The 60,948-nt window shown below is 33.5% G+C and overlaps 1 pseudogene; it reads right to left on the bottom strand.

The window, feature by feature from the left end:
- Positions 1–24,148: 24,148 nt before the first annotated feature.
- On the bottom strand, positions 24,149–30,971 carry LOC124368090 (annotated as a pseudogene).
- Positions 30,972–60,948: the final 29,977 nt, after the last annotated feature.

Raw genomic sequence — 60,948 nt, 5'->3', positions numbered from 1 at the left:
TACCATCCAAAATAAATTTTCATTTCACATCAAAACGTAATTATTTTCTTTGTGAAATGGCTTTACAATAACATGCGATTTAATATAACGGTAATACTGCACCTTATAATATTAAAACACTTCATTTTTTAAGATAATTAATTAGTATACCATTAGGTTTATTTATAACTATGAGAATATTTTATCTGATGAATCAATATAGTAGCTTTCCTGCAAAAATTTGTGCTTTCTCTTCTGCTCGTGAACCTATATCAGCCGTTCTTAAGCTATGTTATTCAATTACAGCGTATTTTGAACAAATGAGAAAATGAGAAATGTGAATGTATGAGAAAAAATATTTTCTTGATTGCAAATAAATATCAAAAGTGTATCGAAATTTATAACTGTTTATAAGTCTTATAGAATATAGAAACAGTTTTATAAAATGCAGCGGTTGTGTTATTGACAAAATTCAAGCGAAAGTTTGGGAGTGAACGATCTCACCCAGGAGCGGCGAGTGGTAGATCAAAAAGTTGGAACAGTTTCCCTGGTTACCTTCAGTTTATTACAGCATCGTTCAATAAGACTTACCTTTTTTGTAGTCAAAGTAAAAACCGGCGTTTTAAATTATATTGTTCCAACATTTTCGTTATCATTAGAAATAATAGAATAAGTAAGAAACCTAAAGTAACTAGAAATGTTGATCAGTTAATAAAGTTTGAACTATATAGCAACAAACTGAAACTTTTGATATATTGCTGACTAGACTTTAAAGTAAGTTATAATGAGATAATAATTATGAAAAAAGTAACTTTACGGTAAAATATATTGATTTCATTACCTTAAAATTTTAAAAAATATGAAAATAGATGAAAAATAGATAAGACTTTAAAGGAATTCAAATTTAAATTACAATTGTCTTACAGAGATACAAGATTTAGATTGTATATTTAGATAGGAAAATGTTTATAGTACAGAACTTATAATATTTTATAGTAAGGTGTAGGTTATGTTATGAGTCTTTAGGCATTTTTTATAGGTAAAAGATGGAAATGCATTTTGTACGCTGGTGACCAACCAGATGTATGGGACTGTCATTCAATTAAAACCTTATCTTCTTTTTCGGACTGCCCTAGGCAGTATGGCGGTTTGCGCGTTTAAACGAGTAGGCGCCAACCAAAATAGAATTAATCTACCTTAGTTGAATCTGCGTGGGAAATAACACATTTTAAAGTTATTTTCAGTACTACACGTCAAAAAATTTAATTTAAAAGCTCCAAAATTTGACCTAAGCTAAATTTTTACTTTCTGGTTATGAATACACAGAAAAATTCTAATTGAATAATAACTATTTTGTATTTAGAATACCACAAACCCAAAAATAGTCTATTTTTTTCTTAATTGGAGGACTATTTTTTGAGTTATAATTTAATTAAGTTGCAGTATGGTTAAAAATGCCAAACACGTATACTTTTTTCGTTGTTGTTGTTATAAAACTGATGTTATTGTTTGTAAATTACTTGTTTTGCACGTCTAAACGTACAAATGAACTATTAGTTAGTTTGTGGTTAATTATTAAACTGGAGTATATATACTTTATGATCCGACAGTCATACTTTTTCGTCAATGCACTTGAGGTTTCCGTATTTCGACTTAAATAGCTTGAAATCCGTGTATAAAAAATAATCAAATGAGCTCAAACTACCTTATTGTGAATAAATATGTTCATTTTGAAGCAGTAGTATAGATAATGACCTAAGACACTAATGTATATTGTATGCCATTTCGTATTGCAAATGGTACATATTTGGAAACCATTTGAGGGAGGTCTGTATTTCTGAACTCACATGACATTAGTTTTAATGTTGCAAAATATGATGCGTGTAAATGTTAATGTGTGTAGGTTCAAAATCAAAGGAAATAATTACATTTACCCTTTTTAAATCAATGTGTCAATAGTTGTATCAGTACAAATAAATGTTAATTGAACAATTAAAAAATTAACAATAGTATTATTACAGCCATAAACACTATTAGTTCAATGAGGAATATACAAGCTAAATTGAATGCTAAAAAGAACGTCAGTTCTTACAGCTTGTGTCAATTGCTACAAAATCCTGAAGACAGTAGGGTGATACTATAATTGTTCAGCCCTCAAAAGCCCTTTGTTCCTTACTAAGAGGGAGAAAATCTACTCAGAACTTAGAATAACTTTTTCATTATTACGGTTTCACGTATTTAACAATTAACTGTTCTTTCTTTACCCATACTTTCTCAAATTGTACCTGAAATACATGATATAAAACATGAAATGGATAAGAGTTTATGAAAGGGGGGCGGAATGGACATAGGCAGAAGTATAAAGTTGTTATTGACATTGCGGGGCACTATAGTAATATTTACATTATTTGTTTTATGCAGATAGCCTAAATGTGTGTTAGGGGTCCGTTATATTCACTTTGATCATCCCATTATTGATGTTGCAAGCAATACAAAATACATTGGTACATCGCTTACAATAGTAAACAAATTTTTAGTAGAAATATAATGTTTTCAAACCCCTAAATATTTCCTCTTGTATATAACATCAGAAAAATTTTTAAAATCTGTTGCTAACCAAGTTTTCTTTTGAAAAACTATTAACTGACCAAAAGTTGCAATTAAAATAAACCCTTTCGGGAATTAATTTTTTATTTAAATTTAGTGCATCAATAAATTGCAAACAAGTTAGTACTGGTATGATTGTTTGAAATTTGTTCGAACCATTTTTTTATGATTTGTGGATCAACATTTAATAGGAAAGGGTGATTCAAAAAGTGTTTCGGTTTTGATATATTCAATTAAGAAATACGTTATTCATAAAAAAAACAATAAATAGATAAACATGTTTATATAAGCTTCCGAATAGAACACTTATGGAACATTACGTCATGCATGTGGTCATATCTACCTCTCTAGCACAAAAGAACCCTGTCCATGAAGTTCACTATACACGACAAGTTTTCCTTGCCATTTCGCCGACAGCCCGTAGAATTTCCTCCTACAGGACACTGACGTTTAGGGGGTTTATTGGCATACACCAAAGACTTCAGGTAACCCGTGAGATAAAAGTACAAGGCGTTCAGTCACATGACGGTTCTTTGTGAAATGGAAGTGGAAACTTGTTGTGTAGTCATTTTCATACTTAAAATTGGAAGGATGTATGAACATGTTGATTTATAAATTCTTATTTTTTCAGCGTACACACAGTGTACGTATATACGCATTATGTAAGCAACAAAGTTAATAAGTTCCAAAATAAGCTGTCGTATTCTTTACTGCACAAGCTAATCTATCAAGTCATCCATATTGCACAGAATATGAACAATCTAAAATATTAAGTAGAATGTTCATGTCAGCCAGCTTAAATAAACATTTTTACATCCATATATAAGATGTGACGAGAATGGTGAAGTATAATGCTCATGGAGAGTTATATGTGTGGATAAGATAGCTCATTGTTTCAAAAGGGATAAGATAAATTGTTATACAATGTTAAAATTTTTTGACCTGTTTTGTAATGCACTATGTTAAATACAGTTAAAATGTATTAAACATTATTGTAAATATCAACACCATAACATAGATTTGAAAAGTAATAAAATGGACCGTGAAATTGTGGAATAGTTTCTTGTTTATTTTATTTAGCAAACTTTATAATAATAATACTAGAAATAAACTGGAAAAGAATTAGAATTATTTCCTTTTTTTACAATACTGAGTAATATGATGCGTCATTTATGTTTCAAAATCTTGTTTTTGTATGATTGTCTATCTGTATATCTGACCACAACATATGCCGTGAATGAAATATCTGTTTATAATTTTGCATGAAACCTTACATCGAAGCCTGTTACGACACGTGGTGTTACGTATTCCTAATTTGCCGTAAAAAAACTGTCAAACCTGTTTTTAAACAAAAATGCGTGTGTAACCAATTGTAAATCTGAAAGAGTGGGAATATCTCGACGATGGCCCTATGTATAGAATTCAGAATTTATTACTGATGAGATACACTTCAAATTGTGGTTATAACGTAATAAAACGGTTATTACTATTGTCTGCAGTCAAATTGTTACTATTTGTAAAGTTTAACTGAGATAGTAAAACAAACCAAGAACCACTTATATTACATTCTAGATATAGAACTTATCAGTAGTAGAAGTTCATTATAGTTGTATATTTGAAAGTTTGATTAATAAACGAATAAACTTAAATAACTTAACATGATAAACAATTGTTTTATATAATTACTTTAATAATTATATTAGATTAAATCTTTCTGAATTTAATATACGCGTAGCAAATGAAATTGATTTTATTTTCTCCAGTATATCTATACATTTAGGTACTTAAACAATTCTAAATTTATAATTTTTTAATATTCAAGTACAGAAAAACTTTATGTATTTATTTAATTTTAATGATTAGTTTTTTCGGTTATTTCAAATTTATATTTCTTCAATGATAGAAAATAAAGGTAAATTATCCAGAATTGCAAATAGATTCTCGATACTATTTTTAAGAATCCGGCAAAAGTTTTTTACAGTTATTAAATTTACCATTTTTCATACGTATAGAAAACCAAAATATAACGAAAATGGTTTATGGATAAACTAAACTGAGAAAAACTATAAGTACATGAGCACTTATTTACTGATAGGAATACTTATATAAATAGCCCTCAATAGTTATTAAAGGTTCTTTAATATTTTCTAAGTACTCTAAAAGGTTTTAAAACTGATAGCTATTTTTAGTTGAAGCACACTTTAAGTTAAAATTGTGAGCTAAGAGCAGCACTTAGGTTTTATTTGAATTATAAAGTTGAACCTACATTATAGTTGCACAATAAGCCTTCAGTAAACACAATTTGCTGCTCCACTTTGATGTTGCCTCAGGAGTGGCTTCAGTAAGTTGGATTAGTTCAAATTCCATTACACAGAATGTTGTTTGCGTTGCCACTTACTAACTACCTGGTGTGATTCATCATAATTGGGTTGTAATAGCAACACAAACTGGAACACGGCGTAAAAACAAACACTAACAAGAAATACACCAAAAATACAAAAATAAAAATTGTATGGTACAGTTTAATTTATATTTATAATGTTATAATTTCATGTTTTATTCCAAACCACTATTTTTCTACATGGTTCGTTAAAGTTTGGAATTTATTTTTTATGTAAAGCATTATGAATGTTTCCTATAATTGGTGTGTTACCTGCTACAGTATACAAAATGATAGAACACCACACCACGTGTCGTGTAACAGTATTTACTGAAGTTGCATGCAAAATTCAAATACACTGCTGCATAGTAACACATTCCACATTTCAACTTGCTATCCTGCGATTTTTCTGTTTCCATCATAATTGCCGTTAAAACCAGTACAAAAAGATTGACCACAGCTTAAACTAATCCGTGAAGTGGTATCTGCCATCATTGGACTCATGTTTGTATAAAATAAAGCCTCATGCAAAATTCATGGGTCACTTTGTATTCGAGATGTAATACTGGCAGACAGACAGACAGATAGAAAATAAATGTTCATTGTCCGTTGAGTAAAAGGTTTTACCAATTCAAAGCCAAGAATTTCACTTTTGGAAAAAGAGGTATGTTTTTATACTATAAGTTACAATAGAATAAATACAATACTGTACGTATTAATTGTAGTTTTTGGACTAAAACTGACGTCAAACCATCCAATATAGTACAAATTCTAAGTTACATTTTATTTATATCACATTGAGGAGTGTTCAATTCGTAATGAAAAATTAGGTAACAAATTAGTGTAATTATTGTTATGTAACTTTCCGGATTATTTGTTAATCAACCTATAATATCATCTTCTGCTGTGAGAACAGTGGAATTAAAACCTTAAATTGAAGTGTTGATGTACTAAGTTATGAATAATACAAATGACTTAAATTTTCTATTAAACAAATTTTCAATTGCTATAGATATCCCTAAAGGTTATCTATAAGTTTATGTCAGTGTATACGTCGTTCACCTTTTGCCTTGGAATCAGAGTGTATAGAGTATAGTTACTCTATACACCTTGCGTTCGAATATTCCCATATTTAATATAAAAGAGTTCACATAATTCTGTAGTGGCCTTTCCCGATTGGAAGTTTTGCAGTTCACATTATACAGACCATCAATCAACCTCACATAACAATACAGGATAGCAATGTAGGCCAACCGGCAGAGGCATTCATTGTATACATTAGCATATATCTGACAGGAAGCTATATATCTACTTCCGGTGTAAACTTTCACATAGGAAAATATTATTACTGTCACGATATGGTAACAGGGTGTTTTATTTCTGTTTTAGACAAGAGGTGTTCAAAATAAAACAACATTTCTGGGACAGTAGGTCTCTAGCTTTAAGTTTCCATGTTACATACGAACCAATCTTTACGTATTAGTCTATAAATTGTACTATTAAAAATCATTAATGACGAATATTTATATTGTTTAGGCTAATTCATTGTCTACGTTTTACTCCACTACACTCGTGTTGTAATTACTAAAGAAAACGGGTATTTCAATTCAGAAATTTAAAAAAATGACGCGACTAGTTAAAGTTATAGGAGCCTTGGTACAAACATATAAAACGTTCTTAATTTATTTATCATTTGCGATTTCATTCTGTGGATAATCGAGATAACATTTATTGTACTTGTCATTGATTAAAAAATCATTAGGGATTGTAATTATAAAAAAAAGATGTATAATTTTATAGAACACATATACAGTTTTAAAAAAATTTGGTAGTTTGGCCATGATGGTAGTTAAAAAATATGACAATTTGGTTAGAATTATCTATTTATTTTATTTACCATACAATACAATTATTAGCTGATGATGTATTCGTTAAATTTGAAATCTACATTGTACAAATAAAATCTATACAAAAGTCTTAGAAGGTTTGTTATTATATATTTATATCAAAACGCTTTCAAGGCTTAATTTCACACATTTTAATTTTATGCTCAATGACTTACTACAAAGAATCAACGTAAGCGCTACAGGCAACTCATGTGAACTTGTTATCTATAACTATTTCAATATAATAACGATTTAGAATGAGTTCTACATTTTTTTATTATTTGAGGAACATTGTTTTATTATTATCTAAACTTGATGTGGTACAGAATCATGTCCACTATACTGTACATGTAGTAACTGTCTGCTGTCATACGACTTTGAGTGTTGTGAGAAATCTGACTTTGATACGTCTACTCAAGCTGTCTACTCAAATGACAAGTCAAATGGCAAAGTGCATTTCGTGTTAAACCAAGTATTTATGGTAACCTCAAGTACACTTCTTCAAGAATATTTTTCTGGTTTTACGATTTTTTTTTACTTGAATCTAAAGTGTAAAATTTTAAAATAGTCTTATGTTAAACTTTTTTTAACTAGAACAGAGCCTTTCTTTGTTTCAAAATTCATAATTTTATATTTAGAGACGTTTAGATTTAGAAGGTTAATTCACATTCGTTATAGTGTTATGTTCTAATAAAATTTCTCTAGAAAAAATGTTACAATAACTGAGGAAAAACTAAAAGATATGGGCATAAAAGGACCCATTTATTCAACGCAACGAGGAAATCTATCTCTGAGAAGACCTGAGAGCGGTGTACATGCGAACCAATCTTTACGTATTAGATTATAAATTGTACTATTAAAAATCATTAATGACGAACATTTATATTGTTTAGGCTAATCCATTGTCTACGTTTTACTCCACTACACTCGTGTTGTAATTACTAAAGAAAACGGGTATTTCAATTCAGAAATTTAAAAAAATGACGCGACTAGTTAAAGTTATAGGAGCCTTGGTACAAACATATAAAACGTTCTTAATTTATTTATCATTTGCGATTTCATTCTGTGGATAATCGAGATAACATTTATTGTACTTGTCATTGATTAAAAAATCATTAAGTATTGTAATTATAAAAACAAGATGTATAATTTTATAGAACACATATACAGTTTTAAAAAAAATTTGGTAGTTTGGCCATGATGATAGTTAAAAAAATATGACAATTTGGTTTAAATTATCTATTTATTTTATTTACCATACAATATAAGACTAATGTAGGATAAAATATTATTTCTAAAGCTAAGAAATATCTTCTTATAATTTTATTTCTACCCACAAATCCTATGCCATATTTGAGATAATAAAAAAATAATGACATGTGAATAAATCGAATTAAAAACATTATTATGATATGGTATTAAATTCTATATTATTGCATGTTTATATACAAAATATTTAATCTTAACAGACCACGTGTAAATATTTGAACCAAACATATTTATTTTCAAAAATATTCTCTATGTTGTAATATATATACGTAAAATGAAGCTCTAACCTCGACTAAATAGCACGTTTCATTCAGCTATTTACTAATAATTAATATTTTTTGTAGAGCGTCAACAAATTCCACTCCTCAACCGAGATTCGAACTCGGATGCTGGACTATTAAATGGAACACTAACCTTAACCTATCAGGGATGCCAAAAATAACGAATTAAATATCCGGTACTGTCAACTTAAAAGCTATAAAATTACTAAAGAAACGTTGATGTGTTTTTTAAACCCCTTATTTTTATTTTAAATATGACATAATTATGTTTACTTTAAAACTATTTTGTTTCACGCTTACATATCAAACCATTTCACTGTTTCTATTGCAACAAATTCTAAGACAACTGAAAAATCCACATGTACAATAGATGCACTCCAAACCTCAGTACTATAAGTGAAAAAGTGTTACTGACATATTGGCGATATAGAAGTTCACATTTGTTGGTAATTTAAATGGCTCTCAACCAATAACTAAGTAAAATAGTTATTTCCATTACTAAACCGACTTTGAATAGACTTTGAGAACTTATTATAAAAGGTACTAACTAAATTAGAGTACCAAATGTAACATTATTAATTTAATTATTATTTTTATTTAATTTCCCGTAGTGTGTGTTAATTTTCACAGCACAGATGATTTAAAGTTCAATGTAGTTTTTATTCATATTTTAGTAGTACAACTACCTAAACTATATATGTTATTGGTTCCAAACTTCTTTTACATCCGAGTTAATTATTCAGATACACTTCACAGAAACCAAACTAATAACTAAACTCTTAAAGTTGGTAAGCACTGAAATAGTTTATATATTCCTTAATGGTATTTCGCGTAATCATTTATTAATAAAATATTGGTGAGAAGCATTTTAAAACTGAATTAATACTAAAACTATACATAAGATATTTACGCTCTATATATAGACGAAACCACCATTATATGTATCAATCGTAAACTATTTGACGGATCATTATAAATACTTAATCTTTAAGTTTTTTTCTAAGGAGAAGATTTATATGATAAGCCTATTGATGTAATTCGCCACCAAGCAGCGCTGAAAAAAATCATAATATTTAAAGCGCCTGCACATTATAAACAGCAATTACGATACAGTTACGGTATTTAATAGCCGAATACTACTTAAAGGTGCTAAGTTGCAATGTGTATTTGTCTTAAAAATATATTTATGCCTGAACTGAAACTTGAGTGTTATACCACTTTAGAATAAAGTACATGTACGTGTACAATGGCTATAAACATGCACTTTTGACAGATTTTCTTGGCTTAGTGGTAACAAAGCAAACTCTACATCGGTGTTGGAAATATAATTCCTTTAAACCCCCAAAGTTTATGAAAAGCGTACGAAGCCTCAGGAAACTGTTAGTTATGGATGAGTTATCTACATATGTTTTGGAGTCGCACAGAACTCCTTAAACTCGTGAATCTTCATCCTTAAATATGTAACTCAACCATGGATGACCCTACATCTTTCATTCTAACTTTCTTTAGCTTCAGTATATGTACAAACAACATAAATATGAGACATAATTAAGTTAAAATAAAAACTATTGATATACACGCGATTGCTATATGTAGTAAAACGATCTTTAAAAGTTACGACATAAAATGATAAAAGTGATTGCGATGCCAGCAGTGTGGTCAAGAACTCGGAATTAAGGACTAATAAACATGTTCTTCTTACAGAAGAAATACTTACAACCTCTTAAAGCAACAAATTTGGCTGATCAATACTGGTCGAGAAAACCTCCAAAACATTAACCATTCTATGACGACGTTGAGGACCTTGATAGCAAGCTGCAGGGCTAATATATTTATATCAGCGTCGCAAACTTCAATGTTATTTTCAGTATGAATGTTCTTTCTATAACCTTTATTCCACTATATGTGTGAACCATATTCCGATTATAATTCCCAGATTAATTTCTCATACGTTAAATATATACAATAAACACGATTTTATGAACTGCTTAAGTTTATTAAATTACGTGCACAATTTGATCATTTCATTACAGTTTCCGTAATTTTGAGCTCCTTAAATTAATATAGAACACCAAATCAAAGTCATTCAAGCTAAGCAAACATATTCACTTTAATTTTTCTAGACATTTGACATCGTTCAGTGATACAATCAGTAATACTATGTTTCGAGATCTGATCTCTTTTTCAGATATACACCCAAAATAATATATTACTAAAATCTAGATTTATAATGTTGAAAACTATAGAAAATCTCCGGAACATCCTGTTTCCTTCACAATAATTCCATCGTTAAACAAACTTCATACAATGAATTAATTTTGGGTACGGAGCTGGAACGAGTAAATTAATCAAAGAACTTGAGACCTTGCATCTTAAGTGAACTAAACACACTAATCATTTAACATGTTTGCATAAATGTAAAGTTGAAACACTAATGAATCTAGATTTTAATCATACATTAGTTTAAGCATATACCTGAAGAAGAAATCAGATAGCAAACCTCGAAATGTAGTGTTACTGTTTGGTTTGAATCACGGGACTGTGGCAAATGTCTGGAAAAATAATGTTTTCTTAACAATCTTTCAACGATTAACGAATATTTTTGTTTACTTACTCTCAAAGGGAACCAATTAGTAGTCGCTATTACTCACATAACAGAAAATCCTTTCGCAGGTTGTTTTATACTTGAATATTACTGGTAGTCAAACTGATAAAATAAATTAAATATCTAATAAAAAAATATTTTAAATCCTAAATTTAGACTGGGGAGTATTTGAAGATCAAACATATGACGCCACGTCAAAAATATAAACGTTTGGAATGATCAAAATTAGGAACACTAAAGTATAGAGCAACATTTAGCCTATTATATGTAACATGTTAAAATATGATATAATACAAAACTCTATGATTGAAGCCATTTTTATATCTTTAGAACTCAATGCTGACTGCTATGTGGTCGGACAGTCTGTTAATGAGGAAACTCGCCACACGTTCCAGTTAACTACGTGGTACTCATACTCGTCTGTTACCGCTGTTGTATATATGAACCTGTTTAGTAGGTCTAACCACAGACACCGAGTTGTGGTCGGACAGTCTGTTAATGAGGAAACATCGCCACACGTTCCAGTTAACTACGTGGTACTCATACTCGTCTGTTACCGCTGTTGTATATATGAACCTGTTTACTCGGTCTAACCACAGACACCGAGTTGTAGTCGGACAGTCTGTTAATGAGGAAACATCGCCACACGTTCCAGTTAACTACGTGGTACTCATACTCGTCTGTTACCGCTGTTGTATATATGAACCTGTTTACTCGGTCTAACCACAGACACCGAGTTGTGGTCGTACAGTCTGTTAATGAGGAAACTCGCCACACGTTCCAGTTAACTGCGTGGTACTCATACTCGTCTGTTACCGCTGTTGTATATATGAACCTGTTTACTCGGTCTAACCACAGACACCGAGTTGTAGTCGGACAGTCTGTTAATGAGGAAACATCGCCACACGTTTCAGTTAACCACGTAGTACTCATACTCGTCTGTTACCGCTGTTGTATATATGAACCTGTTTACTCGGTCTAACCACAGACACCGAGTTGTGGTCGGACAGTCTGTTAATGACAAACATCGCCACACGTTTCAGTTAACCACGTAGTACTCATACTCGTCTGTTACCGCTGTTGTATATATGAACCTGTTTACTCGGTCTAACCGCAGACACCGAGTTGTTTGTCAGTAGTTGTCATCGTCTACACATGTTGATAATCATTCTGCTTCAACTGTGACCTAAATAGGTCTGTGTTAACTAGGACCAGCTCTGAATATGAACCTGTAAGACGAATTACTCACATTATATACAATTATATTAATTGGTTCAACTTTATGAAGCAAATTAATTACTTCTAAAAAACTGAGAATCGTTCACATCCGAAAAGTTATGTGATTACATATAAACCGTTATGTCCAGATAAAATTGTATGTTAATCCTCAAATTTTATCTATCATCCATATACTTTTATGCTGGACACTACATTTTAGCAGATTAATACAAATTTTCGTAACTAGTTTAAAATTCACACTCTTAATACTAAGATGCAAATAAGTTTTTCATAATTATTTGGAATTCTATATTTTAGTGGAAAAATATGAGGACAGAAAATATAACGTGCTAAAACTATTAGTTGTTCAGCAATTACCTGTGTGTCCAAAATACTTTTTGTAAAAACCAAAATAATCTAAACTTGCAGAATTTATCAGTTATAAATTATATATAAGCCTGTGTAGAAATATTAGATGTACATATTATAAGGATAATATTACAAGGAAATAGATATTGACAACTGCTGAAAAAAATACAAAACATTGATAGTTTTTATGGTAATTTAGATATAGTATTTTTCAAAATTTAACAAACCTTATATGTTTTAGAATGTAAGTAATTTATTTAAATGTAACATAGAATAAAAAGTCACTGTGTCAAGTTATGAAGTTTATAACAAATTTAAACACCTATTCTGGATAGGTTAATTCATTACAACCAAAAAGACATATTTTTCACGGTTAAAGACTATTACATACGTCACAGAATATAAAGGGATACAGTGACTCAATGTGAGTTACTTTCTATAAAAGCGTGAACCAAGAGCAACTCAATATGAGTTGCTAACCAGTAGGATGGTTTGTTAAGATAATGAAGAACCCACACATTGCAACATCAATCACCTTCCAAGTAGTCTGTCAAATTATATCTCGATATAGAAAACACAATCCAATGGGAAATACCACATGAAATATAATTTACCCTTTAAAATAATACGTAAATATTTTGCAATACAGCACTGCTCAATATATTTACTTATAACTAGTAATTGACCATGGATGGACATGTAAAGTCGACGGGATTTTTCCGGACATCTTTTAGAACTTCGCTAATTCAAAATTTCAAAAACAACTTTTTGAGATCTGCAATCTGTTACCTTTCTCAGGTAAATGACTTTACCAAACTCTATGAAAGCTTTGTTACACAAAGCTACAAAGTACTGAACCATGATTGTTAGTAACTCCTTTACCCAACCTTTTCCATCACTATTCAAATTAATTTGTTCTGCGGTGGAAAGTCTTACTAAACATAGTAATTTTAATTTCCAGCTTGATTTTTATATAAAATGTATTCTTTTATTTCCTATATAAATTCATCACACTTATGGAAATTCAAATATAAATTTCACTAAAAAAAGATTTTGTATCGCTCTTATCTATATTATCACTGTCCTATATGTTACTCCTTAGGACTTTTCCTCTCTATAAGATGATTAAAAGGAGCTTCTCATTTGACTGTTATCTATTCTTACTTTCAGAAATATTTTGATTTCATGCTTTTCAATAAATGTACTAAATTATAACATTGAAATTCGTATTATATAAGTTAGTGTAGTTTCACGTTCTTTTATTTCGTCACCCTGCTTCTGAGTACAACTAATGAAAATCCTGACCTATTTTGGCACTCTACTTGTAATATCCTGCAAGATAAAATCAATATTACATTTATCTCATGCTATGCAATGCATGTAATGTATCATATTTCTGTCCCTAAGTCGACTTTGAAATGAATTCTATATTTTAAATTCCTTCTTCGTATTATCTCTAACGATAGTATTAGAATATTTCTTTAAAATTTATTGCTTTGATTAATGTTGCAGTATGAAACGCAAAATATCCAAAATCATAAAATTATATTTTTGTAACTTATCTAAAAGATTTAATCCTGATAGATTTTGCACCAAACATGTATCAAAAGTTATTTGAAATAAAACGTGAATAGTCACCACGAAGTCTACCATTTTAACTAAAAATTTTCATTGGTAAAATGTATATTTTAGCATAATAGCAAGATTTATTTTATGCATATTATAACATAAATAGTACGTCCAATTTTGTTCAGTGGGTTGCCTTATCGGGTAAAGGAACTATTCACATTTAAGTTGTAAAGTGAAATATGTACAGTCGGATTAAATATTGTCACTTTGTATATTGGCAAAGTATTTCTTTATCGCAATGATTCTATATTCAGGTTACATTTTTATGTCGTTCAACTTAAGTTAAAGTTATAAATTTTGTATAAAGACAAAACCTTTTCTGTTAGTAATACTCCAAAGTCTTACCTTACCAGAATAAATAGTGAATTTACATCCCTTTCTTTAATTTTATATATTTTTTATAGTTTGATGATGTTAAATATTTCAGCACTTGTACAGCGTGTATCAAAATGAATGACCTGATTTTAAAACTCAATATCTATTGCTAAAAATGTACTACAAAAATAATATTTATTCCAAAATAGTCACAAAATCTTAAAGTTTTAGGTTCATTTTCCAACAGGATGGAGCTCCGCCTCACTGGCACAACAATGTTCGGCAGCTTCTCAACAACACTCTGCCCCACCGCTGGATAGGGCGCACGGGACTTCGAGACAATGCCCTTCATTCTTGGTCTCCAAGATCACCAGACTTAACTCCATGCGACTTTTTCTTGTGGGGATATGATTGTAAAGGAAAAATTGTTTGTTCCCCCTCTAACTCATGACATCGAAGAACTACAGAACAGAATAACTGTCGCAATAAGGTATGTGAACGCAGATACGTTGTGTAAGGTTTATGAGGAATTTAGCTATCGTCTGGATGTTGTTCGTGCTTCTGCTGGTGGACATATAGAACATTTGTAATAACATACCTAAAACTTTAAGATTTTGTGAGTATTTTACAATAAATATTATTTTTGTAGTACATTTTTAGCAATAGATATTGAGTTTTAAAATCAGGTCATTCATTTTGATACACACTGTATTTCTAAATAGATATAATACTTAGAAATGTAATCTAAAATAATAGAATATATCGTAATAACTACAAAAATAGCAGTTTAAAGAATATATAGTGAAGTGTAAAACACCTTGTAAAAAAAACAAAGTTTATTATACTGTTAACCACACAACTTTAATGATTTTTCACGTATTCATTTTGTGTGTAAAAAATAAATTTTCATAATTATCAGATTATTTCATGATTAAAACAATATCCTCCACTAAATAAACGTTTATTTAAAAATATTGAAAAAATGGTCTCAGAAAAATGTATATAATGCGTATCGGTCGACATTGATTAAGTCATAGCCTTTGAAGCACTATTACTAAATGAAACTCGAAGTGCTACTGATTGTATGAAAGAAAACATTATTTGCCTCCTTCATCCCTTCAGCGTAAAAAATAAAATCCGCCAATTGGTGGTGTACCTTATGCAAAGAAAATCTATTTTATTACATATATGAAAATTTTTGTATCTTAAAGGAGTATTTTATAAATTTTTACAGCTTACAGTATGCTTTATAGTATAGGGACATCGTAATCAAATAGTAAAAAAAAACCAACTAATAAGATACATATTGCATGAACATCAAGTTATAATGGACATAATGAGTTAGTGACCTTAATTATTAAACTTTGTGTCCACTACAAAAATCATGTTTTAATAAGTTATGCTATATTAAACTAAACTTAATACTGCCATATTTTAATAAATTATGACACACACATACACACACACACATACATACATACACTGGAATACGTACCAGTGTTTATGTAATCCAACGTTACAATATGCACAACAAACACTGTGTTTTAAATACTAACGATATTAGCTCGAGGGAAAGCTGGAACACGATAAAATTTTCTACTTTGCAATAACCATCCGATTAACAGTTAAGCGCTCGTCAACCAAGCAACGAAAAAAACCTTGTCAAATTAAAATTTATTACGTGAAATTTGCGTTTTAGCAATGATCAGCTATTCATGATTCATGCAAACAGAGGTACCATAACTGTTTGGTTTTGCACCATTATTCAACATCGTCTGAATATTTGCAGAGTAAACAATGGCGCTCGTATCAAGCATTTGTAGTGCATATTAACAGTTCTTAATGAATAACACAGCATCTGTTTCCAAAGTACGTTTTAAATTGATTATGAGCTAAAATTGTGTCAGTGGTGGTATGAATATTCATATTCAGTAACGCTTTGAACTTTTTGTTAGATATTTCAGAGAAATACAGTGTCACTGTTGAGCGCAATATTTGTTAACAGCAATTTCTGAAGAATTTTACTCAATAACAGTTTAAAGTTTATAGTAGAATTAATACAAAACTGTCACTGGTACAAGTAGAAAACAGAGGAGCAAGAGATAATACGGGAGCTAACAAACCGTATATTTTACAATATTCAGGAATGATTAATAAATGTTGAACACATTCAAACTGGTTTACTCATTATATTGTCTGTATAGTTCTGTTTTATATTTTCTCCAATGTAGGAATATATCCACCAATTTCCATATCTTATGTTACTATATTAAAAAAAAAACACCTGCTAGATTTTTTTGACATATATAGAACCTTAAATTGTTAGAATGTCGGAGATATTGCACTTAATGAAAAAAAATTTTAAAACTGTACAAACCATTACCTTTAGTTAATTTGCAACTCTTAGAGGTATAATTATCTAGTTTTAACTACGCAAAGCGTTACACAGTGATTAAATTTGAATAATGCACTACAGAGGTTAACAGATTACTATTTTAGTGGAAAAAATATGAAGCGTAGAACTCTGTATTGGTGGTGTATTTATATATCGAATTTGTATTTACGCCTTGGTCCCGTTTGGGTTTCAATAATCACCCGGTTATGGTGGTGATACACCATTTAGTAACGTGCAAGAGCTAAACTAGTTTTGTGTAATTAAATTTGAACTAATCTAACTTACTGAAACTCCTACTGAGAAAACTTCAAACTGGAGCAGCAAATTGTGTTTACTAAAGAGTTATTACAAACCTCGGGGAGCAACAAACGTGTCACAGTTGAGAGGCATATGTTATTTGTTGTTCTCGGCTTCTGCAAGCGTACAAACGTACATCTAATGTAATCGTGCCGGCTTAGGCGTTGATATATTTCGTGGAAAATAATACAGCTGAATTTTTTATAAAAATTCAAAAACAGTTGATATCTTGTAAATGTGTTTCAACTATAATGTTTTTTTGTCTTATTTCCTTTAAAAATGTTCCAACAGGAGTCATTTTGTTCAGTTTTAAGCCAATCACAACTACTTATTTTTAAATTTCTTATATTTATAACCAACTGTGTACAAAATTTGGTATCTATAGTTTTTTATATTTTAGATATAGCTAATTTTTGTTTTATACAAAATACAAAATGGCGGCTAGCGAGTAAACAATACATATATTTTACAAAACACATTTTGTTTGAAGTGATATGTACTATCAGCTACAGAAATGTTTGCCACCATTTTCCGAAACACCCTGTATATGCATACTATTAAAATATCCTGTAGAATTTGAACCAAGATACATATTCTCATAACTCGTTGGAGGATTTTAGTTTCTAGTAATATCATGTAATAAATAATGAATATACTTAATTTAATCGTTACGTTATTTATATACTTTATTTAAATTGTTTATTTCATTATTTTTGAACATTTACATGTATCAAGTCCTGTCATGGACTCACAATGCTCTACGCATCTTCACTGAATCGGACAAGGTGTGTTTTTACATTGTACAGAACATCAATCAATCTCACAGAACAATACAGGATAGCAAAGTAGGCTAACAATCAACTGTCAGAGGCATCCATTATATACATTAGCATACATGAAAGCTGTATATGTGATAGGAAGCTATATATCTACTTCCGGTGTAATATTTCTTAGAGGAATTTATTATTCCTGTCACGATATGATAATAATATATTTCATATAAGTATGCATGTATATACATTCATCAAACTAGAATTTCAATAGAAATTCCAGGACAGTATTCTCATAATCATTTATGTTCCAGACTACATACTGGAATACTGGAATAATTGGTTATCATTCAGTACTGTCTCATAAAATATAATTTTATACAATAGAAAATTATTCATATTTTTATTATTCTACAACACTTGCGATTTGTATGTGAGTTTAAATCTTAGTGATGCTGCACAAAATTGTAATCTTGACTCTGTAAAATCTACTTGCACACTCAGATAATTAATGCAAAATAATGTTTCCTCGTAATGAAAACATTGAATTTACTGTTTTACAGACCAAGGAAAACTCACCTCAGAATATTTTTAATCACCTCACTCGGTTTTGCAGTTTAACTAACTGCGGTTTGTTAATTTTCTTTTCACGAACACTTATGTTACCTCTTAGGACCTTACTATTACTCAAGTCTCTTTGCTTCGCTCCACTTGCCTTTACGTCAAAAACTTATAAACTATGCAGAATGTATGAAAAGGAATTTAATGTGTTACAGTAGATTAGTATAGGTCCCCTGTCTGAGTAGCACTCCGTGTTTTTGACTCTATTACCACTAGATTTTTCACCACCTTTTATAATAATTTCTGAAGTATACTCACATTCAAAATACTTTTATAAATTTTGTTGATCAAGTAAGGTCGAGGACATCCCATCAGGGCTCAAGATTTGAAACTAGTAGAGTCTGATATATAAACTACAGAATTAATATTTCTTTAAATCAGTCACATTCAACAGAAATATATTTGTCCTGTGAGTATAGAGAATAATAAAAGCGAAGATTCCAAAAATGATTTTTATGGGTCTCCGACGACCTAAGCAATAAAACCTATACTTAGGTAAATGCTACAAAATTGTACACAAAACTATAAAATCTTATTTTAAATGTAATGTAAGCCGAAAACCCAGAGACAATAATTTATAATCAGACATTTATTAATTCTAAATTAGTTTTGGAGATCAGTATCTCCTGCCGTTTCAACGCATTATACTAAGAATTATCAAAAAGTAGTTTTAAAGGGTAGTTGATAATGAGTGTAAACCGCTGGGCATCAAACTATATATCAATAACTCCAAATATATATATATATATATATATATATATATATATATATAAAAGAAAGTCGTGTTAGTTACACTATTTTATAAGTCAAGAACGGCTGATCCGATTTGGCTGAAAATTGGTAGGGAGGTAGCTAAGAATCCCGTTTTATCCCGTTCCCGATTCAGGATTCCGCCCCACTGGTCTCTAAAAGTTACGGAAATACCAGTAAGAAATGCATTACAGCAAACATATGTTATTAAGTGAAAGGGCCTGTTCAAATTGAATCAGCTGTTCTTTTTAAACATATATAATGCGACAAAAGAAATATATGTTTATATCATTTAATTACTATTTTAAATTTCTTTACACTTAGTTACATAGTTTGAAAGCATAGAGTAAAAAAACTGTATCTTGAAAAAAACAATTGCCTGAATTCCAAAATGTAAAACAAACAACTGTAAATTTGATTGACACTATGATAGCTGCCTGTGTCATTTTTCTGGGTTACTCAGTCAAACAAAATGAAATCATGGCTACTGACATATAGATTGTCCTTTCAGTTTTTAATAATCAGTCAATCATGAAGTGATTTTTTTTTACCTTTGCAATAATCTGTTGGTTTTTAAAAAAAGACAAACAACTTTTACTTCGATTGCTTTCGGTTCGGATAACTTTGTTTCGCACGAAATTAAACGATTTGCGAGTGTTTGTGAACATTGAGAGGATTATTATAAAGATGCCGCGACCCAGAAGATCAAATCTGCCTCAACAAAGCTGTAATGCAAGAAGGCTTCGTAACGTTGTGATTAATTCTACTGAAGAAGAACGTGAAATCGGACGACAAGAGCGCCGTGTTGTGAATTAGAACAATTAGTTCAAACAAATGTACCCCTGTTGAACCCCCAACAAAAGGAAGTTTATAGTACATTAATAAAGGCAATTAGTGATGGAAATGGTGGGTTATTATTCTTAGATACCCCCGGTGGAACTGGAAAGACATTCCTAATGTCATTGATTTTGGCTACTGTTCGTGCAAGATCTGATATTGCAGTAGCAGTTGCTTCTTCTGGGATAGCAGCCACATTATTGGAAGGATGTCGTACGGCTCATTCAGCGCTGAAACTGCCTTTGAATCTTCAAACCATTGAGCAACCAACGTGCAACATATCAAAGAAACTCAGCAATGGCAACAGTTTTAGTAGCGTCAAAAATCATTATCTGGGACGAATGCATAATGGCCCATAAACGTGCATTGGAAGCACTTGATAGAACATTGAAAGATCTGCGCAATGACACAAGATGTTTTGGAGGCGCATTAATTTTACTGTTTGGTGATTTTCCGCCAAACACTGCCAGTTATTCCTAGATCGACTGCTGCTGATGAAATAAACGCTTGCCTAAAATCCTCAAATTTGTGGCGTTATGTAAAAAACCACAGTTGACTGCAAACATGAGAGTTGAATTATTAAACGATCCATCTGCTCAAAATTTTTCTAATCAGTTGTTGACTATTGGTAATGGTTGTGTTCCTGTAGATCAAGAATGTGGATTGATTTCATTTCCATCCAATTTTTCCACCTTTATCTCAACAAAAGATGAACTAATCAGCAAAGTATTCCCCAATATCAATACTAATCACAAAAATAACAATTGGTTTAGTGAGCGAGCAATCTTGGCAGCTAAGAACAAGGATGTGGATGATTTGAACTTTTTAATTCAGAGTCAAATTTATGGTACTCTGCAAACATTCAAATCTATTGATTGCGTAACAAATGAAGATGAGGCCACTAACTATCCAAATGAATTTTTAAACTCTTTAGATGTGCCCGGCTTACCACCCTATAATTTACTTTTGAAGGTTGGTGCAGTAGTCATAATGCTTCGCAATCTAAATCAACCAAAATTATGCAATGGAACGCGTTTGGTTGTAAAATAATTGATGATAAATGTGATTCACGCGACGATTCTTAAAGGAAAATTTAAAGGTGAGGAAGTTCTTATTCCAAGGATTCCGATCATTCCTACCGATATGCCTTTTGAATTTAAACGAACTCAGTTTCCGATTCGTCTTGCATTTGCCATGACGATCAATAAATCACAAGGCCAATCTTTGAGGGTTTGTGGACTAAATTTAGAAAATCTATGTTTTTCTCATGGACAACTATATGTGGCATGTTCACGTGTCGGCAAACCATCTGCTTTATTCATTCTTGCACCTAATAACAAGACAAAAAATTTTATATATCACAAGGTACTCGACTGAAGAAAGAGAATCAATATTAATAAATTTAATGTATCTGTATCTTTGCTGCTTATTGCGATTTAAATTATTTTAGATAACTTACGAATTGTGTTTTTTATTTTGTTTTTCTATTTAAATTTCAGATTAGTTGTGAAGGAAAAAAAAATCACATAGGACCTAATTTGATTTATTTTTTACTTTGTCTTTTATTCTGCACATTTCAAGCACCAATGTGGATGCTGTGGACCCTTTAAGGCGGTACGAAGTTCGCCCGGGTCAGCTAGTATATATATTTGTAATTATTTTCAACTAACATAACTTTAATATTACAGTTTTTTACTTCACTAATAATGTCATAATGCAAAGGTAAGTAGAGAGGAATAAACTTGTGCTCTCTAAGATAAATGGAACGTTAGTTCTAAGAAACCCTACAGCTCGGTACACTCGATCTCTCAACGTAACTATTAAACTTATAGTTTTTTTTTTTATTATTTAAACCAAGTTATTCACCCAGTTTGAAATAATTTAATATTTATTCTCTTCAATGATTATTAATTTTTATTTTGTACTTTGTCTCTACGAATGTAAACGTTCTTTATAAATTAGATCTGGTTATTATCTGTGTAAATGCTTGAATATAATCTACCAATTCGTGCAAGAAAATATAAAGTAGTTATTTATTACTTACTGTAAAGAATTAGAAAATAATAAAAATTTCTTATTTTATATAACAGTACTATATTTAAAACTAATTTGGTTTTGCTTTATATATTAAAAAAATAATATTGCCTAATCAATATTTCAAACATTTTTACATCATTCCTTACATTTAATTTCCTTAAATCGTTCTCCATACACATTATGGAAAAAAGCTAATTTTCTTATGTTTGCTTTATTTCATGTGATATTGGTTTAAACATATCTCAGAAATACACAACTTTCATCCAAAATGTAATCTTTGTTTAAAGGTCCTAGAGTACCGAAATACGATTGTAAGCTATTCCATTGAATTATTGTTTAGCTGTCTTTATATCAGGAGACAATCTCGTTCAAACGACTTTGACGGTCCTTAACCTTACTGTTGACTTAATATCAGTTAGCCTATTGTCACACGCAACTTTGGAACTTTTTGTAATGTAATTTCTCTTAATGTACTGTTATTACAAAATCAAATATACCTGACAAAACAACGGTGTTGAATTATTAGTTGCAAAATTCCAAGATTTCGTCATGAATAAGTTTCTGTTTCTAACTGCCAAGAAACATAACTTATCATACTTGATTTCATAAAAGATCATAAACCTGCGCAACAACTGCGTGAAGTTTAAAGAATTCTTAAATTTTTACAAATTAATTAAAACAAAGAGTGCAGTTTTTCTTTTTTCTTCAGATAATGACTATTTCATCATATTACATACAATAGAACTTACCCTTAATATTCTGGTGTTTTCTTCTTTCTTAAGGTTACTCGACTGGTGTCATAAATGTACGTTGTTTGACTAAGGTGTACAGTATAAAGTAATTTGAAGATTGAAAATAAGTTATACATTTTTGTTTATTCCATTTACTTTTGCCAGACCGGTTCAATAACTTACGTCACGAAATAAAAAAAACTTGATACTGATAATTTATCTGAGGTTTTTCACAGTGAGGTTTACTTCAATTGTAAATAATTGTTTGTATTTAATATACTAAAGAAATGCCGAAGGAAACCGATACCAGATAAATATTCAAACTTTTTTCGGTATTTCGTTAAGATATTTGAGTAAACTTGCTGTATTATTGCTCAATTGGAGCTCTTAACGATGTCTTATATATGGTACCTATAGTAAATGTCACACTTTGATACGACTCTGAATGCTGTGAGAAGTCTGAGGTTTGATACTCCTTCTCCAGCTGTCTACAGCCATACGTCACTAACAAGTGAAACAGTAAAGTGTACTACGTGTTTTTAACCTGCCATCCATACCAACCTCAAATGTCCCTGATTCTTGAATATCTCCTGCTTTCACTATATGTTTAGATAGCACCAATTTATTCTGCAATTGGATTGTATTATTTTTATGCATCATTTGTAACTGGAAGATCTTCATTATTGAAATTACCCCAGCGCATTGTTATGGTCTATTAAATATGAAACTAAAGAACGTTTAATACTTTGAATATTAAGGGAAATTTATACAAACTACTTGGAATATATGAATCAAAATTTAAGTCATAATGAAGGAATCTATTGGACATCTCTAATATGTTTGTAAACATATGTTTTGTTGTCAAGTATTAAAATGCAACTGGACCTTCCAATCTCACATTTATGATATGGCTGACCTTTGATTGACACGATGATTAAAGTTAGAAGAATCATGGACAGATATTATAATTTTAAGTCCCATAAATATGTCTGCCTGGAAAATGTATCAACTGCTGAAAATTAACTAAATTGTATGAATAGAAATTGGATCCTCTTCAACAATGCGTCGAGAAAATCTATCTTTGTGGGGACATGATGGGTATCAAACTTTAATTACAGAAGTGGGTCGTTGTGTCCACTTGTCAATGTAACGTCGCAGGACATAACGGAGTATCAAGATACATAGCGTGGGCGTTCTACTTCACTGTTCTGCTCCGATCTGTAGTCAGATTCATTGATTAGTTATCAATCTATAATGATGGCTGAAACTAAGGATAATTACCGAGAATGTTTTTAATGGACATCTGACTGCCTAATGTTAAGTAGAAGAAAACAAAAGAACTATTTTTTCCCTTCTATATTTTGGGGGATTTAATACCACCGTCTTCAGGATGTTTTAAAAATAAATTAATATATAACAACAAAACTATAAAACTTTAACAAGAATAAAGAAACCATTAATGTATACACAGTGCATAACTTTGATAAAGTCTAGCTGACGTAAATTATTTTCTAGCTTAATCTTGATGGAACAGTCGATTTGTATAAAGAATGGAATATAACTTGTAATTTTTTAAAAGTTTTTAAGTAATAAATGCATTTAGACGAAATGGATTTTTTTGTCTTAAGCATAATTTGATGAGCCAGCTCTATGTGGTTTAATGTTAAACTTTTGTAATTTTCTTTAGGGCATGGTGGTATTTGGTATATTCCTTTTAATGTAATACACTCCTAAATTTTGTCTTTTTTGTGTTCTAGACAATGTCTTACCGATGGTTTTCCTTATCTTTATGGAAAATATGAAATATATGCCCTGTCATACGAGTTCTTAAATGGTTAGTTGTTTAGCCCAATATATTGTTTAAAGCAAAACTTGCAATTCATTTGGTATATTAGATTTTATTTACGTGTCATTACAGTCGATGTTGCCATTTATAGGATAGGTCATTCCGGTATTACTGCTATTGAATTATCTTGAAGAACCCATCATTTTACACGTTCCACATCTCATATAGTTTGATAGATTTTGGAAATCGTGTGTTAAACAACTTGTTTTTCTCAAACTTGTAGGTCTTCTAAAAAACTACTTCTTGATGCTTTTAAAATAAAGTTTGAAGTGTCAGGGGAACTTTGAAGTGAATTAATTCCAATTTTAATAATATATTTAATTTTTTGTAGACTAGGGAATGATGGAATAGCAAATTTAAGTTGTTTTGAATAATAATTAAGAACTTTGTGGACTTTTTGGTTTATTAATTTAGTTTTTGAACATTTTCTCATGGTAATCGAAATATTTAAATGTTTTACCCAATTTAGTCGATGTGGTTTAAAAAATCTGCTTTACTGGTGCATAGTTTCTTTCTATTACTGAATATTTTTTTGTACTGGTGCATAGTTTCTTTCTATTACTGAATATTTTTTTGGAAATTATTTTTTGACATACATTAGGTGACAGCTGTAGTAATAGGTAATCCATAATTGTCAGTCTCTTTAATATTTAATTTAGTTTGGAGAAATCCGGATTTAAGAGAAAAATCTTTGTCCAAAAACGTAACTTTAGATTGGCAAATTTCCATCAAAATTTTAAAGAAGAAAATTTTTGAAGATCAGTAAGAAAATTGTGTTAAATGAAGGTGAAAAAATATCATCAATATAACGTAACCATTTCAAACAGAATAATCATTGTTTATCTAATAATTCTCCTTTCAATACAACTCATAAATAGATTTGCTTAATATATATAATAAATAAATAATATATTACTCCGCACATGTTAGGTCTTGCTTGACGTTTTTCCAAAACAATATAGGTATGCATATTAATATAATTTTTATATCAGATTTTTTACTTTTAGTGTTAAATTTTGGGAAGATAAGATATATTTATACTGGAAATTTAAGTCTTCCTCAAGTTTATTGAAAAGATAAGTGCAACAAAGATATTTACAATAACGTTTAGAGAAAATAACATTTTCATGAATCTACATGTAGCATGTACACTTTAACAACATTCACTATTAATATAAAAATGTGTTACGGCTATGCGTATTTATGGAGAGTTAAAAACACTAGAAAATAGGAGCGTTCTTGTTACAGTATTATAAATAAAATACAAAAAAGGCCTATTTGCTCGAAAAACTGGATATTTATCTGACCTCGTCGAGGCCACCTTGACTGACAGTTTTGTAACAGCCACCGCCTCCGTGCCTTGCTCATATACAACAATTTTGGCGGTGTGAATGGCCTTATCCACTCCAAACTCTTTAAACGTTGTAACAAGGTCACTGAGGTTGACAAACTTAAGTAACTTATCTGCTCCGAAATCTTTTAATATCTGAAACAATTAATTGGTATTATCATTAAATTAAAACATATTGTTTTAAAATCATAAAATATGACGGTTTATGTATATAATGATCCTAATAATTAATAATCTGTGAACAATAGCTTTATTTGTAACTTAGAATAATGATACTTGTATTTTTTTAATAACTTAAATATATTTTGCACATTTTTGCTGGACAGGCAGCTTCCTGTTGATTTTAATGGTATTTGGTCAGTATGTACAAAAGATATTTATAATTATAAAATAACCTTAATAATACATACAATGGAAAGTATTGGTATAAGTAAATTCGTTGTGTGATAACCTCCAGGTCTTTCCAAATGTCTCTTACCATATGAACCACGTAATTACGTATTGCAGAATTACATACAGCTAATTGCTACTTAAAGTAGACAATGAATACAAATGCATGTGGAAAGTCCACAATTTATCGAATGTTTGTCTTCGTCGGCCACGAGTTTATGCTAGCAAACGCTGTATTTATCAGTATTACTAAACTTACCGGTATAAGATCATATTTATTCTCAGTTTTAAACTTAGGAAAAATAACATCCATTTCTTTCAGATGACTGTGTAAGATCTGACTTAGAATAATATCTCGACGTTCATAAGTTAATGTCCTCAGTAAATCTTGTACTGCTGTTGCATGATATTGTTCAGGCAAAATTATGAACATGCTGATATCATCCCCCTCATACGGAAGCTCTAAGCTATGTATTCCATAAATGCTAGAAAATACTAAAACAAATACAAGAAATCAAATAATATATGTTGTGTATAATTTCTGAAGTTAGTATTTATTTCGGTTAATTACTAGGGACGGATGATATTACAATATATAAAAACTAATGTTTATGTATTTTTACAGTGTTAAAACCAATATATTCAACTCCTATTTGTGTTACAAAAACGCATTTATTATAATAATATTTCTTACATATTTCCCTACAAATACATTTCCTTAGAATTCTCGTATTACAATTTTAACTATAGCATTAGTGAACGTACGTTTGTTGCTTCTTTCTTAAGTACTAGCTGGTACCCATTACTTAAAACCAAATTTTCTATATTAAATCCTTTAAACAATTCGGTAAAAGTAGCCTACTTATAATATAACATAATGGAGTCACATACCATTTTTCAAACATATACAGGCATATATCAGGTACGTATTGTTGCAGCGTCATGGTTCAGGGGATCAAAGTTTAATATGACTATTATATCATGTTTTGCTCGTGTAGGAGCATTCTTGGTTCAAATAATTATATTTATGACGCCGTAGTGGAGTTTTCATTATTTTTTGGCTCAAGAAAATAAAAATACATAGGTCTCGGATGCCTATTACGGTCACAAAAGCCCTGACTTTTAATTTTGTAGTTTAGGTAGTTCGGAGCAATTACTGTGCTAAACTTGTTTATTTCCAGTGTTTTAATTAACTTATAGTGCACCAATATAGGTAATGATATAGGTAGGTGATGATATTTTGGTAATGATACCATCGAGTATACGGGTTTGCATTATAAAAGTCTTTGTAATTTACGGATTTTACTCTAGAAAATATTGGATCGCTGAGGCACATTACTGTTTGTTTCTCTGTTTTTTTCTTAAGCTACTGTTACAATGTTATATAATAATGCACATTTGACATGCCTTTATAAATTTCTTATATTTACATCATTGATTTTTTCGTACACATTTACTTTATTGAATAGATATTCAGCTATTCTGTTCCGAAAGGAATATAACAAATTATATATCACAATAATTGATATAAAAATACTTAAGTAATAAATGATATACCTAATGCAAATTTATTTTATTTATATAGGTTTTATTATATTATCAATATATATTTGTCAACACATTTGCATAGATTAGCAATCACGTTTTTAATGAATGAAATATTTTTGAATCGTAAAATTGTTTATATATATATAAACAATTTTACGATTCAAAAATATTTCATTTATATATATATATATATATATATATATATATATATATATATATATATATATATATATATATATATAATTTAAACACATACGTGAAAAAAACTGCTAAATAAAAAATAAATGAATTATAAAAAGTAAGGGCTCTGTTGTGTAATGGTAGCACATTCACCCGGCAAGTGAGAGATTCGGGTACGAGTCCCAGCGGAGCAAGTACTTTTGGCGATTCAATGCTTATTGAATTAAATTAGGCTATTGCCACTTATACAAATTTAATGAATATATATATATATATATATATATATATATATATATATATATAAATTTATTAAATTTATATATATCTCAATACATTGATCAGGAGATAAGCTCATACTATTCTGGTAATAGTTTTTAAATTAATAAGCGCATTTAAATGCTGGTCTATACAGTAAATTGCTTGGTGTTTCTAAAAATAATACAGTTTTTTTCGTTTAGAAAATATTAACCGGTAAATAATTTTTTAACAACACACTGTGAAACCTCATAAGTAATCATATATAACGCTTTACACAAATTTTATTTGAGTTAAAATTAGGTAAATAACAGAAAATTCATAGACCAGGTTTGAATAGGGCTAAAAGCTATTATAATCATTTATGGTCAAAACTGATTGGGCCGTAGATTTTTTGCTTTGAGGACACGTTTGTTGTTTGCTAAAGCTTGCTTGTCGGGAACAGAAATGTGAACATTTCATTAGCGGTGGTGGCTTAACAGATTCCTTCATATTGCATTGACTAATGTTGATGCAAAGTAGTATCTTTGTTATGCATTTAACATAAACTAGGGAATACATGGTCCACATTAGGGACAAGAATTGAGTGCCGAAATGATTAAGATGGAATCAATACAGTTGGGAAAGATGTAGAACAACAAATCTCTCTTATAAATTACATCCGGTATTACACACATGTCTCATATTAGAAACATGAAAACATATTATAAAACATCTCTGCGTTCTTAGAACCCACACAACTCACCGGATCTGAAAAATACGCCTTTGGTTCATCATTTCAGCTTGTCTTGTAGATCCATCAGCCATGTGAAAATCTTCAGGGGAAGTCTTATCTTTATTGAATTTTGACTTCCATAACCCTTTGAAATACACGGATTTCACCTTATAAACAATTCACACTGATCATTACTTCTGTCTCATTTCTTTAAGTTTTAAATGGTTTCTGTAATAAATTCACCGTTAAAGAAGGAGGTAATTCTGAAGGTAATGTGTAAATGTTGAGTTTAAATCGTGTCGCCATCACAGCCTTGACTCCTGGAGTCATGTTTTTTCTGAAAATTTCAAACAAAAAGTCGCTGACGAAGAAGCACAAACGGACCTTGTTCTTCGTTTGAACTTCAGAGACGCCTGAACTGAAAAATATCAGTGAATATAAGCTATGCAAACGGTTATTTTGATCGTCTCAATCTTTCCTAATATAGCTACGGTAACAGTAGTGTACTTATAAGTATGTGACTGTAGACTTTGAAAGTCATACTTTTTTAATGTTATATAGGAGAGTTCCTTCCCTCAAAGCGATCAAGTCCTACTAGATATAATTAACAAAACCTTATAGTGATTCGGTTATATATCAGTTATTACTTTTATAACTGATATATAAAACATAACTGATATAGGAAAGGTATCAAATATGTTGCACAATTTTGAAAAAGTGTAATAAACGTTTAATATTTTATGTATTTAGAATAAAATCGATTACTTTGCAATGAAATTGCAATTCTTAAAATGCATCATTTGACCGTTTACATAAATGAATGGTTTAAGAATTTGTCGGAAAATGTGATTCGAACCCTAATAACAAAATATTAATAAATTTTAAAATATATCAGTTACTGTACAAATAAAAAAAATGTAAAATACCATTTAAATGTGACATTAAGTTAGAAAGGCACATATTTGCTCTCAAAATAGTACACGATATTAATAACTTTAGCTCTACAACTTACCAATAGTAGTGATGTGGACTTATCTAGAAATCCCTCTGGTATACAATCCACAATCATGTTTCTTGTTTGCATTTCTATCCATTTATTTATATTTTTACGCGTATACTCCAAATCATTTTTTAAAAGTCTGCCGTAGAGTATTCAGTTGAAAAGATAGGTTTTACGCAATCTCTTATGCCAAGGCCTGCTGTATGTACATTTTATTGACACTGTTGAGTTCGTAGTCATTTGTGGTATTACTGTTCCGCTCATTCTGTTCTCTTTCTAAAGCGTAGATTCCAACTACATCATTTTTAGTCTGAAAACGATATAGGAGGAGGTTAGGCGCATGCGCCAATGTGCAGCACTGGTGCTATATCGCTTCTAATTATTTTTATTCAAATTTACTAATTTAAAGTTTTAATTTTAACAATTAGTGAAGTGAATTTTAAATTATCTAACGTGGCTGTGATTGGACTTGCAATCCAATTTAAATTTGTTTGTGACATTCAAGTAAGTAAGGCACACAGTAATATTGGGACTTTTCATTCATAACCTAACTTTGACTAACTAACAAACACGATTCAAGAGTTAGTAACAGGTGCCTTTTCACTCGGACTTCGTCGGTGCGACCTATGAACAAGTGACTGTGTCTTATCACCAAGCTCACTGATAGCGTTCAGGCTTAGTAATCCGAGGAACAGCAGATCGAATCCCATCAGGGAGGCTATCTTTTTGTACCCCCGATGATTAAATTATTTTGCTATTGACTAAATTATTATTTTTGTTCGTGTCTTTTATTTAGTTATTTATTTATTTGTTTGTTTGTTTAAACTGTTTATTGTGATTTTAAATTATTTAAATATTTTAACTTATACCCATATTTATTTTAATTATATGTCATAAATTAGTGCCTATATTCATATTTATTACAAAAAAATGACTCTGACTCTTGAGCAAACGAAAAATGGAAAACCTCTTATCCTCCACCACAACTACAAGTATAGAGAGAGCCATTGCTTGAAGAACGGGGAAAGAGCCTGGCCGCTGTTTGGGGCGGAACTGTGGAGCGACGTTGAAGACCAACGTCGAGGCGACGAGACTTGTGTCGTGCAGCGGCAAACACCAAGGGCCCCATCCAGTCACCATGAGGACTCTGTCCTTGTCGCCTGCAACCTACCCCGCCTGCCGCATCTCCCGCGACGCCCGCTTCCGCTTCGACGCCTGTGGCCTCGTCGGCACAGTCTGGCCGCGACGCCCGCGCTCTCGAGCGATGCTGAACTCCCCGCGTCACCCGCGACGTCCACCGGCGCCTCGATTCCGGTTGTCTGTCTTGACTCTGCCTCTGCCGCGGAAGTAGCCGACCTGGTTGCCGAAAACAAAGTTCTCCAAGACCGTCTACTGCAGCTCGAAGAACAGTTTAAGCACGTTTTGGACCACTCTATTGAGTCGGATACACGACTCATGCAGTACACCAACCAGGTTTTTGTTGGGCGTCCACGCCGCGGGTTGACTCACCTGTACGTGTCTCCGCGACTGACTGCGGCGTGCAGTGTGACCTGCCGAACAACTGCGGGGACCAGCGGTGTGCCGAGACCCGAGATCTTGTGGCCAGCCTCAGGACCACCATTGAAGTCTTAGAGGCGGAGCTGAAGTGCCTTAGGGGGAAGGAAGAATGTGGGTGTATGGTAGAAACAGCCACATACGTCACCTGCTCATGCTCCTCAAATAACTGTAGGAAACAGATACATGGCCCTATCAGACCTAAACGATGAGGATACGGCAAGCTTCACAGTAGTGAGTAGGAAGAAGAAAAACGCCAGGATAAAAACAAAAAATAAAAAACAAAAAAACCACATATCTTCAAAAAAACATGATCACGATACAAAAAGTAAAAAACACACAAAACTTAAAAAAACTATCCTCCCGTTCAAAAATGTGACTGTTTTAGGGCGATAGCCACAGCCGTCACCTCTCTGCCATTATGAGAGCACAGACAGCCGGCCACACCAGCATCATCGGAGTCTGCAAGCCCGGCGCTGGACTCCTCCACATCGCACCCTCCCACGCCCCTCCAGAGAACCACTGCTACGTCCTCATCGCCGGAACCAACGATTTGGCTGCCGGGAGACAGGACATCGTGTTCCAGCATATGGAGGAGGTAATCAAGAGTTGCAGGATCTCCTCTAATCTCCTAGTGTCGCCTCTACCACCTCGATACGACCTGCCTCCCGACAGCCCCATCCACGAGTCCATAGCTCTCGCGAACAGCTATGTGAGCGAGTTGTGTGTGAACGCTATACGAGGGGCGTGGCGATGATGGATAATCAGTGTCCTGGGCCGTGAACACTTCACCCCTCACGGCCTACACTTGACAACAACGGGGCAATCTTTACTGGCTGGTGTGATAGTGAAGGAGTTAACCAGTCTACCTCGTCGCCGCTTCGGAACCACTGCTCCTACTGCTCCACCCCGGTCGCCATCGGCATCACCGACACCACCGACACCAACCGCCCAGCATCACAGCTACGCGGAGGCTGTGATCAGCCGACCTGCTGGGCAGTCCACCAATCTCAGGCCAAAGGAATGTCAGTCAGGCCTTAAATATGAATCTGGTTTTTTAGGGACCCCCATCTACCAGCGCCGGTCTAAATTGACTGACGCTAACCCATGGAAGACGGACAATGTCAAAATTTCAAAATCAAATTCAATACGACTGCTTCATCAAAAACGCACAATCTGTCACAAACAAATTAGATGAAGTTCAACTCATGTGTGAGGATCTACAGACAGACGTACTTGTAGTTACTGAAAATGGCTTCAACAGCAAAAACGTTGATCGTTGCAAAATCCCAAATTTCAAGCTGGCGAACTCATATTGTAGACAACTATCCAAAGGAGGAGGAGTCGCAATTTTTGTGAGACAAAATTCCAACTTTGGCACTTTTTCAGTTAGGGAAACAATTGAAAAAGATTTTGAAGCAGTCGGAATCAAACTTCACACACAAACAAGTCAAAATTGATTGTCATCGGAATTTACAGGTCACCCAGCGGAAACGAAGAAATTTTTTTTTTTTCAAAATTCGAAGCCGTGCTGACTGACCTGACAAACCAAATACAGGATTATGTCCTCATGGGTGATTTCAACGTTGACGCGCTGGACAAAAATCACCCATCCACAACACGGTTTATCGATTTGTTAAGGTCTTTTGGCCTTGCGTTGTCAGTCAAAAACACCAACGCGAGTGACGGCAACAACACAGACAGCAATTGACAACGTCATCACTAACCTTTCAGGTGTCGCGGTATCCGTGGTAAACACAGCCATCTCAGACCACTACGGCCAAGAGGCTGTAATTAGTGGCGAAAAAATATAAAGGGAGCCCAAAAACTACTAAAACTAATAAGAGACATAAGGCCAGGTAACATTGCTCTCCTCAACGCTTCCCTTTCCAAAGAAAATTGGGATTTCTTAAATATACCACAGTCAGTAGAGCAGCACTTTAAATTGTTCTCCAAAAATTTTAATTACCATCTAAATTTATGCTGTCCTACTAAAAACAATCAAAGTTTGCCCGAGAAAGGCAAACAACAAATGGATCACAAAAGAAATATTGGTATCGAGAGAAAAACTTAAATTTTCCTCCGAAATTCAAAAAACTACTTCAAACGAAGATTTCAAAATTTTTTTTTCGGAATTACAAAAGAATTTACAGAAAAGTGATCCAAGCTGCGAAAGCATATGATGTCTCTAAATCAATCATCTCGTCAAAAAATGTTTCTAAAACTGTTTGGGGCATCATAAACGATAAAAATGAACCACAGACCCAAATAAAAATCAAAATAGGGGATAGGCTTGTAGAGGATGCGACTGAGGCTGCGAACGAGTTTAACAAGATTTTTCGCGTCTGTTGCTGGTGAGCAAGGTCCTTGTCCATCTACTCCGCAAGTAAACCCCACGCAAAGACAGAGCCCCGTGTCATCATTGACTTTGGGTCCTGTAGTTGAGGATGAGCTCGAAAGAATTATTCAACAGCTCCCGGCAAAAAAAAAATCAAACGATATTAATTTAATGTCTGTGTGGCTCATTAAAATGTGCTCAAAGCATATTGTGAGTCCATTATCCCAATTAGTCAATCATTCTTTTCAACAAGGAGATTTTCCCTAGCTCCTTAAAATCGCGAAAGTAACTCCAATTTAAAAAAAAGATGATCCCAGCTCAACCAATAATTATAGGCCTGTCTCAATTTTGCCCGCCATTGAGCAAAATTTTATGAAAAACTCTTTTTAACTAGAATGCTTCAGTTTCTAAACAACCATAACCTGCTTTCTGAACACCAATTTGGTTTCAGGAAAGGGAAATCGACTACAGACGCCGTTGTGAGTCTTGTCGAAATGGTTGTAGAGGGGTTAGAAAGTCGAGACTCTACATTAAGTGTGTTTCTCGACTTATCTAAGGCATTTGACTGTGTTGACCACTCGAAATTGCTCGACAAACTTGAATCTCATGGCATCAGAGGCGTGCCGCTCCAATGGATTAGCTCATTTTTAGGCCACAGAACACTAATCGTCCAAATCTCAAACAAATTCTCTGAACCGATTCAGCTGAGCTATGGTGTCCCTCAGGGATCAATACTCAGTCCGATTCTTTTCCTCATCTATGTCAATGACATGGAGTCATCACTACTACATGGAAGACTTGTGCAGTACGCTGATGACACGACACTTTGTTTCACCAAAAAAATCAAAAACTATTCTGGAACAGCAAATCTTCCTTGACACCAACAATTGTGTCCAACACTTCAACTCAACCGCCTCATACCTCAAAGCAAATTCTTCGAAATCAAATTTTCTTGACTTTCGGCGTTGCGATCAGGAAACTCTCAATGACGGGCCAGGCCGTTTTTACAATTGGATGACTTTTTTTCCTGGAGGAAGTTCGACTGTTAAAAATTCCTCGGAATATTCCTTTCCTGGATCGGGGATTGACTTGGAATTAATCACAATTGATCATGTTTGCTCAAAACTGGCCTCGGGCATCTATGTACTGAGGTCTTTAGCCAAATACTGCCCCATTCAGGTACTGATGACGGCTTATTATGGCTTGATCTACCCCCCCCTCACCTACGGTTTTGGTGCTGTGGGGAGCCAGCGCAAACTATCATTTTTTCAGGGCATTCAAATTTGCAGAAGCAAGCGATTCGCATTAATCGCACAGTTAAGGTTCAGAGAAAACATGCAATGGAAGCTTTTAAAAAACTGCAACTATTGACTCTGCCGTTGTCTCTACATCCTAGAGACAATCTTTCTTTTTTTGTATGTCCTAAATGTGCCATGACACGTGGCCGAGACATACATTCGTATGGGACAAGAGGCAGAGAGATACCTACCGAACTGGAAGTCACAGGACGGGGGTTTAAAGAACACTTGCCTTCGCAGGCAGGAGTTCGTTTTCTCAACAAGTTGCCAAAATTCAATCAAAAACGCCCCCAACGCCCAAGGCATTAAAAGCTCGTTTAAAGCGCTGTTTAGCGTCTCAGCATTTTATAGTGCTGACGAGTTTATGGCATTCGACTGGGTGACCGCACAATTGGAACACTGACAACCAGCGTTTGGAAAATGGGGAAAAATTGGCATGAGTGAATGTGGTGCGACTGAAATTTCTGTATGTTTGACTGGTCTCAATGTGGAGTGATTGATCCAAATTATAGAAAAATGACTATTGCTATACATTTTTGTAATGTTATGGCAAAATAAAAATGATTTGATTTGATTTTTATATAAATGTTTAAAAATATGCATAATATACTTCTGAATCATTATGAATAGTTTAAAGCTCAGACTAAGTGCCAAAATTTAATTTATTTGGTTACTTATACACATTTTTCTTTGATATATTTACAGTTAGTGTTAGAGATTAATTGTACTAAATTTATAGAGGTCGTAGACATTCATAGCATGGTTCTAGATACCCTGAATTTAAATCATTTGTAAGGTAAAAAATAATAAATGATAATGGAAAAACATAAACAGAACAATGTGCTCTAAGTTCATAATATATTTAATTTGTAAATAGGCAAAACAACCTAGAGTATAATGCTGAGCAATGAAAAATTACTAAATATTTATCGTACCTTCTTATAACTTGAGTCGGACATATTCCAGAATAGGTGAATAGGGATATATATATATATATATATATATATATATATATATATATATATATAGTTTTTCAGTTTCTTAGACCTTTATAACAAAAGTAACAAGGACCCCTAATTAGCATACTTCCAAGAACAAAAAAAACCACTCGGTTTAAAATAGCACACTTTTCAAAGAACTGAATGTTGTCAAATTAAATTTTATTAGAGTAGTAGAAAATATAAGGTTAGAGTATTTTTTCCAATAATGGAGATTATAAACCTTTTAAATTTTCAAAAACATTAATATAAAAATTTATCCTTTATCGTTAAAAACGGACAGGACAGACCGAAGGACAACGACGTGATTTTAGGAAGTTCCCATATAGTCCTTAATGATGCAACACAAAATAAATAATATTCGTGTTAACAAACCAAATTTTTAAAACTAATACGAATAATAAAATAAAATTATATCGTTAAGAATAAAAAATGAATGAAAATAAGAATTGCACAAATTTTAACTATACAAAATTTATTTTGTTTACTAAAACATTGTACATAATTTGAAATTAATTAAAAAAATTTGTTATTGTAAATGGTAAAAGTTGAATAAAAACATTTACTAAAATTGGGAATTTGAAATTCTTGCTAAACCACAGTTTAAATTCTAAAACTCCGCTCCGCGCGTGGTGATTGGTCGGTTTTGTTCGTTTGTTTGGTCGCACTGTTATGACAGGTTGTAGAGGTTATAATTTGTTATTTTAAATTGTTTGACTAGCAATACCGCGCGCTGTTTTCTTCTCAATCGACTGAATTACGATTGATTGCAGAGTGATTTAAACTAATAATTTACTTACACACTATTCAACATTTGTCAATAGTATGACATAACCTATAAACTCAGTTTCTCAACTTTTGTGTCAATCTAACAAATTAATCAATCAATCATAGTTTACGATAATGAAATATCAGTGTACAATTATTTACCTTTATTGTTGTAGTTGTTGTAAATGACGAATCTAAGCACTCCACATTTTTCACGAATAAACATAGTTATCTGCTTTATATCCCGTGCGGCGGACCCACAGTTATCTGCTTTATCCCTGTGGCGGATCCCGTGCGGCGGACCCACTGGACGGGAATCGTAACGTTACCCGGGCGTTACACTTTTTTCATGAGTGACTCCGAGCCGCAACCTAATTTAAAAACGTTGTCACGTCAAAACACAGTAGTAAAAGAAACAAGACATTTGAATCAACAGGAAACCATGATTGCTTTGGCTACTGGGAACAGATAGGGCGGTCGGTGCTTAATACAGTCGTGTAATGAGGAATGTTTTCTAGTCTAGCAATATAACATACAGGATGTTAGAAAATTTTTTAACTATCACTGCGCCAGCCTAGAGAAAACAACGTCTCCACCCATCTTAGTATCTCTCTACTCAATATTTGGTGGGCAATGTTTTAAGAAATATCGTTTGTAATAAAAAAATTGCTGCATACAGTACTTGTTGTCAACTTTGTTCACCAGCCTTTTTAAAAATTAGTGGTTAGTTAGAAAATAATAAATATGTGTAATTTAATGTGGTAGCACTTTATTCTCCCTCACGTGCAGCAAAACCAGGAACTATAATGTTTGTACGTAAGAGCTATTATTACATTAGTATTTTTTCGTAGTAACATAAACTGTCCAATAATACCTATTCCCGTGTGAGTGTGAGGTTTTTATGATTATATTTGGGTATATTTCTAAAAAAAATATTAGTGTAGGGACAGAAAGCCAATTTGAACTATGCAAATTGGTTTTTTGTTTAGAAAACAATTGGCCAGCCTCTATACTTTCGCGGCATGGGTCAAGTTAGTAGAGCTCTTGAGGAAGAGTAAAAAGTGTTGAAACTATAATATTTTCGGACTATATATTTTTCTTAGTATAAACCCTCAAAAACCAACTTTTGCACACGTAAATAAATGTTAAGTTAGCATCACCCACGTACAAACTGACTAACTGGCTGAAAAAGGTGAACTCAGACTCTTTCTTAAACTGTCTTAGAGTGATAAAACACAATAAAAAAATATTACAGTTTTATGTTTTTTAACTCTTAATATCCACCAATTTTGACCTCCATAATATTTGCGCGAAGATTAATTTTTCTTAGCAGAAAAGAAGCCTCTATAGATTTTCAAGTATTAATAAGCTAGTTTGCGTGTTTATACAATATTAGATCTAAGCTATCAGACTAAGAGAGCCAAACAAGTCATGTGACTTGTCCGCCCTCGCAAAGCGATTAGCAGTGAAGTATTCCTGACTATAGACGACATCACCGCTTCGTCCTCAGAAGATGTTGTCGTCTGGGATTTACTGACCATTAGGTTTTTTAAAAAGGTCCTCGTTCTATTTGCGATGTCCTACTTTACCCACACTTGAGTGACAGCCTTCTGAGTATATGCAGTGTAATACAGTGCATAAATCTGTCATTTTTTTTTAACTTCCCGTACAAGTATTTATCTGCCTTGCCGGCAAAGAGTTATCCATTGAAAGCCTTTTTAATGCAGGAGACCTTGTTCTAAGACAAATATGTATTTTAAACTTACTTTTTTATAAGATCAAATTGCATCCAATACGTCACACTATTAACCATTAGCGCTTTTAAAATTTTGCGTTGGCATCAAAGATGTTTATTATCGGACTTTTACAAACATTTTTTTTCAAATGATAATTCATTTTCATGGTAAAAATACTTCAACGAGTCTAAAAAAACTTTCCGGAAATTTGATGTGGACTGGAAAAACTTCCCACAAGCAATTGTAATAAAAAAGGTAGAAGTGATTTCAACTGATCTTATCCCGTTGCTCCTGAACGTAATTTTAATTTTCCTCCAATTAGAACGTAATTCCAAAGTCAAACATAAAAAGATGTTTCTTGGAGTTTCTGAGGTAAAAATTTAGTATGCATATTAAGTTAACCTCCAATTTATCTTCCTCTAGTGCATATTCTGGGATCTGACGCTTTTACAAAACTTGAATCTGGAAACTGGCATCAATGTTCATCTAAGAAGATTAAAAAAACATTCGGCGACGGAGGAAGCTTAGAGCGCCCTCTAAAATAAATCTCGACCTATGGTAAACTTTCCCAGTTAAGGGTCTCTTAGTGACGAGTTAGTGCTCTTGTGGCACTTAACATCGTTTTGGGTTTTGTCATTCTCTCCGGTCTGGGTCTTCACATAGCTCGTTAGTTCGTAAATTTATAAAATGACAATGTACTTTAACTAGTTTTTACTAGCTGTATACAAAAAAATCCACCTTGTATTTTACCGTAAGTGACTAATATATTTATTTCTAAATATTGTAAGCCAGTAACCTGATTTGAACTTACATTCGGATATGTTTCCCGGTATTTTGTCTACTTTGTTGCCCGTTGCTTACAAAGACTGTCATTCCACTTAGCCCTGCTAAACCGTAAACAAAGATATTCGCATTAAACCAGAATACACGTAACAGAAACAGATGTAGTGATATGGGTGGACTATATATTACCTAAAAAGTGTCATAAAATAAGTATTAATAGGTTCAATAAATCCATAACCAATCATCAGAATTATATTATGATTTACATTATTTACCAAATTTAGTGTAAACTAAATGAAGCTAATATTCATTGTGAAATGAGATTCAATTAAAACGGAGGTGTTAGCATCCAATATCAATTATAAAACGACGCTTTCTTAATGCTTTATTGACGGTATAAAAGTCCTCACTCAACATCACTAATTTTTCAAGTTGCCGATATCTCAAATAGTTGATATTTGGGTAACGCACGCCTCGTTCCTAACATAATATAACAACTAAGAGGTGATTTATAACATATGTTTAAATAGTATCTTTGTCTTTGATATTTCCATTGCGGTAACTGACCATGCATTGCATATTAATTACGATTTGCTATGATTTACGAGTAAATTTAAAAGTATATTTTTACTGAAGCTTTAATGTTATTATCTGAAGATTTTAACTCTGTGCTAAACAGTAATTGAAGGAAAAGTTTTAGTAAGAAGTGTTCTTACTTTCAAAATAACTATATTCCTTCAACACTATATATGTGAGAACATTGAAATAGTGGTTAAATTAGATTATGTATATGGCTGTACTGCATAGAAAATGTTTATAGATAACTTTTGATTACATTGTACAGGCTCTTTTAATCTATGTTAATTGCATAAAATCTTTTTCTTTTTCTACTTACCTTACTTTTTCGTGAAATTTTAACAATTATTCTACTATTCTGAGCGTATATTATACGAGCAAATCAGAGATAATTTTAATCGGTACAGCCCATTCTTATAAATCATACAACAAAACCATCTTATTGTGTATATTTTTTCTTTACACCAAGAAACCGTGGATTGTATAGTTTTTGCTGCACTTTATAATATTAAAAAAACATCATGTTTTCAAGATAATTAATTAGTATATACTAATAGGTTTCTATTATATCTATTGAGAAATATTTTATATGATTGAGAAATCTTTCCTGCAAGAAAAACTGTGGTTTCTCTTCTGCTCGTGAACCTTTATCAGCCGTTCCTCAAGCTATGTTTATTCTATGTAAAGCGTATGTTAGGATTAATAACATATGAAAAAATATTCTCCATATTGCAAATAAATAACAACAGGGTACCGAAATGTAACTTTTAACTGTTTATCAGTCTTATAGAATATAGAAACCGTTTTATAAAATGCAGTGGTGGTGTTATTGACACAATTCAAGCGAAATTTTGGAAGTGAACGATCCCTCCCAGGAGCGGCGAGTAGTAGATCAGTTGGAACAGTTTCCTTGGTTACCTTCAGTTTATTACAGCATCGTTTAATAAAAATTACCTTTTTGTAGCCAAAATTCGTTTTCAAAATATATTGTTCCAACATGTTCATTATCATCAGAAACAATGGAATAAATAAGAAATCTAAAGGAACTAGACATTGTGACCAGTTATACAAGTTGTTATATATTGAAGACTAGACTTTAAAGTAAGTTATAACGAGATAATAATTACGAAAAAGTAACCGTAACAAATATCGATTTAATTACATTTAAATTTTAAAAAAAATATGTAGTTAGATTAAAAATAGATAAGATTCAAAAGAAATTAAAATTATAATTATAATTATTTTACAGACATACAAGATATAGATGGTATATTTAGATAGGGTAATGCTTACCATACAGTATTTATATTTTATAGTACGGTGTAGGTTATGTTATGGGTCTTATAGGCAATTTTTATTGGAAAAAGATGGAAATGCATTTTGTATGCTGGTGACCAACCAGATGTATGGGTCCGTCATCCAATTAAACCCTTATCTTCTTTTTCGGACTGCCCTGGGCAGTATAGCGGTTTGCGGGTTTAAACGAGTAGGCGCCGGCCGAGATAAAATTAATATTCCCTCGTAGCTCAGTTGAATCTGCGTGGGATATAACATATTTTAAATAGTGATTTTCAGTACTACACGTCCAAAAATTTAATTTAAAGGCTCCAAAATTTGACCCAAGCTAAATTTTTACTTTCTGGTTATGATATTTAATTTTAATATTTATTTATTATAATTTAATAATAACTATTTTGTATTTCGAATACTACACACCCAAAAAATAGTCTAACTTTTCCTAATTTTTTTTAATTGGAGGCTTATCTTTTGAGTCATCTGTTAATTAAGTTGCAGTATGGTTAAAAATTGCCAAACACGTATACTTTTTTTCGTTGTTCTTGTTATAAAACTAATGTTATTGCTTGTAAATTACTTTTTTTGCATGTTTAAACGCAGAAATGAACTACTAGTTAGTTTTTGGTTAATTTTTAAACTGTAGTGTATGTATACTTTATGATAGACAGTCATACTTTTTCGTTAGTGCATGTGTTTAGTCTGTGCACGTGCCGCTTCCGTATTTCGACTTAAATGGCTTGAAATCCGCGTATAAAAATAATCAATAAGCTTAAACTACCTTATTGTGAATAAATATGTTCATTTTGAAGCAGTAGTATAGATAATGACCTAAGACACTAATGTTTATTGTATGTAATTTTATATTTCAAAGTGTACATATTTGGAAACCATTTGAGGGAGGACTGTATTTCTGAACTCACATGACATTACTTAAAGCGCTTGTTACGACACGTTCAAATTTTGTGTGTTGTAGAATGTGATGCGTGAGCAATTTTAATGTGTGTAGGTTCAAAATCAAAGGAAATAACGACGTTTACTCTTTTTAAATCAATGTGTAAATAGTTATATCAGTACAAATACAATTTTAAATTGAATAATTAACAAGTTTAAACAATAGTATTATTACAGCCATAGCAATTATTAGTTCAATGAGGAATATAAAAGCTAAATTGAATGTACCAATGTGCTGTAAAAGAACAATTTCTACGTCAGTTCTTACAGCTTGTGTCAATTACTACAAAATCCTGAAGACAATGGGGTGATACTATTGTTCAGCCCTCAAAAGCCCTTTGTTCCTTACTAAGAAGGAGAAATTCTACTCAGAACTTAGAATAAATTTTTCATTATTACGGTTTCACGTATTTAACAATTAACTCCTCTTTCTTTACCCATACTAGAAATACATTAAATAAATCATGAAATGGATAAGAGTTACGAAAGAGGGGCGGAATGGACATAGGCAGAAGTATAAGGTTGGTATTGACATTACGGGGCACTATAGTAATATTTACATTATGTATTTTATGCAGATAGCCTAAATATGTGTTAGGGGACCGTTATATTCACATTGATACATTGTTACATCGCTTACAATAGTAAATAAATTTTTATTAGAAATATAATATTTTTAAACCCCTAAACATTTCCTCTTGTATATTACTTTAGAACAATTTTAAAAATCTGTTGCTAACAAAGTTTTCTTTTGAAAAATATTAACTAACCAAAAGTTGTAATTAAAATAAACCCTACTCGGTAATTAATTTTTTATTCAAATTTAGTGCATCAATAAATTGCAAACAAGTCAATTCTGGTACGGTATAATTGTTTGAAATTTTGTCGAACCATTTTTTATGATATGTGAATCAATTTTTAATAGGAAAGGGTGTTTCAAAAAGTGTTTTGGTTTTGATATATTAAATTAAGAAATACGTTACTCATAAAAAAATAAACATGTTTATATAAGCTTCCGAATAGAACACTTATGGAACATTACGTCATGCATGTGGTCATATCTACCTCTCTAGCACAAAAGAACCCTGTCCATGAAGTTCACTATACACGACAAGTTTTCCTTGCCATTTCGCCGACAGCCCGTCGAATTTCCTCCTACAGGACACTGACGTTTAGGGGGTTTATTGGCATACACCAATGACTTCAGGTACCCCGAGAGATAAAAGTACAAGGCGTTCAGTCACATGACGATTTTTTTTAATGGAAGTTAAAACTTGTTGTGTAGTCATATTGAATTTAATGGACAGAGTTAATGCGTGTCAGTGCAGTAGAGGAAACAACATGCATGACACAATTTTCATACTTAAAATCAGAAGGACTTATGAACATGTCGATGTATATATTCTTATTTTTTCAGCGTAAACACAGTGTACGTATAGACGCATTATCTAAGCAAACAAAGGGAGTTTTGTACCTCAAAATCGAAAAAAAATATTTTTTTTAATTTGTTTTTTTATTCTACGTTTCTTTCCGGTTAAAATGATGTATAATATGTGCTTATTTCCAGTATTTGGAACATATTGTAATAATATTTATAAAAATACATTGCAATGGTGAGTTTTTGTGATTTATGAATCTGCATTAGTTTTTATATAGTAACAGACTTTATAAAGTAAATATGAGTAGTGTGATATTTTGTCTTTTCATTAGCAGCACTGCCAGCTATGGAGAAATTCATTATTGTGTTTATTCCTAGGTTTGGTTATGATTGTTTGTTTCTTGTGGAAACAAAGTTGTTTTATAAAAGTTGCAGTGAACTAATAGGATCATTTTGTTTGAATAGTGTTATAAGTAAAGATATTGTTGAATTTTAATGTATTATAAGTAAATTTTAAACACGCAAAGGTTTTCTACACCTTCTGATTTAAAAAGCAGAAATGGGAAAGGCGGTAGGCCTAGTCTAAAATGTGGAAAGGTGAGCCCTAGGCCTAGTGTGACAACTCCAGAAAGTAGTGTAAAAGGGGTATCAAACTCAAAATTGACTCCACAGTTATACAAGTACTCTGAATTTGAAGAATCAATTGATCAAAATATCATCATAAGCCTTGACATATATAATCATTAATTTAAAAAGCATCAGTGTGTCGAGACAGTGGTTGCGATTTGACTGTAACTGTTGCTCGTTTGTATGGTTTGGCGACTGAGATTGTAGTAGAATGTACCGGTTGTTGTGCCACAATTAAATCCTTTTCATCACTATTAATAATCCCAGCAACTAAAAGGCCTTTGTCACCTAGTAACAAATTTTGCTTATTTGATGTAAACGCTAGTCTAGTGTACGGTCTTCTGTGCATTGGCAAAGGGCCTACTGCAGGCAAAATATTTTGCGGGATTATGAACTTGCCACCACCTCCTACCCGTTTTTCAAAATATGATACAGTTGTTAGTGATGCAGCACAGAAAGTTGAATTAGAATCAATGCAAACTGCAACAGAAGAAGCAGTGATCGCTAATGAATGTAACCGAGACATTAGCGTCACATTAGATGGAACCTGGCAAAAGAGTCGCCACAGTTCCCTCAATGGTGTTGTTACGGCAACAAGACAGTGTCGATACAGGAAAGGTGTTAGATGTCGCTATAAAATCAAAATATTGCCGTTATAAAGGACAAGCTAAGAATGAACATAACAAAAACTGTACTGCTAACTACAGTGGTGTTAGCGGAGGAATGGAGGTTGCAGGCGTTATGGATATTTTCAATAGATCCCTGGAAAAAAATGTCTGTTATGAGTATTATTTAGGAGATGGGGATTCCAAGGTTTATGACAGTGTAGCACAGGCCAGTATTTATGAAGATCTTCCCATAAAAATCTAGAATGTATTGGCCACGTGCAAAAGAGGATGGGTACCAGACTTCTAGCATTGAAGCGAAAAAGTAAATGTCAAAAATTGGACGACAGGAAATCTTTGTCGGGTCGTAATAGGCTCACATATGTTGCTAATTTAAATATACAGAAATACTTTGGACTAGCGATTCGAAGGAATCAAAACAATCTTGACGAAATGACAAAAGCTGCTTGGGCGGAATATTTTCATCTGTGTTCGAGTAATGATAAACCGCAGCACGGTCTATGCCCTCGTGGCGAAGATAGTTGGTGCAAGTACAGAAAAGCAGAAGCTACAGCAACTACTATTGATCATTGAAAACACTTTTCTACCTCCCTGAAGATGTGATGATAAAAATAAAACCTATTTTTCGCGATCTCGCAAAAAAAGAACTTTTGACTAAATGTTTGCATGGCAAAACCCAAAATCAAAATGAATCATTGAATAATGTAATATGGAATAGAATACCATAAAACGCTTTTTTCCAGTTGGAGACTCTATCACTAGGGGTTCATGAAGCTGTAGCAACACACAATGATGGCAATATAATGAGATGTAACATTCTGAAGACTCTTGGGATCCGTCCGGGAAAGTGTTGTGCGAAAGCGATGAAGATATTAGATGTGTCCCGTATTCAAAAAGGTGACCGTGAAGCTCAAGAATTATTTAAAAAGGACAATCAGAAGTAAAAGATAGCTAAGAGGAAGCTTGAGGAGGAATTAGAAACTAAGGACAATGAAGCTGGACCTTCCTATAAAGCAGGGCTCTACTAAAAAAGGTGATCGCCTTACAAAATCCTCGTTTTCCGAAAGTTAACATTTTAAGTACATAATGTACCTTATTTCAGAAAGTTTTGTAGCTAGGGATTTCAAATTCTTACCAATTATTTAGTAAAATAGTAGTAAGTTTTTTTACGACAATTGGTTAAGGTTTAGGTATTAAAAAAAAAATATATATATATATATATATATATTTTATATATATATATATTTTATATATATATATATATTTTATATATATATATATATATATATATATATATATTTTAAATATGTATATAAATTAAAAAATATTTAGAACGTTTTAGAAATATATATTTTTAAAGTAGGAAAACCTTTTCTTGATAGTAATAAAAACTCAGTGGGTAGATGAGGCTTCAAGCTAAAATAAAACCATAAATATAACTCTCTATCTTTATTGGTTCCTGAGAAAAGGTACATCAAATTAGTGTAATTTAACATGGGCGGGATAGAGAGGTACACAACCCCCTTGATAAGTTCCAATATAAGCTGGCAAAGTCGTATTCTGATCTGCACAAGCCAATCCAAAAACTACATGAAGTCACCCTTAATGCACAGAATATGAACAATCCAAAAGTTTTAAGAAGAATGTTCATGTTAGCCAGCTTAAATCAACATCTTTAAAGCCGTATATAACATGTTATGAGGATGTTGAAGTATAATACTCATGGAAAGTTATGTTTGGATAAGTTTAATAATTGCTTCTAAAGGGATAACATAAATTGTTATACCATGATGTTAAATATTTGTTGAACTGTTTTGTAATGCACTGTGTTAAATACAGTTACAAATGTATTAAACGTTATTATAAATATGAACATCATAACATAGACATTAAAAGGGATAAAATGGACCGTGAGAGTGTTGAATAGTTTCTTGTTTATGCGTTTGAGAAAAAATTATAATAATAATACTGGACATAAACTGGAAAAGAATTAGAATTTTTTTCTTTTTTTCACAATAATGAGTAATATGATGCGTCATTTATGTTTTAAATTCTTGTTTTTGTATGATTGTCTATCTGTATATCTGACCACAACATATGTCGTGAATGAAAAATCTATCTATAATTTTGCATGAAACCTTACATCGAAGCCTGTTACGTCACGTGGTGTGGCGAATTTTATATCTTGTAAAATAAAAAAGTAAACCACACCTTATAAGTACGTCATTATTTTCTTGAAATATGCATGGATTGTATTTTAGGAACAGTTGCCACAGTACTAGGAAAACCTATAACTAGAAGGACTGAAAGTCTTATTTGTCTGTGTTAAAGGTAACAACATTAGCTACAAGACTGTACATTTTACATGAAATGTCAGCGAAGCCTGTTACACAACACGTGGTGTTACATATTCCTAATTTGCCGTAAAAAAAACTGTCAAACCTGTTTTAAAACACAAATGCGTGTGTAACCAATTGTAAGTCTGAAAAAGTGGGAATATCTCGATGATGGCCCTATCTATAGAATTCAGAATTTATTACTGATGAGATACACTTAGAATTGTGGTTGTAACGCAATAAAACGGTTATTACTATTGTCTGCAGTCAAATTGTTACTATTTGTAAAGTTTAACTAAGATAGTAAAACAAAACAAGAACCACTTATATTACATTATAGATATAGATCATATCAGTAGTAGAAGTTCATTATAGTTGTATTTTTGAGAGTTTAATTAATAAATTAATAAACGTAAATAATAACATGATAAACAATTGTTTTATATAATTACTTTAATAATATATTAGATTAAAACCTTCTGAATTTAATATACGCGTAGCAAAATGAAAATTGATTTTATTTTCTCCAGTATCCCTATACATTTAGGTACTTTAACAATTCTAAATTTATTATTTTTTAATATTCAAGTACAAAAAATTGTATGTATTGATTTAATTTTAATGATTAGTTTTTCGGTTATTTTAAATTTATATTTCATCAATGATAGAAAATAAAGGTCAATTATTATGCAGAATTGCAAATAGATTCTCGATACTATTTTTTTGAATCCGCAAAATATTTTGACAGTTATTAAATTTACCATTTTTCATACGTATATAAAACCAAAATATAACGAAAATGGTTTATGGATAAACTAAACTGAGAAAAACCATAAGTTCATGATCACTTGTTTACTGATAGGAATACTTCTATAAATAGCCCTCAAATAGTTATTAAAGGTTCTTTAATATTTTCTAAGTACCGTACTCTAAAAGGTTTTAAAAACTGATAGCTATTTTAGTTGAAGCACACTTTAAGTTAAATTGAGAGCTAAGAGCAGCACTTAATTTTATTTGAATTATAAAGTTGAACCTACATTATAGTTGCACAATAAGCCTTCAGTAAACAGAATTTGCTGCTCCACTTTGATGTTGCCTCAGCAGTGGCTTCAGTAAGTTGGATTAGTTCAAATTCCATTACACAGAATGTTGTTTCCGTTGCCACTTACTAACTACCTGGTGTGATTCATCATAATTGGGTTGTAACAGCCACACAAACAGGAACACGGCGTAAAAACACACACTAATAAGAAATACACCAAAAATCCAAAAATCAACGCACCATTTTTCTCCAATAAAAATTGTACGGTACAGTTTAATTTATATTTATAAAGTTATAATTTCATGTTTTATTCCAAACCACTATTTTTCAACATGTTCCCCCAAAGTTTAGAATTTATTTTTTATGTAAAGCATTATGAATCTTTCCTATAATTGGTGTGTTACCTGCTACAGTATACAAAATGATAGAACAACACACCAAGTGTCGTGTAACAGTATTTACTGAAGTTGCATGCAAAATTCAAATACACTGCTGCATAGCAACACATTCCACATTTCAACTTGCTATCCTGCGATCTTTCTGTTTCCACCATAATTGCCGATAAAACCAGTACAAAAAGATTGACCACAGCTTAAACTAATCCGTGAAGTGGTATCTGCCATCATTGGACTCATGTTTGTATAAAATAAAGCCTCATGCAAAATTCATGGGTCACTTTGTATTCGAGATGTAATACTGGCAGACAGACAGACAGATAGAAAATAAATGTGCATTGTCCGTTGAGTAAAAGTTTTTATCAATTCAAAGCCAAGAATTTCACTTTTGGAAAAAGAGGTATGTTTTATACTATAAGTTACAATAGAATAAATACAATACTGTACGTATTAATTGTAGTTTTTGGACTAAAGCTGACGTCAAACCATCCAATAAAGTACAAATTCTAAGTTCCATTTATTTCTATCACATTGAGGAGTGTTCAATTCATAATTAGGTAACAAATTAGTGTAATTATTGTTATGTAACTTTCCGGATTATTTGTTAATAAACCTATAAAATCACCTTCTGCTGTGGGGACAGTGGAATTAAAACATTAAATTGAAGTGTTGACGTACTAAGTAATGAATAATACAAATAACTTTAATTTTCTATTAAACAAATTTTCAATTGCTATAGATATCCCTAAAGGTTATCTATAAGTTTATGTTAGTGTATACGTCGTTCACCTTTTACCTTGGAATCAGAGTGTATAGAGTATAGTTACTCTATACACCTTGCGTTCGAATATTCCCATATTTAATATAAAAGAGGTCACATAATTCTGTAGTTGCCTTTCCCGATTGGAAGTTTTGCAGTTCACATTATACAGACCATCAATCAACCTCACATAACAATACAGGATAGCAATGTAGACCAACCGACAGAGGCATTCATTGTATACATTAGCATATATCTGACAGGAAGATATATATCTACTTCCGGTGTAAACATTCACAGAGGAAAATATTATTACTGTCACGATATGATAACAAGGTGTTTTATTTCTGTTTTAGACAAGAGGTGTTCAAAATAAAACAACATTTCTGGGACAGTAGGTCTCTAGCTTTAAGTTTCCATGTTACATGCGAACCAATCTTTACGTATTAGTTTATAAATTGTACTATTAAAAATCATTAATGACGAATATTTATATTGTTTAGGCTAATCCATTGTCTACGTTTTACTTCACTACACTCGTGTTGTAATTACTAAAGAAAACGGGTATTTCAATTCAGAAATTTAAAAAAATGACGCGACTAATTAAAGTTATAGGAGCCTTGGTACAAACATATAAAACGTTCTTAATTTACTTATTATTTGCGATTTCATTGTGTGGATAATCGAGATAACATTTATTGTACTTGTCATTGATTAAAAAATCATTAAGTATTGTAATTATAAAAACAAGATGTATAATTTTATAGAACACATATACAGTTTAAAAAAAATTTGGTAGTTTGGCCATGATGGTAGTTAAAAAATATGACAATTTGGTTTGAATTATCTATTTATTTTATTTACCATACAATACAATTATTAGCTGATGATGTATTCGTTAAAGTTTTGAAATCTACATTGTACAAATAAAATCTATACAAAAGTGTTAGAAGGTTTGTTATTATATATTTATATCAAACACTTTCAAGGCTTAATTTCACCCATTTTAATTTTATGCTCAATGACTTACTACAAAGAATCAACGTAAGCGCCATAGGCAACTCATGTGAACTTGATATCTATAACTATTTCAATATAATAACGATTTAGAATGAGTTATACATTTTTTATTATTTGAGGAACATTGTTTTATTATTATCTAAACTTGATGTGATACATAATCGTGTCTACTATACTGTACATGTAGTAACTGTCTGCTGTAATACGACTTTGAGTGTTGTGAGAAATCTGACTTTGATACGTCTACTCAAGCTGTCTACTCAAATGACAAGTCGCATGGCAAAGTGCATTACGTGTTAAACCAAGTATTTATGGTAACCTCAAGTATACTTCTTCAAGAATATTTTCTGGTTTTACGATATTTTTTACTTGAATCTAAAGTGTATAATTTTAAAATAGTCTTATGTTAAACTTTTTTTAACTAGAACAGACTCTTTCTTTGTTTCAAAATTCATAATGTTATATTTAGAGACGTTTAGATTTAGAAGGCTAATTCACACTCGTTATAGTGTTATGTTCTAATAAAATTTCTCTACAAAAAATGTTACAATAACTAAGGAAAAACTAAAAGATATGGGCATAAAGGACCCAATTTATCCAATGCAACGAGGAAATCTATCTCTGGGAAGACATGAGAGCGGTGTAAAATTTACATTAAATGAAATAGGTCGTTTTGTCCAAGGTGTCGATGTGTTGTCCCAGAAGTAGAGCAAGGCGACAGCATCAATATGTACAGTGCGCGTGACGTTCTACCATATTGCTCTGCTTAGTTCTATTGCACTATAAAACAGGTCAATATACTATTGATAAGACTAATGTAGGATGAAAGACTGAAATTGAACGTAAAATAGCGTGATATAACAATAAATATTTTTAGTAAAGCTAACAAATATCTTTTCATAATTTTATTTCTACCCACAAATCCTATGCCATATTTGACAAAATAAAAAAATAAGGACGTGTAATAAATCGAATTAAAAACATTATTATGATATGGTATTAAATTCTATAATATTTCATGTTTATATACAAAAGATGTACTCTTAACAGACCGAAATACGTGTAAATATTTGAACGAAGCATATTTATTTTCAAAAATATTCTCTGTGTTGTAATAAATATACGTAAAAATGAAGCTCTAACCTCAACTAAATATCACGTTTCATTAAGCTATTTACTAATAATTAATAATTGTTGTAGAGCGTGAAAGAAACCCACTCCTAAACAGAGATTCGACTCGTCAGGGGTACTCGGCTTTCGACTACACGGGAGGCCTCTCCTTTCTTTTGTGAGGCTGGCGACCCCGGGGCTACCTGAGCCTAGCTGTGAGACTCTCCTCACAGTCCTTCTAGAGCTAAGGCCTTTCTTCTCTCTTTCGGAACTTAGCTCGACATCTTTTAACTTATCTGGGCAAATCTCGCCCACCTTTTCTTTTCTTCGACCCCACGTGGGTGTCACTTCTTCCTTCTTTTCGACCGGCGCATACAGGAGAACCCGGGGAGTGTCCCTGAATTGTCGCAGGGACTGATGTGTGCTTTGTACTGCCGATGGTGTTTTCTCTAGTATGACGCTAGGAGCCAGCCCCTTCGGGCCCTAGTCGGGAAGTGCGCCATGGATGCAATCAATCAATCAATCATTTTTTATTGCAATAGACATGTATAACATGTATAGCAAACGTCACTATAATAACTCAAATTTTTTCCACTCTCCCCACATCAAGATCACACTCATACATACAAATCCGCATTCACTCATCGCACTTCCATTCGCCAATTTCCCCACCTCCTCAGCCAAAGTCAATCTCCCTGTTGGGTGGTCTCCCAGTTAAATGCCAAAAAACTCGGCCACATTGTAAAATGCTTGTGACACTAAAAAGCTTTTCAACCGAGTTTTGACCGCCTGGGGCGATGGTGCATTTTTGATCCCATTGGGCAGCTTGTTGATGAAATGCACACCTGCTTGTGAGGGCAGGTGTTCATAAACCCCCGTTCTGTGTTGTCCAGTTCGGTAGGCTTCCCTGCCTCTGGTCTCATACGAATGAATGTCTCGGCCAGTTGTTAAGGCACACTTAGACATACAAAACAGTGTCGTTTCGCAAATGTAGAGACTAGGCAGAGTCAATAGCTGCAAATTTTGAAGGTTTCTCGGCAGGACTCTCGAAAATTCAAATGAGCGATTATCCGAACCGCTTGTTTTTGCAGGTTGAACACTCTCATCAACTGGTTGTTTGCACTGGCACCCCACAATACTACTCCGTAGGTAAGGTGGGGGTATATCAAACCATAATATGCCGTCATCAATACCTGAGTAGGGCAATATTTGGCTAAAGACCTCAAGACATAAATGCCTGAGGACAATTTTTTGCAAACATGGTCGATATGAAAATTCCATGTCAACCCCCGATCGAGGTGTATTCCAAGGAATTTGATACTGTAAACTTCTTCCAGAATGGAATCTGCCAACATGATGGCAGGGTCACACTCTGAGTCTACAGATCGAAGAGAAAAGTTCATGGCGTTGGATTTTTGTGTGTTTGTTATGAGATTGAGGCTGTTGAAGTACTGAACACAGTTGTTAATATCAACAAAAGATCGTTCTTCCAACAAAGATTTTGTCTTTTCACTGAAACAGAGAGTCGTGTCATCAGCATACTGCACAATTTTTCCATGTAGTAGTGATGACCCAATGTCATTGACATAAATGAGAAACAAGATTGGGCTGAGGATTGATCCCTGAGGGACTCCATAGTTCAGCTGAATTGGTTGGGAGAGTTGGTCTGAAATTTGGACAACTTGAGTTCTGTTGCTCAGAAATGATCTGAGCCACAAGAGTGGCACGCCTCGGATGCCGTAGAATTCCAGTCTCTCGAGCAGCGTTTTGTGGTCAACACAGTCGAATGCCTTAGACAAGTCGAGGAACACACCTAGGGTGGACCTACGATTTTCAAATCCCTCTACAACCAAATAGACCAGACTTGCTACCGCGTCTACTGTCGATTTACCCTTTCTGAACCCGAATTGGTCTTCTGAAAGTAGGTTGTGCATATTCAAATACTGTAGCATTCTTGACAAAAAAATCTTTTCAAAAATTTTGCTCATTACTGGCAAAATTGAGACAGGCCGGTAATTGTTTGTGGAACTGGGGTCGTCCTTTTTGAAAATTGGGTTTACTTTCGCGAGTTTAAGGAGTGAGGGAAAAACTCCTTGGTCAAAAGACAACTTAATTAGAAGGGTTAATGGTCTCAAAATGTGCTTAGAGCATATTTTAAAGAGACGCATTGATATCAAATTGGAATCATTTGAACTTTTGGCTGGGAGCTGCTGAATAATTCGTTCGAGCTCTTCTTCAACGACAGGCGCTAAACCCATTGAGGATACAGGACTCTGCCTACGCGTAGGGTTCACTCGGGGCTGTAATGGTCTTGGATTCAGCTCACAAGCAACAGACGCGAAAAATCTGTTAAACTCATTTGCCACCTCCTTTGCATCATCCACAAGCTTATCCCCAATTTTAATTTTAATTTCTTTATGAGGGTTTTCTTTATTGTTAATGATGCCCCAAACAGTTTTAGAAACATTTTTTGATGACGTAATGGATTTAGAGACATCATAGGTTTTCGCTGCAAGGATCACTTTCTTGTAGGCTTTCTTATATTTTTTGAAAAAACACTTAAATTCTTCGTTCGTTGAATTTTTATTGATTTCCGAAAAAAATCTAAGTTTTTCTCTTGACACCAATATGCCTCTAGTGATCCATTTGGATTTTGTCCTTGTGGGACAAACTCTTAATGTTTTTGTAGGACAGCAAACATTCAGATGGAAGAGAAGGACCTCGTTAAAAATTTTAAACTGCTGTTCTACGGATTGCGTTGAATTTAGAAAATTCCACTTTTCTTTTGAGAGGGTTGCATTGAGAAGAACAATATTTTCAGGCCGTATGTCTCTTACTGTTTTGATAATTTTGGGCTCCCTTTCGAATCTCTTTCCACTAAATATAGCCTCTTGGCCGTAGTGGTCCGAGATTGCTGTGTTAACCACGGAAACTACGACGCTCGGAAGATTGGTGATGACGTTATCTATGGCTGTCTGAGTTGTTGCAGTTACTCTCGTTGGAGTCCTGATCAACAACTCTAAGCCGAAAGACCTCAACAAATTTTCAAATTTTTTTGTGGTTGGATGATTGTTGTCCATTGCGTTAATGTTGAAGTCGCCCACCAGGACGAATTCCTTGAGTTTGTGCGTCAGGTCTGTGAGCAGAGACTCTAATTTTGAAAAAAAGACTTCTTCGTTTCCACTGGGAGACCTGTATATTCCAATGATGAAAAAATTTGAGTTGTGTGATTGAATTTTGACACCGACTGCTTCGAAATCTCGGTCAACTGTTTCCTGAATTGAAAATGTGGAAAATGAAAAGTGGTTCTTCAGGAAAATAGCAACGCCTCCTCCTTTGGAGTGGTGTCGACAGTAAACATTTGCCAATTTGTAATTTGGAATTTTGTATGAGGTCGGACTCTGCATTGCTACGGTCTGCCCCCGACACGTCTGGTTTTCCGGTGCTGGGATTACGGAGGTCGGGCCCCAGGGAACTAGGGTAGAGACTCAGTCCTTGAGGGTACATCCGTTCCTGATTTTTCCGGGCCGCCCTTGTCGCACGATGCGCTGGTAAACTTAAAGTATGGAATCAAAAAAACCCATCGACAACAATACAGAGAGTTTGAGGAAGGAATTCCCCCCTCTCCCTTCGTCTACTGCTAACCCGTTTGCTAACAGTAGTTGTGTATTGAGGTCCCCTCCTTCGCGATCTCAATCTTTCTAACTCCTTGAACAGCTGGCCTGTGAGACCAAAGCCCAGATAGTGATCTTCAGTGAACCCGTCCTAACCAAGACCAGCTCATCTTGGTTTTACGATGGACTCGGCACTGCGGCTGTTTGGATCTCAGACAGTCGTGGGGTCCGTGTACTGAGTCATGGTTCCGGCGACGGCTATGCCTGCATTAAGTTGAACAGCGTTACCATTTACAGTGTGTACCTCTCCCCCAATTACTCCGCGCGAGTATCTGGAAAGGTTGGAAACACTGGAAGACAGTCTCCGAAACGTCTCTGGGCGTGTTATAGTGGCGGGTGACTCCAACGCCCGTGCGGTCGAATGGGGTATGCCCGTGACTAACGTGAGAGGAAGACATATTTTAGAGATGGTCTTGAGACTCGATTTGGAAGTCGTGAATAGAGAGACAAGGCCGACCTTTAGAAGCACTCTCGGTGAGTCAATACCAGATATTGAGCTGGTATCGGCCGATTTGTTCCCTTTAGTAGCGGAATGGCGAGTGATGGACTTGTACACTGCTAGTGACCACAAGTTTATCGCTTTCCATCTTATCGATAATCGGCTGCCGTGGCGAGCAAATACCCGAAGCACTCTTGGCTGGAATCTGGCTAAGCTGGACAGGGGAAAACTCGTCGAGCAGCTAGATCGTAGTATCGAGGCCGGTGTTCCGGGGTTTCCCGAGTCCACTGCAACAACTGAGGTTGAGGCCTACATCGACTCTTCCATTAAACTGATAAAACACGCTTTCATTTCGTCAATGCCTCGGAAACGACCCTACCGGAGCCGTCGCCAAGCCTTCTGGTGGACGGACGAAATCGGTGAGCTCAGGAGAACTGCACTGATTTGCAGACGTAGAGCGCAGTGAGCTCGAAACCAGCCTGAAGCTACAACTAGGTCGGCAGAGCATAAGGCTGCTAAGAAAGCTCTTAGTGCAGCAATTCGTCTGAGCAAGGCGAGATGCTGGCGTGAGCTCTGCCAGGAGGTGGACTCGGACCCTTGGAGAAGAGGATACAGACTTTTGAGAAAAGGGATCGGAGGAATGGGGGCTAACAGCGCGGAAATGCCAGCTGGAACGATTTCGGCGATCGTGGAAGCTCTCTTCCCAAGTCACCCTGTTAGGCGGGAGGAGAAAGTAGCCAGGCCGGTTCCAAACGTATCCATTTTTACGGAGCAGGAGCTTGTAGCGGCAGTGTCTACCATGCGCAACAAGAAGGCTCCAGGACCTGATGGCATTCAAGCTGAGGTTTTGAAGGTTGTGGCGGCGAATAATCCGCTCTTTGCTGCTGAATATGTTTAATGCATGTTTGGTAGCGGGTGCGTTCCCGTCGCGCTGGAAGGTTGATAGGTTGGCGCTGATCAGAAAAGGCATAGGTCACCCCGTCGGCATACAGGCCACTTTGTATGCCTGACACCGCGGGGAAGCTCTATGAAAGGTTGCTGAAGTATTGCAGTCGTCCATCGAAGCCGCTGGATATCTCTCTCCCCGGCAGCACGGCATTCGAAAGCGACACTGAACTATAAACGCCATCACAGTGGTGATCAGTGCCATCCAGTAAGCTGAAACAGCTTGTCACCAGGCTCGGCCAATTGTGTTGTTGTTCACCCGGACGTAAAGAACGCGTTTAACTTTGCTCGGTGGGAGGACATGCTAGAGGCGTTGCAGCGAGACTTCAGCGTGCCCGACTATCTCCTGATCGTTGTGCAGGACTACCTGAAGAACCGTCGGCTGTTGTATGAAACCAAAGACGGAAGGAGAACGAAAAAGGTCACTGCCGGTGCGGCTCAAGGGTTTATTCTCGGCCCAGACCTATGGAATGTTTCATACGATGATTTGCTTCGCCTCGAGATGACCCACGACGTCTTCCTCGTGGGTTATGCCGATGACGTAGCTGCATTCATCACGGCGAGGACTCCAGACTTGGCACAGTTACGCCTAAATCAGGTAAAGATTTGGGTCAATGCCTGGATGACGAGCCACAGACTTGAGCCGAAGACCGAAATAGTTGTCCTCACTCGACGGAGAATCCCCACTCTGATCTCTATGAACGTAGGGGGTGTTGAGGTTCGGACAAGGACTGTGGTGAAGTACCTGGGTATTTTCCTCGACTGCCGTCTTCGGTATTGGGAGCACACTCAGGCGGTGTGTGACAAAACCTCTAAGGTGGTTATGTCTCTCGGAAGGCTGATGGCTAACGTGGGAAGTCCTAGGTCAAGTAAGAGAAGCCTCCTCATGTCTACTATAAACTCAACCCTTTTGTATGGCGCAGAGGTTTGGGCGGGTGTCATGAGGATAAGGCGATACAGTCAAAGGCTGTTATCGGTAAAGAGAAGAGGGGCACTTAGGGTCGCCTGCGCCTATCGCACCGTTTCCGGTTCTGCCGTGGTGGTCGTAGCTGGGGTGATTCCTATTGATCTGCTGGCCATCGAGAGACAGACCGTCTTCCGGGAGGCTGCCGAGCGGGGTAGAGAGGATGCCTTGGATGCTGCCAGGGTGGAGACTTTGCAGGTTTGGCAGCGGAGGTAGACGGAAGGATCAGACGGTCACTGGACCTTCCGTCTCATTCGAGAGCTTCAACCCTGGATAGATCGTGACCACGGAGAGATCGATTTCTACCTGTGTCAGTTCCTGACGGGGCACGGTTACTATAGGAAGTACCTATACAAGATGGGAAAAGTCAAGTCGCCTCGGTGTGCTTACTGCCCGGAGGAGGATGATGATGTTCATCACACCTTCTTCGCTTGCGTGAGCTTCATCGAAGCCAGGCGAACGCTCGCCTCCACAGTTGCCACCACAGTTGGCGATGTTTCGGCAGACACCATTGTGGAGCTGATGCTGGAGAGTGAGGACGCCTGGAATGCAGTCACCACTCATGTGCATGCGATCCTTCATCAAAAGCATGAAGATGGATACCTGGCTGACCCCTAGCTTCCGAAACAAGTAGTTTTGTCCTGGATGGAACATAAGACACACGGACCAGGCAAGACATCATCCGAAAGGGTTCCGGCCTGGGTCCTCCGTGGCCCGTAGGGGGTTTAGTGGGTAAAGGGAGCCCCACAATCCGTGCGCAAATGCATTCCCCCTACGTAAAAAAACTGAGATTCGAACTCGGATTTAATGGAACACAAACCATAACCTATTAGGGTTGCCAAAAATAACAAATTAAATATCCGGTACTGGCAACTTAAACTTATTTTACAAACTTGTGTTTTTTTAAATACCTTGTTTTAATTTTAAATATGACATAATAATGTTAAAATTAAAATTATTTTGTTTCACGCTTACATATCAAACCATTTCACTGTTTCTATTGCAACAAATTCTATAACAACTGGAGTGGAAAGTCCCAATATACAATAGGTGCACTACAAACTTGATTACTATAATTGAAAAAGTGTTACTGACATCTTGGTGATATAGAAGTTCACATTTGTTGGTAATTTAAATTGCTCTCAACTAATAAGGAAGTAAAATAATTATTTCCATTACTAAACCGACTTTGAATAGACTTTGAGAACTTATTATAAAAGGTACTAACTAAATTAGAGTACCAAATGTAACATTATTAATTTAATTATTATTTTTAAATTAATTTCCCTTAGTGTTTGTTAAAATTCACAGCACATATGATTTAAAGTTTTTGTAGTTGGTTTTCATAGTTTAGAAAACAACTATCTAAAATATACATGCTATGTGGTTTCAAACTTCATTTATATCCAAGTTGATAATTATTCAGATTAAATTCACAGAAACCAAACTAACAATTAAACGATTAAAGTTACTAAACACTAAAATAGTTTATGTATTCCTCAATGGTATTTCGCGTAATTATTTATTTTTAAAATGTTGGTTAGAACTATTTTGAAACTGAATTAATACTAAAACTATACAAAAACAATGATTATATATATATATAGACGAAACCACCATATATATATATCAATCTTAAACTATTTGACGGATCATTATGAAAATTATAATCTATAAGTTTTATCCAAGGAGAAGATTTATGTGATATGCCTATTGATGTAACTCGCCACCAGGAAGCGTTGAAAAAAATAGTACAATTTTTAAAGCGCCTGCACATTATAAACTGCAATTACGTGACACTTACGTACATTAAATAGCCGAACAAAACTTAAAGGCGCTAAGTTGTAATGTGTATTTGTCTTAAAAATCTATTTCTGCCTGAACTGAAAGCTTGAGAGTTAGACCACTTTAGAGTAAAGTACATGTACTTATACAATGGTTCTAAACATACACTTTAGACAGATTTTCTAGGCATCGTGGCAACAAGGAAAACTCTACATCGGAGTTGGAAATATAATTCCCTTAAACCGATATAGTTTATGAAAAGCGTGCGAAGCCTCGGGAATCGGTTAGTTATGGATGAGTTATCTACATATGTTTTGGAGTCACACAGAACTCCTTAAACTAGTCGAGCTTAACTCTTAAATATGTAACTCTACCAGTGATGACACTATATAACATTCTAATGCTATACGTCTTAAATTCCAACTTTCATTAGATACAGTGTATATGTACAAACAAGATAACAATCAGGCATGATGAAGTTAAAATAAAAAGTATTGATATACACGCGATTGCTATATGTAGTAAAACAATCTTTAAAAGTTATGAAACAAAATGATAAAAGTGTTTGTGATTCCAGTAGTGTGGTCAAAAACTCGGAATTAAGGACTAATAAACATATTCTTCATACAGAAGAAATACTTAGAACCTGTTAAAGCTACAAATTTTGCTGGTAAATAGTGGTCAAGAGGACCTCCAAAACATTCACCCCTCTACGACAACGTTGAAGACCTTGATAACAAGCTGCATGGCAAATACATTTATATCAGCGTCTTTAATGTTATTTTCAGTATGAATTTATTTATATAACCTCTATTCCACTATATGTTTAAACTATATTCCGATTATAATTCCAAGATTAATTTCACATACGTTAAATATATACAATAAACAAGATATTAAGAACTGCTTAAGTTTATTAAATTACCTGCACAATTTGATCATTTCATTACAGTTCTTAAAATTTTGAGCTTCCCAAATTAATATAGAACACCAAATCAAAGTCTTTCAAGCTAAGCAAACATATTCACTTTAATTTTTCCAGACATTTGACATCGTTCAGTGATACAATCAGTAATACTATGTTTCGAGATCTGCTATCTGATCTCTTTTTCAGATATACAACCAAGATAATATATTACTAAAATCTATGTTTATAAGGTTGAAAATCATAGAAATTGTCCGGAAAATCATGTTTCCTTCACAATAATTCCATCGTTAAAAACAAACTTCGTACAATGAATTGATTTTAGGTACGGAGCTGGAACGAGTAAACTAATCAAAGAACTTG

This window comes from Homalodisca vitripennis, chromosome 8 (genome assembly GCF_021130785.1).
Source record: "Homalodisca vitripennis isolate AUS2020 chromosome 8, UT_GWSS_2.1, whole genome shotgun sequence".
NCBI lineage: Eukaryota > Metazoa > Arthropoda > Insecta > Hemiptera > Cicadellidae > Homalodisca > Homalodisca vitripennis.
This window is presented reverse-complemented; position numbering and strand designations above follow the sequence as displayed.